The sequence below is a fragment of the Cupressus sempervirens genome, chromosome 5, assembly GCF_028749045.1.
Source record: "Cupressus sempervirens isolate cs-2001-9-10 chromosome 5, ASM2874904v1, whole genome shotgun sequence".
Taxonomy (NCBI): Eukaryota; Viridiplantae; Streptophyta; class Pinopsida; order Cupressales; family Cupressaceae; genus Cupressus; species Cupressus sempervirens.
Genome location: NC_143122.1, coordinates 214,624,265 through 214,696,353, shown reverse-complemented (window position 1 = coordinate 214,696,353; position 72,089 = coordinate 214,624,265). Strand labels below are relative to the sequence as shown.

The 72,089-nt window shown below is 33.0% G+C and overlaps 1 protein-coding gene across 2 annotated transcripts; it reads left to right on the top strand.

Moving 5' to 3' along the window:
* The first annotated feature begins 11,510 nt into the window (after positions 1-11,510).
* Positions 11,511-58,151, top strand: LOC149555184 (protein MICRORCHIDIA 2-like). Of its 2 annotated transcripts, XM_089829246.1 has the most exons (20): positions 11,511-12,182; positions 19,318-20,059; positions 20,356-20,430; positions 21,913-21,947; positions 22,236-22,314; positions 22,419-22,508; positions 22,672-22,747; positions 23,837-23,915; positions 24,000-24,134; positions 26,034-26,132; positions 30,207-30,308; positions 30,441-30,590; positions 31,344-31,436; positions 31,698-31,749; positions 31,930-32,041; positions 53,340-53,577; positions 55,696-55,790; positions 56,634-56,676; positions 56,861-56,961; positions 57,149-58,151. In XM_089829246.1, exons 2-20 carry the CDS (start codon positions 19,339-19,341, stop codon positions 57,168-57,170), a joined length of 2,397 nt encoding a protein of 798 aa, XP_089685372.1. In that variant the 5' UTR covers positions 11,511-12,182; positions 19,318-19,338; the 3' UTR covers positions 57,171-58,151. The 2 variants fall into 2 exon arrangements, with proteins under 2 accessions (XP_089685372.1, XP_089685373.1); XM_089829247.1 differs by lacking the exons at positions 55,696-55,790; positions 56,634-56,676; positions 56,861-56,961; positions 57,149-58,151 and adding an exon at positions 54,908-55,046 and having other exon boundaries at positions 11,567-12,182.
* The last annotated feature ends 13,938 nt before the right edge of the window (positions 58,152-72,089 follow it).

The window sequence follows — 72,089 nt, the reverse complement described above, 5'->3', positions numbered from 1 at the left end:
TATAGTTTTCCAAGGCAATAAAATTGCATATACAGATGCATCACTTACATGCCAGGCATGAAGCACATTCCCCAACTTATAATGATGGTTGGATATAAAGGCTCCATATGCTAGCCCAACAATATAAATAAACCATAAAGAACATTAAATGAAACATATGCTTTCCCAATCAACAACTATGATCTAAAAGCAAATTTTTTTAAAAAATAATTCAACAAGCTATCACAATTGTGACAGTCTATTCCAACAACTAGCCTTGCACAACACAATTGTTGCAATAAGTTCATAACTATGATGACAAGATCTGATGGATAACCATCACTTATACTGCATTGTTGTCGCATACACATTGTAATTGTAATGACTGGTTGGAAGTTTAAACCATCATCATTATGATGGCATACTATCACAATTGCGACATCCATGAACATACACTCTTGTTCCTCCCTTCTTCCAAGTTATGACAATGTCGGCTGTCACCATTACGAGTTACCCTCGCCATCACAATTAGTGACAAGAAAAGTCTAATAGTCATTTGACGAGAGCCAATTTGTGGTTTTGTTACTAGGGTGATAGGTAGATGTCACAATTGCGACAACCTACCATTGCAAAATGGGTCCAAATGTAGTAGTGAGAAGAAGATCTTTGTTAATCAAGATGAAAGTTAAGGTTCTTGGCTTTAATGAGATGAAGGATTTGTATGAGACTAACCCTGATTTTTCTAAGGCATGGAGAGAGTACAAAACACCAATACTAGATGAACCGAGTAAGTATGAAGATTATTTCATTTAGGAAGGTATGTTGTTCAAAAGAATTTAGTTAATTATATCAAGAGGATATATGAGAGTTAATTTAATTAAGGAGAAACATAGTGGTGGATTGGCTAGACATTTTGGTATAAGACTTTGAGTTTGCTTAAGGAGAAGTATTATTGGCTACAACTGTATAAGAATTTTTAGAAGTTTGTAAGAAGTTGTGGATTTTTTCAAGTTGCACAAGGAGTAAGTCAAAATACAAGATTGCATATACCTATTTCAATACCTAAGAGACCTTGGAGTGATATATTAGTATGGATTTTGTTCTTGGCTTACCAAGGATTGCAAGAGGGCATGGTTCTATATTTTTTTGTTGTTGATAGATTCTCCAAGATGACACATTTCATACCTTGTAGGAAAACATCTCATGTAGTACATATTGTTGAGTTTTTCTTCAAAGAGGTTTTCATATTTCATAGGTTATGAGGAGTATTGTAACTAATAGAGAAAATAAGTTTATTGGTTATTTCTAGAAGGGTTTATGGAAGAAGATGGACACCAAGTTGAAGTTTATTTCTACATTCCATCCACAGACAAATGGGAAAATAGAGGTTGTGAATAAAAGGTTGGATAATTTGTTGAGACGCTAGTTGGAGATAAACTAAGTACTTGGGATTTGATATTGGTACAAGCAGAGTTTGCATACAATAATTATGTCAATATAAGTACCAGGAAAACACAATTTGAGATTATTTCAGGAATGCATACTAGATGTATATCATGTTTGAGTGATATTATTGGCAAAGAGAAGAGAAATGTTTAAGGTGATGAGTTTGTTGAACTTATGAAGTCTTTTCATGAGGAGATAAAACATAAGTTGGAATAGAGTTATCAAAAATGCAAGGAGAATACAAAAAAACCAAGAAAAAATGTGAGTTTTGAGATTGGTGATGAGGTGATGGTTCATTTGAAGAAAGGTAGATTTCTTGTTGGCACGTATGGTAAGTTAAAAATGAAGAAATTTGGTCCTTGTAGAATCTTGAGGAAGTTTGATAGTGGTAATGCTTATGAAGTTGAGTTACTTGGTGACATAGACATATCTCCTATATTCAATGTTGTTGATTTGTACAAGTACTTACCGAGTGATTATCCTAATAGGAAAACTAGAAAGATAGAGTAGATTTTGGACCAAAGAGTTGGTAAGAGTACAAGAGGAAATTATTACTTTGAGTATTTGGTAAAGTGGAAGAATAGGCTAGTTGAAGATGATGTGTGAATTTCTCAATTTAAGTTGGATTCATCTCGGGTTGTGGCACACCCATGATTTAGGAGAATCATTTCTTTTCAACCCAGATTGTCTGATGTAGGAATGTCCTAAGTTGTATTGTTATCCCACTTGATAGAGTCCTGCTCAATTACCTCTATTTGGTAAATTCATTGATGTTGGCTCAGTGGATGTGTTTCTACCTTCATTTATTGAGTGGCTTGGGTTCTTTGTTTGTCGAGTGATTTCTATTCTATGTTCACTAAGTGCCTTAGTAATTGTTTGCTTCTATTGTTCTGTGATGTCCTATTCTTCTTTCATTGAATTGTTTGTTTGGTTCTTATTTGAGAGTCAACTTGTGTATTTAATTCAAGGTTGTGATTTAATGTGTTGGATCAATCATTTGGATGCATGAAGACCATTATTTGATGGGCCTTCTCCGTATGATGATCTAGAAACTTATGTAAGTCATTTTGGCAAGTATAAATAGAGAGTCATGTTCTAGGATTAGATATCAAGAACTGTGAAGTTAGAATTTGGAAAGGAGATCATAGATCTTGCATGCTGAAGGACATTTCCTATGTATTTGAATCATTGTATTGGTTATAACTTGGAAGCCCTCATAGTCAGGTATGTATGATGAAAATTTGATGAATTAAGGAAATATTTTTAGTTCTCTCTCTTCTTTCCGATGTTGTCTCTTTGAGATTGCTCTCATTGTGTGAACTTAGTGAGGTTGCTTGGTAAATGGGAAAGGCTTTGGCCCTAGTATCAACCCTCCTTGTGTCAATATTCTTATATATGTGTGTGTGTGTGTGTGTGTGTGTGTGTGTGTGTGTGTGTGTGTGTGTGTGTGTGTGTGTATGTATATATATATGTATATGTATGTATGTATGTATGTATGTCTGTATGTATGTATAAATAAATATATATATATATATATATATATATATATATATATATATGTATATGTATATATATACATATACATATATATACATATACATATATATACATTTACATATATGTATATGTATAACATGTGTATATATATGTATATGTATATACGTATACATATATATACATATATATACATATATATATATATATATATACATATATATATAAATATATCTATATATATATGTGTATATATATATATATATGTATATATATATATATATATATATATATATATGTATATATATATATATATATATATATATATGTATATATATATATATATATATATATATGTATATATATATATATATATATGTATATATATGTATATATATGTATACGTATATACATATATATACATATCTACATATGTGTGTGTGTGTGTAGATATAAGAATTCTATCAATTATATTAAACAAGATCTCTTTTACTATTTTACTTAAGTAGAGATATTTTAGTGTTACCAAGGAGGGCCTTGTATAAATTCAAGTAATGGATCTTTTTCCCTAGATAAGGTAATAATTATTGTTTTTAAAGTCTTTGTATTACAAACTTGTACCTATAGATATTGAGTGGGTCTATTACAAAGTTGGTATTTGGACAACTTGGATAACATCCACTCCTTCTTTCGTTGAGTTGATATAGTAATAAGGTTAGATACCAATGAATATACAAATAACTTGAATTTAATAAGATACATAACTAATCCTATTAGGGAATATTACAATCCAAAACCTAATCTAGAAATTTAAGAGAAACTAAGTAAAGCCCCAATAGGGACATCACAATAACCTTGAAAGTCTCAACTTAATTTTTTTACCATAAGACATCCAAAAATGCACATTACTAAAACCTAGAAAAATACCAATTTTAAAATATGGAAAAAAAGTCCTTTTTAATTTTCCATAAGATTTATACTTATGGTCTTCTTGGCACAACTAGACATCAAGACAATAAATTGATCTCCCTCTGAGTTTTCTAAATGATTTATTCAAAGCGATCATACCATGGTTGAGCATTCTTCACAATCCTCATTAGACAATTCCAATCTTTGCAATCTCAAATCCATGATATAAAGAAAAATAAGGATATAATATCCAAACAGTATTCCTTTTGGACAATAATCCTTTTTATTTAATAATAATACACACATGTTTCCCTCTCCTTTAAACATAGAGATACCTAACTATGACAATCCAATCTTTAAATAAGAGACTATGCCACAACTTCATCATTATCTATGATCAAGAGCTTGAAGAAGAAGTTACAACACATTATGTTGAGAGTATTATCTATTAATTGTATAACAAAAACACATCAAATCATTATCTTGAATCTTGAATCTCTTTCGATAACACAACTAAATTTACATGTCCTTCGTATAGATAATTCACTCCTCTATGAATCTATTGAATCAACTTTGGAAGAATGTTGCCTCAAATCACTTCATATGGTTTTGCATTCTTACACAACTATTGCACATGTCATAGACATAATGAACATGAAACTTTAAATTGCATGAAGTTGACACACAAAATCCAAGATCTTATTGATGATGACATAATTCAACTAAAAAATCTCGATGAATCATCTAATGAAAATACTACTCTCAAACTTGATTTACATAACGAGCCTATGTTTGGAAATTCTTTTCATGTAACATATACTTCTTCCATGGTGCATTTACTAAAGAAACAAAACTATCCACAATCCCTTCATCAAACAAAGAATATAATAATTTTCATGTTGACTATTTCTACCCTTGAAGGTTGCCTCTAAAATAAATTCAAACTAATTTTCATCTTGTTACAAGTATCTTCCATGCCTCAAAGGTCATATACTCTAAGCTCTTAGGTGCTTCAATGCCTAACATATTTTTTTTTAAGCGATCAATTCCTTCATCTTTCTTAAAAATATTTCCATGTCAAGAGGATGGTCCAAAGTGTGAAGAAACAAACATTAACAAGGGTCAAGATCAAAATCCGTACATACCCTTTTACATCTTCAAAGAGGATATCCCTCTATTTCATAAGAAATATATCTCTAAAACCCTCCATATCCTTTCCATTTTTAACAAGTTTATTGAAAATCAAGAGCAAAGTGTTAGTTTTGCACTATCTAAAGTGTAACGCCCTGCCATGTGACCCAAAAGAAGTTAACCTAAAGTTTCACTAAGTTTGACAAACATTTTTTTAAAAATAGTTAAAGATAATAACTTAACAACAATAGTTATAACATAGTGGAAGCTATTAAAATTCACATAAACACATACCATGAAACATATTACAATTCTTAAGGGTCCCATGACATTGAATCACAATTAAGTTTACTTAATAATAAATCTAACATATAATAAATCCACATCAAATAATAATATACTAGCATGAATCCATTTAAATAATATACATGATGCCACTTGGCAATAAACATAATGCACTATCATCCACTATACAAGTCACAGGGTATGAAAGGCTGAAATAATATACATCATGAAATAAATTACATCATCACTTAAGATCTTATGAAAACAAATACAATACAATAGTACAACCATCCATCATAGAAATACAAGAACAAATAGAAAGGAACATTTGCACAAACACATCCAACAACGACATCTAATGGTCGAATCTCAATGGTATAAGAAAAAGCACTACCACCTGACCTCATGGAACCCAAAAAGGTCCACTCCCACCACACTGAGGAGATAGTCTCAAGTCCCAAATAGGATAACAAACTCAACAATCAAATCCAACATCTAGGTTCAAGGAATCACCTGAAAGCAATCTAACTCAAATGTACCAAGACACAAGTATCAACTAATACCAGAGGCAACAACAACACGTAGGAAATCTGCTATGCAAGTGAGTAAGTGTCATCACATAAACCAACTCTAGGGTTACCTGACTAGTCTTTTAATCCTCCAACCCCCTAGTGACTATACATAGCACTAGTATCCTTTTATATTGACAATCTACATACTAACGAGTCAACTCTGAGGTTACCCAACTAGTCTTTTGATCCTCTAGCCCCTTAGTGACTTTTTCTGGTACCAATATCTTGTTAATTCATTTTAAACCCATTTAATGAAATGTTATTACTTATTAAATAACCTATAATAGTTTACCCTAGCAGCCACTTTGGGCCCCGACTTCCATTGTAAGCCACTTCCCAACTTAACATACAAATAACCTACTCTAAGCTTAGTAAAATCAAAAGATCACGTACCATACATCAGTTCTTAAATAAGAAACTAACAAGTATTGAAAAACACTAATCATAATCATGGATTCCACCAATACGATCATCTTAACAGGACTGATCCCAAAATCAAGTATACATAAACCAATCCATGTCATAATATGACATCACCAAGAACAAATCATACAAACACCTCAATCTTATAAAAGCGACTGGAAACCAATCCAAATACATTTGATCGAAGACTCAAAGGTTATATCAGATAGGTCACACCATTCACCTCAATTTCACACAAGAACATAGGAAATCAATAACAATCAATGCATCAAATCATCTCATAGAGCATACCAAACACATAACCATGGTTAAGTATACAAGATTGAGATCAACACATCATCATGACATCACAAAACAAAACTCTCGAGCCTTTGGTAAACATCCCGACTGGCCAAAGCTAAGTCAAACCTGTAAACCCCAACACTAGTAAATCACACATCACATAAAGTGCACACAAAAGTAAATTTCATAATTCATTAAGTTTTGAAAACCCTAAAGTTCAATATTTACTAAAGGTTTTGAGATCAAATCATAGACAATTCTATAATAAAAATCAATTTTCTCAAACAAGGGTTTCAACTTAGAGAACTTATGAAAATAGAAACACAACAGACATGAAGAAGACATGAATTCAAAGAACAAGCAACTACTGCACAAACCCACAAGATCCTACTTGGATCTAATGCTAAAATAATGAATGTACAAACACGCAAGAATCTTCCTTTTCCTTTGAAAACCCTCTTTTAAAAAATTGTCTCTTTCAAACCTATGTATCTAGAAATGAGCTCTAATTTCCTTAATAAAGAGTTTTTCTTCCAAATCAAGGCTTTGATCATGCAATCATGCAAAAACCCTTTGTCTTTAATTACTATAATTTAATTTTCATGCAACATTTTATGCAATTTAAAAGTAAACTTTATCAAATTAAAGCTCTCTCCCTTATTAAATCATGCGATGTTTTTAATATAATATTTATTAATTTAACTAATAGTATTATTTAGGGTTTCTTAAAAATAAAACTCCTAAATAAATTATTATTAAATTACATAAATATAAATATGCCTAAATTAGAACTTCAATCAAATATTTTAAATTTAATTCTTTCATGCGCATTTAAAGAACTTTTTAATTAAAATATTCTTTTATATTTTCTTTTCCTCCACTTATTAATTAGTGCAAGCACTATTTAAAGCATACTTTATTATTTAAATTAATAAGAATAATTAAAGCTCATTATTTAAATGCAACTCTAATTTAATAATTATTAATTAAATAATCATAATAAAACAATGTTAAATCTTTCATATTTTAATATTTTAATTCTATTTTTATCCAACTTCTTAAATTAGACTTTTAAAATAAATGTTTTAAACTAAAATACATATTTAATAATGTAATTAAATAACATCATTTTCAAATCTTTCTTTGAACAATTTTCTAAGTTTAGACCTCTAAATTTAGACTTCTAAATTTAAACTTTTTATTTAAAGCATAAATTTAATTAATTTTTAATTAATCAAATATTCACATATTTTAATATTTTCTTTTTAATCAAATAATATTTATTACTCAACTAATTATATTATTTAGAGTTTATTATTAAAATAAAACTCTTAAATAATTATATTAAATAAAATAGATATAAATATGCAAAAATTAGAACTTTAATTTAATCTTTTAAATTTAATTATTTTATTTAATTAATTAAATATAATTAAATATTGAATTTTCTATATACAATTTTCATACAACAACTTTATGCAATTTAAATTAAAATATCTTTATTAAATTAATTTTCTTTCTCACTTTAATTAATCATGAGACGTTTTTAATATATTATTTATTAATTTAACTAGTAATATTATTTAGAGTTTATTAATTAAAACAAAGCTCTTAAATAAATTATTATTAAATTAAATAATTATAAATACACCAAAATTAGAGCTATAACTTTATCTTTAAATTTTATTCTTTTATTTAATTAATTCACAAGATGTTTTTAATACTATATTTATTAACTTAATTAATAACATTATTTAGAGTTTATGATTAAAATAAAACTCCTAAATAATTATCATTAAATTAAATAAATACAAATACATCAAAAATAAAACTTTAATTTAATTCTTTTATTTAATTAATTTCTTAATTAATTAAATATAAATAAATATCAAATTTCTTTATAAAATTTCTATTAAAATAAGTCATTAAATTATAACAGAAAATCATAATAGATCCACAAAATCAAATACGAGAACTCAACTGAAAGTCAAAGAAAAAAGTCAAACTCTAGGGTCAAAGTCATGAATTCATGTCATTTGACGAATTCAGAAAGGTAAACTAACTTAGATACTTGTCCTATTTTCTAGGACAATTGGCTTAGGGTTTAGGATTTGGACTCAAGAGTTATCTCCCCACTTATACCATTGAAATACTATGATAGGGTACGCTCATCCTACCAATTTAGGGAAGTCAATATCCAATACCTACAATCTGCATAAAATTTGCACATGTACAAACACAATATTCTAAACTAAATAGGTAATGGCAGGAAGTGGTTCATTGTGTAGATCCCGACTAGCAAGCGACTATGACTCCCTTCCTCAACCACATCAGAAATGTCAAACATAAAAAAAACATACACACACACCATACACATGCAAGTATGGGTTAAGTATCCATAGAATCCAAATAAAAAACATTTGTCTAATTAACATCATTAAATATTTGAAAATCACTAAATGAACATATATATCATCATCAAAACAATTATGAAATAACTGAAATAACTAGTACTAAAGTAACTCAACACATATATTAACTAAATATGAAATACAATTAATTAATTCTGGTAATCCACCACCACTAATCATAAAACATGATCAGGAAACTGATCTAAAAGAATTGGCACTACAATAGAAAAATCAAGTAGGGGTAGGCATTACACAAAGACTCATGTCAAGATTGAAGTATCCCATCTCCTAGTTGTGGTTGAATTATTCCATCTCCTAGTCATACTCCTCCATATCCACCTAAAAATCCCACCATTCCTCAAAATCATTTGTATAAGAGTAAATCTCCTCAAGTTGATCCTATAAAAAATACTTATTAGGGTATTGGTATAATGATAAATCTTATAGATGAGATCTTTGACAATGGATCTCACTCTATAGATGTTGATATCCCTATTCATTTTTTGTTTTCATCTTCTGAATCCATTTTTGGTTCATACATCCCAAAGCTAAAACTTCAAGAGCTTCCATATCTATCAAGTCCTTATATTCTTCCATCCATTATGCCTATCATTTCCAACTTGTCATCTCCATGCCCTATCTCCTACGAAGATCAACAAAGACATACTACTATGTGTTTTATTCTTGTAAGGAGATGACCAAGTTTCTTGCAATTACTACCATGGAGTTGGAGGCCTTTGAAAATACAAAGTCAACTATTGTTAGAAATATTGTGTTCCTGAAGAAGCTTTTAGGAATAATGTTGAATGAGAGAGGTGATTACATAACAACCCATTGGAGACATGAGGGCCTTGATAGTGACGATGATGAGGCAAGTGTAGTTATTAAAGAGGAATATGCAAAGCATGACAAGGATGACGATCCAATTCATGCTATTGAGTTTTTGACCCATAAGCACTATGCACCAGAATAATTGGCTAGAGCTAAAGCTGCACAAATAAAGAAGATAAGGGTAGCACAAAGGTTCCCATTTCACCCCACCCCCCGTAAAATCTATCTATTATAGGTACCATATCTTTGGTGACCCCAATCTAAGTAGGAATAGTTCTACACTTGTTGATGTTTTTGTAGGGCACCATTTTGGTCTAGGTCCTTCTCTTTTTCAAGCTATAAAATTTACAAGTATTCTGTCTAGGTTTTGGGTTGGTGGTTAGATGTCTCGTTGTAGTATGCATGCCAAATTTTATAATCAAGTTAATCCTGGTAATTAAATATACATTCAAAGGCTCATACATGACCATAGATATAAAGTTTTATGAAATTGATATGAAGCATACTACCCATAACATCTATTAAATAATCTAAAAAATATTAATTATAACAAATCTTATTAAAATAACAAATTGTATAATACCAGTATTGAAATGAAAGTAGTTAATTATGAAATTATTTAGTACACATTCAAATGAAAATTAATAATTATTACAATCTAAATAAAAATACTATCAATACTCAAAGTTGTAAAATGTAAAGATTGAAGTGAAAATAATTAATAATGAAATCATTTTGTATACAGTGAAATGATTAGAATGAAAATTATTTTTTAAAAAAAAAGTAATGATTTTAAACAATTTTTTTTAATAAAGAAGACATAAATTTACAATTTTGTTTCTTTAATTTTTTATTTGATTTTATTTAAATAGTGTAACAAAATAATAAAATTGATTTTATTATTTATGAAATGAGAAAAAATTAAAAATTTAAAAAATATTTAAAACAAACAATTTTTCCTACCAAGCATAAAAAAGGTTCTCATAACACCATTTAAAAATAAAATCTAATAACATAAATAATTTCTACAATATATTAAATTTAAGAGTATAAATAACAACGTTATCAAAATCATGTTTTTTTAAAAATCACTTCTTGATTTGCCGTATCTTAGATTTTCAACTATAAAGTTGGGGTTTAGAGAGGGACAAGTGGGAAAAGACTTTTCACTTGAATGTAGGCATGGGCCAAACCATGTGCATCAATCAATAAATCCAAACTTTAGAATGAAATATGAAATCAATGAAAAAAGCACAACCCAAACAAACCCCACTACTTATAAGAATAATTATTATACAAGATATATTATATTACTATTTAATAATACATTATAAATACATATAGTTAAAATATTTATAATAACCAAGTCAATAAATCAATTTATAAAAAATTCCACAAAAAACTTTCTATTTGTTATAATAAAACATTAATTTTGCATGCAACCCAACTTGTATTTAGAAATATCTATACATGACATTTGTTAACAGCTATAATAACTACCTACCACACCTCTTGACAACTGTCAAACTACACTTTAACCCATTAGTTTGCATTATAAGCCATATTTAATTCCTATTAAATTGGCCATAATGTCATTATTAAAGGAAGGATATGTTTAAGTGACAATGACATGACACATGCAAACCACTTTAAGTGGCAGTGATGTGCCATATAAAGTAGAGAGAGGAAATATCTGCACCTCTCTCTAGAGTTTCAATAAATTTATGATTCTTAGAGAGAGAAAATGGTCAAAAGAGGCAGTGAGATGCATTGAAAAAGCATCCAAAAAGAGGTAGGAAAAACAAAGCACAACCACCTTAAACAAAACCAAAGGGAGAAACCCTAGGGAAATTGGTTGGGCAGGTATACCAAACACCTATATAAATGGCATGTAAAAGGAAGAGTTGCCATTTTTGAATGACCTGATCTGTCTTGGCCTGAAAAAGATTTGGTGAAGATTTGGTGGTGGGTGGCCTTTGTACCACTTTGATGTGATGTGACTGGCAGAGAATGGTTTGGGGTTTTGATCATCTGACTACTGCTTTTAGGGCACTCTGGAAAGGACAAGCAGTACTTAGGGATTTCTAAAAGAGGACAGGCTGGCACTTAGGGTTTCTAGAAAGGACATGCTGGCATACAAAGCCTGAAAAGATTGTGCCAATCTTTGGATTGATTGGAGGAAAGTCCCATAGAATTTATTTTTATTTGTATATACAGTTTTGGAATCTAAATATATCTTGGAGCAGAGGACATAACAGGGCAAAAGGAAGATTCTGGAAGTGAAGGGGATATGTAAAGCCCATAGTTCTCCTCAATCCTCTGAGATATCACATATTGTTTTGTTTTGCAAGATACAGAGGGAAAGACAGGATTTTTGGTTCTCCCAGCTGTAGATTCAGCCAGGAAGTATACAGGGAAGGTAAACTGTTCTTATTTTTCTTTGTGTTTTTTCTTTCCCTTTTCCTTCTACTTTCCTTCATTGATACTATTTTTAAATATTACAAAATTGGATTTAATATTGATTGTAGAAGATGTTGAAATGTGTATCCTATGTATAACCACCATTCATTTTGAGTACTACCGCATTATCTTCTGTTTTGGATTGAATTGCTGCGATGTCGATTGCTATGCCCGTCATTTAAAAATAATTGTTTTTCTTCTCATAATCGAGGAAATATTTGCCTGTCTTGGATTTTAAATATTATCGTTTCCTTTTTCTTAACTCGGATCAAATATATGCTTTTGTTTTAAAAAAAATGACATATTTCCTCATGGAAACGGATATTGTTCACGCTTGCGATTCGTCCCTTTTTCTTGTAATTAAGAACTGCTGAAGTTTAATGTTGAAAATTCCTTATTCACGAAATTTAAGTTTTTGCTCGCGGCTTCTTTCCTTTTTAGTTTTTAGTTTCTACATGTTCCTGATTTTATTAGCAATTTTTTGTCTTCTAGTGGAAGCTTTTAAAAATTAAAGTGAAAATGGAAAGACAATATTCAAAGTAAGTTTACTGTTTGTGTAACTATATTAAACAATAATAATAATGGTCTCAGATATGGCTTTTGTTAGCTTATTTTTTCACATGCCACTGTTTCTGTGCAGAAAAGTTTTGTACGATGTCATCATTTTCCCGATTAACTGGTGAAGTATCTAATGTTTGACATTTATGATGCTCTACCTTTGACTTTCATCAGAAATATGCCTCTGGTTTGGTGTATTGTTGTTAGTAGTTACTGATAATCAAATGTTCCTTTTTGGAATTAAGTTCATGGAGTATTTGAGACTTGTATTTCACATGATTCGCGTTCCAGAAATAGTGAAATGCTCAAGCCATTATGAACAACATAAAGATTAAATCGTTCAGGGTACTTGCTTTGTCATCTTTTTAACATTTCTATTCTACAAACTAACCGCCAAAAGTTGAATTTGAAGTTTAAGATGCCAAAAGTTGAAGTTTGTTAAGTACTAACAATTGAGGATAATCCTGTTGAAGCTCCGTGCTTAGTTTCCTTGGGGAAGTTTTATAGATTATTATTCTTTGTACAATGGCTTGCTTCTTGACATTGTTTGTTTGTTTTTGTCAGTAAATGGCACACAGTCATGCAGGCAAAGCCTTCTGGTCGGTTATGCAAGTGAAGGATTATTGGATTTCTACCATTTTCAAACAGATGATCTTTAGACATTGACAACCAGCATACACGCCTGCCTAGAGATTTTTTGTATGCCAAGGATTTGACTTGGGCGTCCTATTATTTTGTTTACATAACATAAATTTTGTGGGACATATAGATATATATTATTATTGTGAAGCATTACATTAAGCTCTAATCTCAAAAATGCAAAAAATGAATATAAATCAGAACTGTGCAATAGAGTGCAAATGACCGAAGAAGTCGTAGTGCTAAACTATGTATTAAAATCCTTATGTGGAGGAAGTTGTTAGTGAAATTCCCTCTGCTTTATTGTCCAATTCTCTGTTTTGGTACAGAAGATGTATGGAGAAGTGTGTATTCTGTAGTTGGATAAGTCTAATGTGAATATCCAATTCTTTTGCTGGTGTGTTTGCGTTTAATCCAATGTACTTGTGTGATTCATTCATGAAAAATTTGATGGTGTATAATTGATACTGCATTTGACAGCGCTTGTAAATCAAGCACTATGCTTAGAACCAATTTCACATTAGAAGCCAAATACTTCCATAAGTTCTGGACTGAAGTTGTCATGTTAGAAATGAATAACTGAGCAAATAAAGAGTACAAGACATCATTAACAAGAGGGACACTAGCTATATATTTGGGAAGTCTAATGTGGGCTTCAACATGGAAATGAGTCTTGCCATCGTTTGCCAATTGGAATCAACTCTAATGCTTAAAACCAATTCAACATAAATAGCCAAACACTTTCATAAGTTTCAGAGTGAAATTATCATGTTATAAATGAAAACTGAGCAAAAGAAGAGCTCAAAACATCATCAATAAGAGGGACACGAGCTATACAATTGGGAAATCTATTGTGGGCTTCAATATGGAAATGGGTTTTGCCATCATTTGCCAATTGGAATTGAACTCTCATGGAGCCCCTCAAGAATATAAGGGAATTGATATATATCCATATATCGCAATCTCATAAGTTTATCTTGCTTTGTGAACATACACAAAATAGCATCATAGTCGATTGGAATTCATATAAGATTTTCAAAAACTATTTTTTGATAAAGATCTGTTGCTAACCTATTCTCTAAATCTCATTGCTATAGCTGGAATGTTCATTGTTGTACATACACTGATGTGGAAGCAGTCAATAAACAAATCACTATTTTTCGATTGAAAGAGTATGCTTCATCTTGCAAATTTTGGGATTTCTTATTATGACTATTCTATCTAGATGTATTTGGTATGCTTGAATATATAATTAAATATTATAGGTTTATGATTTAGTGCTGACTTGAGTTTGTCAATTATCACTTTTGACAAGGTTTGAATCTGCCATTGGTGCAGAGGTATCAATTATGATTGAATTTAATTGATTAATCGTAGAGAATGTTGTAGGCCTTGTGAGAAAGATTTCATATCTAGACTCAACGATGTTATAGATTACATTCCTAAAAGGAACAATAAGAGGACCTTTGGACAGAATAAGAGTCACCAAGGAATAATAAGTCAAATTTAGTACTGTTGATTGTGATTATGGGTTGAAAGAAATTGTGCAATGGTGAATAGGTTATCCTAGATGCCAATTTGTGGAGAGATTAGGCAGGTCATTGCAAATCAGGTAGGACTAAATTTTAGACTACAATAGACAATGCAAGTGGACATGATAATAATGGCTATTGAGGGAACCTAGAGGGAATCCACAATAGCTTTGTTCCTTCAGGTTATTTTGAAGGATTTCCATTTGTAACTTCTATGGGATCCTTAGAGTTGCTAAACCAAGAGCTTGGTGTGGAAAGCTATAATGTTTATCTTAGTTGAATCTTATGATGGATCATTAAAAGATTTAGTTTTCTGCAGTCTACCTCAAAGGGAATGCTGTATATACTCAAGATAGACTTCATGAACACTTTGATTGACATACTTGAGATAAACTAACTAGAACCAATGTGTGACAAAACTCTTAGAATATACCCAAGAGGATTTAAATGATGAAGTGATATGATATTGTTACTTACCACTTGAGGGAATTCTACTAAGCTAGTTTGGGTACACTGCTTTTAGTTGAATTTTATATGGGTTATTAGAAAATTTAGGTTGCCACTTTCCATCTCAAAGGGAATGCCTTTGATTGATTCACTAAAGAAGCAAGATAAACTTAAGGGAAAGTTTGATTTGACACACTTGAGATAAACTAACTAGAAGAGCTTTTAGTTGAATTTTATAATGGGTTATTAAAAAATTTAGGTTGCCACTTCCCACCTCAAAGGGAATGCCTTTGATTGATACACTAAAGAAGCAAGATAAACTTAAGGGAAAGTTTGATTTGACACACTTGAGATAAACTAACTAGAAGAGTTTTGTGATAAAATTCGCATATAATGCCCAAGAGGATTTCTTCGGCTCTGAAATGTTGAAGCAATAAGGTAGTATGGCTTACCAATTGAGGGAATTCTATTAAGGATGTTTAAACATTGAAAGTGTTTCCTCTGATGTATTCTTGCATCATATTTTGACAAATTAAAACAATCCATTGGCGAGTATGTTAAGTCATTGGGTTGTAGAACAAGTAGAAGCTTGCTAAAGAGTTATCATACACCATCTTAAAAATAAATTTATACATCAGTCCAGCAACCAAGATAAATTCAAAAGGTGCTACAAATAAAGAGTCATTCTCCTCTAACTTCTACAACTGAATAGTGAAAGGGAAGAATGGTCGTGGGCAGAGAAATAACCATACAGATGATTAGGAGCAGCAAATGCTGAAATTCATTGATTAAAATACTTCAAGCTTAAAACAAAAAGCCAAGAGTATAAAATTGATTTTGGGGTATTATTGACTAGAAAGATTTGTTGATCCAGTGAAAATGTATTTGTGGTATACTTTCACACGAAAGGAAAATGAACAAAAATGTAGTCTGGTCTTATAGATGGCTTTTAGGTTATTTGGCAAGGGTTTGCCCATAAGATGTATATACAAATTGATATTATCCAAGAACACTCAAAGAAAAAGTCAAGATGTTAGAACAACAGGAACCCTTGATCATCAATTTGTAAGATATAAATCATTATTAATGCCCATTATATTCTTGACTCTAATTTTTCTTTGGATTTATTGTTGAATGTTCACTTTCTCTTAAATAAATTTGTTCAATAATTCTCTCATGGTAATGGTGCTATACTAGGTTATGTTGGAAATTACAATTGATGTATAGTAACCTTTAACAGGGTTGGCTCCCAAAAGGGCTCACTTCAGAAGAGTGAAAAAGTGGTGACATGTTGCTAGTGGGTTATCCCAAATTGGGGTTCCACGTTAAATCCTAGTGTCAAACTTGTGTTGAATGTTTTTATGGTGTTTTACATTTCAAATGATTACATTCAGCTAGTCTGTTACATTAGGACAGTGAACTGCTAGTTAATATTGTTATTCAGATCACAGTAGAGACCAAGTTGCAGCAGGATAAGCAATACAAAAGTGTTTAATTGTTTGATTGTTGATTTTATGGCGTTTTACATTTCAAATGTTTACATCTGCTAGTTAATATTCTTATTCAGATCACAGTAGAGACCAAATTGCAGCAGGATAAGCAAGGCAAAAGTGTTTAATTGTCTGATTGTTGAATTGGTACTAATGGACCTTGAGTAAATGATTCAGCCAGCCCTCCCCCACCCCCTCACAGTTATTCTAAACATTCTAACAGATTATTATTTTTTTTCTATATATATTATTATTAATGGTATAGTTTCTTGTTTTGAACATGGTGTGAATTAAAGGCAGCCAGTCTTCTTGTTTATTGGGATCTCAGAGTATTTTAGGGTTGCAAGCACCAACATTATTGCTCACCAGATCTAGGATTCCTTTTGCTGAGTGTAGGTTTTGTATCTATCAGTTATGAGTTCGGATTGACCATTATATTCCTCAAGTGAATATGATTTGTAATATTTGTCAAATTAGAGATGATAATATATTTATTTTTACATATACTGGTTTAGAAAACACTGCCGAGGCAATTACAGCTTCATTCTTCACATAAGTAGGCTATGTTCTGATAATTAAAATGTTTACTGTTTACATATCTCACTGGGTTCCATGGAGTTTTCATTTTTCAAAAATTTACTCCTTGCATACCCCATTTGTTGAGTTTGAAATTTTATAGTGGAATTGTGAAATTTTCAAATCCAAGTGCTCTTATTTTGTATTGGGTTGTGTGATCTTTTCCTTAAAATCATTTTTGTGAATGCTGTTTTGAGAAATTTTTATTTTTGTTGTAAGCTTTGCTCCCGTCTACTTTAATGAAGACAAACTTATAAGTTTTATCACTAGAATAGTGGGATTTTATTTTCTGCTCTAGATTCTATTCCTTTCCCCACATATGTTCTTTACCAAAGTATTGTATCCTTTTTGGCACAGATTTTGCATAACATTCTTTACTTCTTGAATGGAAAATAACTCTTTTCCATGCTTTTTGATTGTATCTCCTTTCTATGAGCTATGGCTCGCGCTCTGTAGTTTAAGTTTCTTAACAATGGATTTATCTCTTTTAAAAAAGCATAAGAAATGTATTCTTACCTTACTTGGCAAAACGATACATTTTCTTTCATAATTCAATCTTAGTAAAACCATTTTACCCAGAGTTGCCAGAAACTCCTTTGTTCCTCCTTGGGAACATGTATCCCCGTATCCAATTTGGAAATGTATCTAATACTCCCTGGATACACGTTGAATATTGCACCCATGTCAGCCTAAAAAAAGTTGATTTCCAACCACGCCAAATACTACATAATTTGATGTATTTTAAGATTAGGCGTAAATCCTCCCAAATTTAATGTAAAAATAATAATAGTACAATTGTTTTAAAAAATGGTATAAACAAAACTTGCACCAAATGAGAAAGACAACTAAAATGTTGTTCTATTCAGCAACCCATTTTGTTGGGTTATCTTCTAATGCAACTCTACTATTTCTGCATATTGTAAAGTATAAAAATAGCTTATATCAAAATCTCAATAAAGATGAAATTTCAAACTGGCTGGAGGCAGAATATGAGAAGAATGTCTTGAAAAATAGCATTATTTTTTCTTTAATGGATGATCCAATATATGATGAGGTAATCTTTGATAGTAAAATTTTTATTTTATTTTTTTATAGGTTGGTGACCCAGTGTATGATGAGATTGAATTAGATAATGATAGCGCATAACAACATATAGAAGAAGATATATTTTCTAATTTTATGAGGATTACGAATTTGAATCAAATAGAAGTCATCGAAGATCATTGCACTAATCAGATGACCAAAAGATAAAGTGTAAGAACATATGTATAAAACAATCTAAGGATGATGTCGAGAAGATTTTTCCTTCTTGCAAACAATACCTGAAATATCTTTTATACCTGAAGTGTATTTATAATGGAGAGAATATTGAAGTTAAAAAATATTGTTTGTGTAACATTTCTATATTGTTTCTGAGCTAATGAAAGATTTGTCTAATAACTTAGAAAATCGTGATAAATATGTGTATGTGATATTTATTGATGTCGTATCCAACCGTATCCATACTAAGGATCTTAAAAAATGGGCGTATCCGTACGGAAGACCGTACCTATATTTCTATCTGTATCTGTATCCATGCAACTTTGATTTTACCAAATAATGGTTCTAATAGAGAGTAAGCAGTTAATTGAAGTAATTTAAACTTTCTTGGGTCAAACCTACACTGGTAGCATATCATAGTAATTGGTGTTTGCAGTTAGTAAATCAATGTGTCTGAAACAGTTAATGGGAAATGTGATTAATGAACTGGAAGATTGACTATATTTTCTCTCTGGCATGAAATAAATATCCACAATTCTGAATGACGGGCTTTTGGTAGGCTGAATGAACTTTCTTCATTTGCCTTGTGCAGGGATTATTTGGCATAGAAGACATGCCCACTAGTGTGAGTAATGTGTCTCCAAGTGTGATTGACCTGAGCAGTGATGATGAGGATTCATTGCAGGAGAAAAGCCCGACAGAAACACAATTGCAATCGTCTATAGGAAGACCGGTTTCAAAAAATGAAAGCTCTCGAAATTTGTGTAATACACAAGTAGAACTGCCAATTTGTACCCAGACAGTTCAGGATCCTGGATTGTTGGGAACAACTGGGAATGATTTTGACTGGTATTTCAAAGATACGAAACCTGATCTTGAGAATAGGATTCAAAGAATTCTACCATCTGTATCTTTGGCTAATGGACAGCATGAAAGTATATTGGAGCAGAATGGATCGAGACAATCTAGTGGCATTACATCTCCTGCTCTTGGTTCACCATCTCATCATGAAAGGTCTGCACAGCAGACTTTTAGTGGAAGAGATAGTCATCAGTTACTAAATCAGCAGGGAAGGCAGACAGGGCAAACATTTTTGTCAAGGTCAAATTATCTGGGTCAACCGGTTCAGGAAATTCAAAACAGCACTGATACTCTTGGAATAAATCACAATGTGCAAGTAAACCATGAAAACTCAAGAAATATTGGAAATATGCCGACAGTTTCTTCTTCTATGTCTAATCAATCTGGACCAGTTTCCTCAAAAAGCAGCTTTCACCAATTTTGGAAAGCAGGAGATTATGATGTTCGATATTCGCAAAAAAAATCTATAAAAGGTCTTTTTATACTTTATGAAGATTTGTATGTAGCATATTCTTTAATTTATGTAAATACTAGATACTGGTTATTATACAGTCATCTGTTTTCTATTCCATTGTGATCTTTGAACCAAGAATGTTGAGGTTATAAGGAATGCCATGCATCTTTAACACTGTTTCTGTGAAGCAATTTGCATGTGATCAGTTATCGCATGGATTTGCTATGTTCTTGCTAATGTGATGAAGTTAGACAAGTAAAGTTTGTTTCTGGAGTCACATTAATAATACCGGAAATTGTTTTCTTCTTAATGCAGGTGGAATGGATCATGTTCGTGTACATCCGAAGTTTCTTCATTCTAATGCTACCTCCCATAAATGGGCATTTGGAGGTTTGCTTCTTATGCAACTCTTTTGATTGATGAATAATGTCCAGTTAAATGCTCTCTTTAATTACTGTCACCCATAGATCATTTAAAAAAAAAAAGTAGGATTCACTGTTTGAACTATACCATTCAATGTTTCAGTTGAGATTATCCTACCCATATCAACTAGTAACTTGTGAGATATTTTCTCCAAGGCTCTGTTCTTGTGTTATAAAGTAATATTGTCTGTGAAGACAGATCAGATCATTTCATGTACATGAAATGGAGAGTACATGAAATGGAGAATCTTTTTATTGTTAACGGAATAGAGAATCTTTTTATTGTTGAGATAACACAGCAAGTATTTCCAAACTTTTGTCAGAACATCCCTGATTTTCTTCATCAATAGTCTTCTGAATTTCTGATCAATAAATCCATCATCCATGGTCTGTTCTGGATAATGAAAGTAACTGCACTGATCTTGTTATCAGTGAACTTGCCATTTCAATGTGGTTGTATAAAATCCATTGAAAGGCCAGTACCCAAGTTAGATACCATTCTGGATGTTCTTTTGTTGCCCTGACAGCATTTTGATGTAAACTATATAATGCATCTGCAGTACTGTTTTCTTTTTCTTGGAACCTGATTTCGAAGCATGTCATATATGCCATAATGTGATGAATTGATCCATCATGTTACCTTACCCAGCTTTTTCTAGATAAAATCTGGATTACATTTAAAACTCAGACCCTGTATGTTTTAAGTTTTAACCTTCAATTGATCTGTTTACATTCTGAATTTTCTGTGATTCTAGACCTACATCTATCTCTTTCTGGGAGGTATTCATTATGATTGTTTTTTTAATTTCTCAGGCTAGTAGATATGCATATTTCTTTCTTTTGTTGTCAGATTAAAGGGCAAGTATGTGATATCTACAATCATCTTTCTTTTAAGGAAAACTGGGAAGACTACCAAGCTCAGGCTGGTTTTAGGGATAAAATAGTCCAGATTAATGTGTTTCATGACATGCCCAATCATGTTGAGCTGCTGGTCAACCTGTTCCCACGGGGATTTGAACTCAAGTCATCCTCTTTATGAATATTTATGGAAGCTGGCTGTTTGTCAGCTTATTCTAATACGGGGATTTGAATTTATAAGTCATTCTCTTTATGAATGCACTAATTTATAAATTATATAAGTGACCTTTGGACTCTGCAAAAAAATAATGTTTTTCTACTGTAAAAGGTGCACTAAAATCTGTTTTTCTTTTTGTTTCTGTGGGCTCTTTTCTTTGTTTGCCTCCATTTAGCAGTCTCTTTGTTAGTAGCATGTTTATTTGTTTCAAATTTGAATGAATAGTGTTGTTATCAAAATAATTTGTTAAATTTGGTTCTTTTTGTGACTTGTTTCCCATGTTATGGCCAATTATTGGTATCTCTATTTTAATTAATCTCTAGCACATATTTTTGTTGAAAGATTAATGAGTTTTATTTTTGTTCATCATTGCAGCAATTGCAGAGCTTCTTGATAATGCAGTTGATGAGGTAATATTTTTTTGTTCTTTGCTTCCTGAGATGAATTACTGAGGTGGCTATAGTCACTCATTTATGATAGTGACCACAGAGAAGCTCATAACTAATATTAGTTCTAAAATAGGCTTTATGCATCTAGTGTTGTTTGCCGATGGTTTGTTCGTCTTGATGATGACTATTTGTCAATTTGATGTATGATGTTTTGATGATAAAATATCTTTTATTTGAAGATTAATCTTTTATAATGGTCTATATTGTGGCTCGAAATTTTTTGTCCAATGTTTCTCATTTGGTCCACAGATACATCATGGTGCAACTTATGTCAAAGTGGATCAGATTTACAACCCTCGGGACGCCAGTCATGCTTTACTTTTTCAGGGTGTGAACATTTTTCCTAGCTTGCTATATTGCTCTTTGTGCAAATCGGTTGTATTTACTTTTATGAGTACAAACTAGTTGAAATATCATGTATTTCTTTGGCAGATGACGGAGGGGGCATGGATCCTGATTGTATTCGACAATGCATGAGCTTGGGATATTCTATGAAGAACACAAACACTACTATAGGACAATGTAATTCAAAGGAAGATTAGCTACACCTGCCATTGCATAAAAGACTAGATTGCATTTGTTTGGGGAATATCACATATTTATTAAATCAATTTAATTGATAATTGCATGACTGTACTTGGCTGCTTTCATTGTTGAATCAATTCCTATCCATTTGTGTATGCAGATGGTAATGGCTTTAAAACAAGCACAATGAGATTGGGAGCAGATGCAATTGTTTTTACTCGGACAGCTCGTGGCAGGTGCTTTTTGTTCTTTATTGAAGCAAGGAATAATCCAAGTCACATCATAGTTTTTCTTGAGATTTTTCTTACTAACATTGCACTTTTTTTTATTTTGCTTCTCTCCAGTCATGAGTTTGAAATCACATAACATGACAATATCATTCTTGCTAAGGAGTATAAGAATAATCACAATCACTTTAGTGTAATAACAAAATCATTATTTACTGTTGTCATGTTAGCAAGAATGCTCTCAATCACATCATTTTTTTTTTGCAATCACTTAAGAAGTATAAGTAAAACGATGTAATTGAGATTAGTCTAGTTAATGTTTTTGAAATAAGAAGCGACCAAAAACAAAGGGGTCGGCCCTTACAACCAAAACACTGGTAATCAGCACATTACCAGCAGAGACCAATAGAGAACCTTAACAGATTGAACTAAAGTTCCACTAAGCCACAGTAAAACATATGCATGTTACCAACCAGCATAATAATATGAACAAAACCACCTAAACTATAGTAGCAGTCCAATAAGTCAATCAAACTATGAGAGTTCACCATAAAAACTGTTGACATAACCATGCCTACCCAAGTCTGAGCAACAGCTGAAAACCAGCAAAACCAGAACCAGCATATAAACATACAATTTTGGATCCGAGGATCCCCAAAATCTGGAAAACTTAATTAACAGTTTCCTCCTTTCCCTTCGCAGCGAGCAGAATCTGAGCCTTGTGATATGTTTTTCTCCATTTTTTCTCTCTGCCAAATCTGTTAAGTTCTTGCTTAATTGAGGCTGCAGTATGATGTTTCATTGCAGTGTACTATGAGCATTCAATTTTAGCTTATTTTGTCAGGGTGTCAGGGTCTGTATCTTGCACCTAGGATCACATGTGCAAGTTTTAAACAATCACATCGAAGCAATAGAAAGCATACGTACATCTCCAGATTCCACGTTCTTGTTTTGTTTTATTGACAAATTTTTGAGGGATTCTAGCTAGATACCTTATACAGGCCTTGACTTGACTTTTTTAATTTATGATTGTAATGGTAGTATCCACACAATTTTCTTAATTATTTCCTTTTGTTTGTTGAATTTTTCATCTGACAGCTCTTCAACTCAGAGTATTGGACTCCTTTCCTACACATTCTTGAGAAAGACGGAGCAAGATGACATCATAGTTCCTATGGTAGGTTATATGTCAAGGTGAAATCAGAATATCTTCTTAGAAAATTGCTATGAATTTCATGCAGTGTATATATGTTTTGTATAGGTTGATTTTGAGCTGCCGATGGGTCCTGAAACACCAAGAATGTTAGTTCGCTATGCAACCGATATTTGGTCAAAAAACTTGGCGACAATTTTACAGTGGTCTCCCTTTGCAGCAGAAACTGAGCTTATGAAGCAGGTACATGATCTATACAAATGATTCTTTTGATAATTAAATGCAATCAGTGTCACATAAAGGTACAATACAACTGACTTGCCAACTTTCTATCAAGACTTGTACTTTTATAAAACTTTCTACCTTCTTTTGACAGTTCGATGGCCTCTTTCTGATGCTTTCCAGCTTTTTTTGACAGTTTAATAATCTCTTTATGAGACCACCTTGCTTTCCAATCAGTGTTATTTCAGATTATTAAATTATTTTCTTTTCATCAAAGTGGATACAAGTGCTTCACATGGTTGCCTTACTTGTGCTCACTAGTTATTCTGTTTTTCTGCACAACTTATTAAAGCGCCTCTGCAGTCTCCTACTTGCATTTTTATTTGCCTCTGTTATATAAACTCTTTCTTGTATTGGTATAAAGATAAAGCTGTGCCATGTAACAGTTTGTCACCTGAATGTTTTGTTATTGGAATTCAAGACATTATATTAAGAATTGCATGCATATTTTAGAAAATTTGCATCACAGAAACCTGAACTAAATGCCACTCACCATCCAAGTTCATGCATAGCTTGTAAAGTTTGTTCACTTTGAGATTGAAAGAAATCATTAATATTTATATTTTTTATGGGCATTAATTTATACTTGAGGAGCTTTGGAAGTATTATTTATATTATACTTGAAGTTTGAGCATCTGATTGGAATCTGGATAATGTGAAGTGAGCGATCATATGGGAATTCTTATTTACTGGCAAGCTCATAGAGCTATTGTGACTTTAAGCAACCGGACAATTCTTGTCGTTGCAGACTAGTTTAATAATTGACAACAATATGGAAATCGGTATAAAACAGCAAGGAAAGTAGAGAGTCTAGACTGAACAAATTCTAATGTAATATTGTCATTATCATAAATGCAGAAGGATTTACAGTGAACTATTATCAGTGTAATGACATGATATAGATTCCTCCAAATATTTGGCCTTACTTTACATTATCATTAAATTGTTCCCCTTTGTCCATAGCAGCCAATTAAAACTTGTGAATTCGCCTACATCAAAATTGTTACACCACTATATCACATATTGGGTTGCAAATTCTTTCAATCAAATTACAGGCAACTGAGCCCTTTGTGCATGAATGTTTGCCCGCTGAACAGGCTAGCTCATTTTATTACTGAAGAGTGCCTGCAAATACCATCAGCTGTTTGGGCATGGAAACTCCTCCTTTCATAACTGACATGAATTATTATCATATGTTCAGGTAGTTGTTGGACCCTGTTCATGGTGATTCATCCTCTGGGTAGTAGGCACTATGTCTTTTCAACAAATAAGGGTTTAGTGTTTCCAGCCAAGAATGTATGGTCATAAAGCAAATCTATACCATGCAGGCAATGCAGAATATTAAAAACCCATAAAACACTGTTTGAAATAAAATAAAAAAGTGTCCTGTACCATATGAAAACCCCTAAATCCCTATATCACTACACAAACAATCTTTGGCCTAAATGCAAATTAAAAAAAAATGGACGTATTATAGATTTCTCCATTTATCAATCCTTGCATGTGGCAAACAAATTATAACTAACAACTTAAATAGAAGAAAAGTGACTACTAAGTTTGTTTGATACCAGTGACTGTAAAGTTTCCTTGAACAAAATATCCATTATTTACATCATAGGCAATTGTTCAATTTTCATTGATCTACAACAAAGCAGTACTTTGTATTTTGTCACTAGTTTCTTGTGGTTTGAATATTCTATTTCCTTATGGAAATATTGGAGGACATTGATTTTGCCTCTTTGGCACTTTTTATAATTGTAACGATTGTCAACATGGAAAATAAATATCTTAAAAGGATTGTCAATATTGAAAATAAATATCTGAAAATGAATGTAATTTTTTTCTTTATATGTTTTGCAGTTTGAAGACATTGGACCTCATGGAACTAAAGTCATTGTTTACAATCTTTGGCTTAATGATGATGGCATTCTGGAGCTTGATTTCGATACAGACAAGGAAGTATGGACCTATTCCAGTAGACCGCTATTTGATACTATACATTAAAGTCAGAACAAAATATGATTTTCTTACATTGAGAAAGAACTTCCCTGTTTGGGTTTTCTTTCCTTATTTTCTGTATTTCATTTCCCAACTCATTCTAAGTAACTTGTATGCACTATTGTATCTTTTAATTGCCTTCTTGATTTATGAATTAGCCCATTCTATTTCTGTAATAAATTAATTTCTGTAAAGGCAGAAATGTTTTTGTGCTGTAAGGGCATAGGTAATAATTAATTAGTATTTTACTGTCTATTTCTATGTTGAATATTTGATGTGCCTCATAGAGTTTTAAGTTTTATCTTGTTCCCATATTCTATGAAACAATTCCATTATGAATGTGTGGGTTGTAAAAATTACAAAGGTAAGAAGACTCTGTTTTGTCTATAGAAAATGCCAAATAATAATAGGCAAGTCCTGATATATGTTTAGATATGAAAAAAAGAAGATAAAGCATCTCTGGATAGCAGCTATTGGATTAGCTATGCGCTAAGACATTCTATTCCTAGGATTATAAAAAAATGGTAGCCATTGATTAGCGTCAAATCAGACAATTAGTAGACTGTAATGCCTTTGTTGATATTGAAGGGTTGGGTGAGAAGACCTGAAAAGAGTGAATGGATCATAAAAATGAGACTTGGGCTCAGTGGGTCTCAGTGTGGACTTCGCAAAAACCTGACAAGACTTGGTAGAATTCGGCAAATACTCAACAAGACTTGGCAAAAAAACAAGATTCTGGTGAGTCTTGCCTAGGGTGAGTTTCTAGTGAGTCTTAGGCCTTTGGGACTCGACTAGGGTCACTTAGCTCAAGGTTCACGGGGACTCGGAGAGTCTTGGCAAGTTTGGGAACTATGGAATGGATACAACCATCTCTATGGACTGGAGTAAAACATTTTAGCATTTAAATCATAGTTTGAAAATTCATATGCAGAAATAACTAGGCAAATCCAAATTTGACTTGGGCTTAAAAATGTACTTCAATTCCTTGAAAAAAACTTAACTTTGTGCAAAATGGATCAAATGAGTCTATAATGTTGGAGGATTGTTTTCTACAGGATTTGAGTACAAGATGAGTACAAGACCATGTCATCAGGCAAATACAACAAACAATTAACCAATAATATGATATAATTGCATATCCATGCAAGTTAGAAAAAATTACAAATTCCTCTACCTTGTGCCTTTTTGGTGAAAATTGATGGTTTACTCCTCATAGTTGGCTGCAACTCTAGTCTCATACTAGGATGTTGCAGCTCCACCTCGAACATAGATGGCAATGACTTCTTTTGCCTGAAGTTCAACATCATCTGTGATTATTGCATCAAATCAAATGTCTTATTTTGCTACATGCTCCATTGCTTGACTCTCAAAATCAACAATCTTGTCTAGGGTGTCCTCATAATGTAGTCTCGTCTTTGTATGAATCAAGTTCATCAAAGTTCGGAGTCCCAGAAGCAGTTGAGTTGACCTTTTCTGTGCAAATGTGAAGTTGTTTTGCGCAAAAGCAAAGCCATTGAGGTGTTGATGGGTGATATGTTGTGCTTCTTTGTGTGAACAGGGCTTAAACAAACCTTAATTGATTTACCATTCACATCCAGAAACTTCACAAGGTTGAGAAAAATATGGAGGTCTAACTTTTTCAATATTTGTGGTATTTAGGCTTTCTCGTCTTTTCACAAAGCAGCAGCTACAAGTAAAATATTCAAGAGTCAGTAAGCAATAATTGCAAGTCATAAGTGAAGACCCCAAATATTCGTCACTTGATGCTTGGTGTTTCTCCGTTGGGTAGCTAGTGAGGAAAAAATATTAATCTGCTTGTAAGTTTTAACTCCTCAATAATCAAGGCCCTGGCCTCAACCCTAGATGTCGCCCTGATAATACCCATTCAGAGGTCCCCTAACTTCTTCATTAACATCCATGTAGGCCTTTGGGAAGATAAACTTGAGTTTGATGTAGTATTTAGTTGCATGAATTGGTTGATGGAGTTTATTGTTCCACCTCTGATCAGTGATTTTCCAAATGAATTCAAATTGTTTTTCTTCCCTTCACTAGTTTTGGATGGCATACTTGGCCTTGCCCATGGCCTAAAAATGTATCCCACTGATATTTGCTCCCCATACATCAAGTGGAAAATCCTTACCAAACCTTTCGGTGCTTATAAATATATTAAGGGTACAATTATAATAAGTACATAATGAAAGTGAAATTAAAGGATTCAGTTTCAAATTTAAAACATCAAAGTTTGAAGTTACCTTGACAATCTCTATAACTCTCTTCAAAAAGACAGTTTTGTGAACCTCTATTACCCTTTTTTTTAATAGGATGAATCTTAACCCATAGGCTCAAGCCTACCTTTTTCAAAGTTGCACAAACTACACTTTTGTTTTGGCAAGGTTAGGAAGTTTGTTGCATACATTTTCACACCTCCCAAAGTGGAACATTTAGCGATGCTTGGCTTCGAATATGTTCTTTATACTGATTAAATGAGGCAAGGTTGTTACAGAATAAGCATACAGTCTTTAATGGATTCTTCTGTCTCAAGAAAAATATCTGTCATATGCTCTTGAGGAATGCCTGACCACTGCTGCTAAGTCACTAATAATATAATTTTTAGGATGCCAATTACAAGTGACTTTTGAACATCTTATGTAGAATATCAGTCTGTAAAATATTATTGAAAAGGACCGTGATATTTTTCTTCTTATTATCAGTACAGTGATGTTTTAACTGCTAAGGGAAGATAAATAATTGAACTTTCTGCATTGTTGAGGTCAGAAGATTCATAAGACAAAGAGGTTAGCACTAAAGTACAGGTCCCCATGTTAGAGACATCCTATGTTACCCAGAGACGTGTTTCCAGCCCTAAGCCTTGAGTTTTGGAAACTCTCCCCCTTTCGGGGACTTGGGGACGGCCGGAAACGTTTCCAAGCCATCCCCACCCAAGCAAGAAAATTGGAAACCCGTCCCGGAAACTTTGGAAATGGTCAACGCGTTTCTAGATGGTGTTGACCGTCGCCGGGACTCCGTAACCGTTTCCCATCCGTCCTGGGGACTGCTTGAAGTTTCTAATTTTAAAATAAAATTCAACTTAAAAGAAAACATTAATAAATGGTGATTTTCTGCCCATTCGCTGGCCTCACATTAAAATAATAAAATATGTTAATATAACCCACGTTGAAATATATATTTTTGGAAGCTATTACAAACTTAGCATCCAACTATGACTGAAAATTAAAACTTCAACTTTTGTTCAACAAACCAGACCTGAAAAATGATTGTAAATCAGACTTCTATTTGATATTCATATTGCAAACCTGGAAATGATTGCTGTTGGGTTGAGGAATACTCAGATTGTTTTCAGCTTTGATAATGCTCTGATAGCAGCAATAATTGCCCAGAAATAAATTGTTGTAGCTGATTACTACCCAAACAAGATGGCTGCTACCCGTCTAGGAAGATTTGGCACAACAAATTTGGTTTTCCTCCAAAACCCACAAGAAAGGGCTCTAAAGTCTAATCTATGGCAGATTGATTCTCCCATTTGATGTGATCATACGTTTCAATTCTTAGATGATGATTCAATTTGATGCTATGTTCTATGCTGATTTGATGAATGAAATTGATAATTTTAAACTATGTTGCTATGATGAATGTGACAATGCTATGTAATTCTGAAATTCATGTATATATATATATATATCCTCTGCCGTCCCCTATTTCAGCCAAAAAAAAAACCGTCCCAGAAACCCGTTTCCTCATCCCCCAGTCCCCCCGTCCCGGAAACTCAGGGTAACATAGGAGACATCTCAATGGAATCTTTGACTCTCAGTATCTGTCCAGTGCAGGTTGGATACCTCTTTGATCTGGAATTAAAGGGATGTATTGAGGCTTGGAAACAGTTTTGTGTTTCCTTGGAAAATACTCAGGAGAAAAAGTTACAAAAAGCTTTTAATGATTCTGCTTAGTAGATTGTTGTTGAATAAGTACCACGTACTGTTGGTTTAGTGATATTGCACATTCCCATGTATTTTGCAGGATATAAAGTTGCGGGGAGGTAGCAAAATGTGCAACCTTAAGAATTCACAGTGGGAATTGCTCCGATCACACATCTCATACCGATTGTCATATTCCCTACGTGTAAGTATGCAATTTTTTTGATATTGTCCTATGCAGGAATATATATTTTCTTAATTATTTTTGAGGTTACATCAATAAAGTTAGGGTGAAGCAGATATGGATTTGAGTGAACATGTCCTTGTTTTATTATAGGCCTATGCATCTATCCTTTATTTAAGGATGCCATCAAATTTCAAGATTATTTTGAGGGGGGTACTTGTTGAACATCACAGCATAGCTAATGATCTGAAATTTTCGAAAATAGTAACTTACAAGCCACAACTTGGTGCTGGTATGAAAGAGGTAAGTATGAATTCTAGTTCTTTTGTATTTGGAGATGGTTGTTTATAATTCACATCATGAATGATAGTGCAACCACTTTTTCTCCTTGTCGTTTTTGCTCTCACTAGCGACATTTATATCTTGTCATATAGATTTAATAATTTTCTGAATAAGTACCTGTAAATGTACATGATACAAATTTGAGGTTTTCAGTGTCATCTTATGTTTTCTTTTTGATAGATAATAGGCCATAGCCAATATTTTTATTAATTTTTAAGATTTTACAAACCTGGTTCAGTGGGTGCACCAGTAGGAAATAACTGGGCAAAGAAAACCTCTGGTCTTGCCAATAACTTAAAAGAATAACAGTTCAGTATTACACGACCTTACAGTCACCCATTTAGAATATTATGGGATGATGATAATAATATAATCATTTTTACTTATTACAAATAAAGGAGATACATCAGATGATCTTTTCTTCAACCCTTTCTCCTGCTTTAGTGACAATAAGGAACCTTCTGGGATTCTGCCTGATTTTAAGAGTGTAACCCCTGCACCTGCACATTACTCAATGACATCTTCCGGTGTCATTTTATGTTTGTACTCTTCCACATGATTGGAAGAAAAATATTCCATTTATGGCTGCACTTTTATTCTAGTGGTTCTGTCAGCCAGAGTTGTTCTGGGAATTTATGTGGTGGATTTTTATAATAATTATATATATTGATGAGCATGGAGATCTGAATGATGTATCTGTTTTAATTGATGCAGGTAGTTGTTGAAACAACCATAGGATTTACAAAAGAAGCTCCCTTTGTTAATGTTCATGGTTTCAATGTTTATCACAAGAATCGACTTATCATGGTTAGTAAAGGGAACCTTTGGTTTAAAATAAACAACATGCATGTTCCATAAAATGTTGAGGATAATTTTATAAGAACTATATCTTTTCTATTTTATGATACAATATTTCTTCATTGTTTCTATTTGTTGGAAGTACCCTGTATTTGTTTCCACTATAAAATGCTTGTTGAATCTGCATTTACTTTAGTATTAGTTATTAAGCGTTGCTGTCTAGATTCATTGGGATTTACTATTCGTTTATGTTAATGCTTTCTTACACAGCCCTTTTGGAAGGTTTGGCAAGATAATAGCAGTAGAGGAAGAGGTGTCGTAGGTATGTATTCAAACCCTATTCAAGACACTGCCAACGCAATGCTAGTGGACCAAGGTCTGTTGGTACACTGTTTCATAATGAAAGGACACACCATTGACAGAAGATTGTGCTAAAATTGATTAGTTTGGTAATATGATTGTATCTTTTTCTGCATATTGTAATTTTTAATATGTATAACAGGTGTTCTTGAGGCAAGCTTCATTGAACCTGCACATGATAAACAAGACTTTGAAAGAACTGCAATCTTTCTTCGGTTAGAAGCAAAACTCAAGCAGATGACTCTTGATTATTGGTATGTGTCATGTGTGTAGCTCTTAATTATTTTTAAAATTATGGGCCTTAAAGTGTTTCTCCAACATAGTAATTAACTAATGCATTTACATTTTACATGTGAATAGTTTATTTGTTATCATTTACATTTTACATGTGAATAGTTTATTTGTTATTATTTGTATGTTATGAATTTATCTTTGTCATCTTTTTGCAACTTGATGGTTTGGTTCTCTATTCTTATATGTTTTAGTTTGGATTTTGGAGTTAGCTTTTGAGAAAATGTTGCCTTATAAAATTTGGTGGTACATAACATGTTATTATATATTTAAGTTTTTCAAATGTCACTTGGCTCTCTTTCTTTGATTTCGTCGAGTACCATTGGCTTTCCCATTGTTATATCTCTTTCTTGTACATCAATTATCCAACTATATTTCTGGTCAATACGACTCTCTGTCTCTCTCTATGCACACACATATCTATAACATTGTTATTCCTCTTATATAGATTTTGAAGTTTTCCATTCAATTACTTTTGTTTTGGGTCAATATGACCTCTCTAGTATTTTCTAATCAGCATGCATCTTTTCTGTACAACTCTCTTGTGTGTCATGTGTGTGTATACACACATTCACAAAGTGAGTTAAGGGTTCAATAAGGGTCCTCTCCTGTATAAAACTTTAGTGCAATGGGGGGATTCCAGAGACAACAAACCTGGAAAATGTCTTAAAACCATCTCAAACATTAAATTAGGAACAAACACACCTGTCTACAGCTAATTTCGATTTATACAAAAAAAGTCTCATGGAGAAATTTGGTGACCTTCTCATCCAAAGGAACCTGTGCCAAAACCAACAACAGAATACCCTTGTGGTAAATGAGCAAGTCAAGAGGACCAGATATGCTGCAGTGTTTTTTGTGACAGACACTGCCAGCTCAAGGAATGTTTTCCTTTTGGCTTGAAAAACACCATCTTTGAACATCACTGTCAGTGTTGAAGCTTGAAACTCGGGCATCCATCCCCCAAATAACTCATAGTCATACAAATATTTTGCCAATTCTTGACGGTATCTGGCCAGCTGTGCTCCCTTCTTAGTAAAGGTTTATCTCTGGACAAAGATTTTCAACCTCAAACCATATGCTCACTCTCTGAGACTGGATGGCCTTCAAACCTCCACAGCCTATCATAAATAAAGTAAATGAAAAGTTTTCCTCTCCAGAAAGAATGCAACTTAAAACCCATTCCTTTGTTCCCTCATTCAGTGACTTGGCTCTGAATGTGTTATTGAAATCCTCTCTGATCACCACGTCACTGTGGATTTCACCAATGTTGATCAGACCACTGAATGATTCTTAGCATAGCAACATCTAGGATAACAATTTTTCTAATCAGCAATATGACCTGCCTCCGCAATAGTATAACTTTTCGGATGAATTTCCATTCTGCATGCTGGAGGATAACAGCAGATGCAGCTGTTCTAAAAAGGCAAACCTACAAAATCACACTAAAATCAAGCTAGCCTCTGATTGCATGAATTGCAATTAATGAGCAAGTAGTACTATGTAAGCTGCTCCAACATAAGGATCAAAACAGTGATTGAAATATCTGAAGCTGAAAGGTTAGGAGAGAGTGGAAATTGGAAGCAACTATCAGAGAGCAAGAAGATCTGCTGGGAGGGCAGTTAAATGATTATTCCAGTCATCTGGAACTGAATTAAGTCGCAGAGGGAATTTAGTTTATAATTTATTCCTGCACTTGCCAGACAATCCACCACCCAGTTGCATTCCCTGAAATTGTGAACAAAGGCAATATCATTAATTTTCTTCTCCAGTATTGTTGAGCTCCCAGCCTTTCAAGAGCTGTTAGAAAAATCTGCAATAATGTCCAAAGAAGAAGAAGTCTTTTCAAGATCTTCCAACACAAGCTCCACTTATGCTACATTGTTTGTCCTCAAACCAATAAAAGAAAGATCTGGACCACAGGAAGAGGCCTGAAGGAGGGTGAGCCACAGCCACTAAGAAGCTAAGCCACTCTAGCAGCACAGGTCTATAGAAGAAGCTAAATGTTTAATATGCTTGTTGTCTTGCACATTTACAGGGAACGACTTCTATATTTTTAAATTCCATCTTGTAGGTAAATAACAGGCAGTATCATAGCTACTTAAGTCCATAGTTATCCAAATCTGTATACCAAAGAGTCATTTCTTGGCTACCATCATTATCTTTGGTGCCTTGGTAGCTACCATAAGAACTTAAAGATTTTATCAGTTGGTGGTGTTAGTGAGTATTGAACAATATATACTAGCCACTTGTCACATGTAGATTGTGTGAAGACCTGAAATGCCAAATATACGTTTAATCAAAAGGGTGCAAGATACTTCTGCATTGATCAACCAAAAAGAATTCCAAAACATTGCATATTAGATCTCCTATCAAGCATTAACAGCCCTGAGTCATGCATGGTCTTCACAGCTGCTTGTTTCTTTCCATAGATATTATTTGTTTGTTGTTACTAAAGTTTGATGCTCTTGTTTCTGGATTTGATTATGTAAGAATTTTTTAGCATTGATGTTTCGAATCACGCTCTCTGATTCATCATCAGGATACAAGAGAGCAACAGGAAGGAAAAGATAATAGGAAGCAGAAAGCAAACCTAGGAAACAATAAAAAGAGAAATGAAGGAAGGAGAGAGGAGGGAGTTAGCGCATAGAACAAAGGTTGATCAAGGAAGACCAAAGAACAAAGAAGTAAAGAAATAAAAATAAATATAAAACCAAAAAATAAGACACCCACATCCCAATAAAATACCACACATATCACAGCAACTTAAAAATAATCACAATGAAAATACAAGATTAATCACATACACCCATGCACATAGACACAAGCAGGCAAGCACAAACGATATAAAATCAAGCACCCTGCAAAACCAAATAAAATTAAAATTATTATACAAAAAAAGCATAAATACTCAAATAAAATAACATAAAATAGAGAAAAAAACGCAAATTGTAACTTATTAGAAATAATGTCAAATAAAAAATGCAAAAAAAAAACAATAACAACCAATACATACAAAACTAAGAGCAAGTAAATGAAAAAATATAAATAAGCACAAATACATCAAAGTCACATGCACAAAAAAACAGAGAAATCATAAAAGTGCATAAACAAACAAGAAACATACAGACAAACATAAAAAAACAACCTGCCGGCAAGGACCAAAATATAACAAAAGACCCCAAATTAATGACTGAAAACATATTATGAAAAATAAGATTTAAGACATTTGCAAAATTTTTAAAAATAGAATAACTAGAACCAAAACTACAAAATATATAAAATGATGCAAATAAAAAAAGCAAACAAATAATTAAGGAAAAAAAAACCAAAATAAACAAGAATAAAAAAAAACTAAAACAAAAATAAGTGCTAATCAATAAGAAAATCCAAATATATAAATATTAAACGTATAAATACAAAAATGAACAGTAAAGCAAATAAAAAATACACAGTAAATAACTATACAAGCAAATAACACAACACACACACATATAGTAGTTATAGTATTTATATACGTCTCTCTCTCTCTCTATATATATATATATACACACACACACACACACACAACCAAAGGTATCTAATATAAGTGTGTGTGTATATATAAGTACACAAGGTAAAAAAAACTCTAAATTATATACATATATGCGTTATACATGCATATGTACATAGTTATATGTGTATAGTTATGAAATATATATATATATATAGTCTAAAAGAAGGTATCTAATATATAAATATATAAAACTAAAAGTGTAAATAAATATATAAAAGTACACTAGGTAAAAACAGATCAAAGTTATACATCTATAATTGCATGTGTGTGTGTCTATATATATATATATATATATATAAGTTATGTATGTGTATGTATATACACATACAAATTCTATGAATATGGAAACATGTGTGTAGATAGGCATTTATATTTTTATATATACACACAATACAAAAGAAAACATATCAACACTGACCTAAAAAGACAAAAATATAAAAACAAACTTAAGACCCCAAAAGGACAAGGCGCAACCCAATGACCACACCAAAATTAAGGAGAAATATATAAAAATGATGCAAATAAAAAAAAGCAAACAAATAATTAAGAAAAAAAAACCAAAATAAATAAGAAAAAAAAAAAAACTAAAACAAAAATAAGTGCTAATCAATAAGAAAATCCAAATATATAAATATTAAATGTATAAATACAAAAATGAACACTAAAGCAAATAAAAAACAAATAAAAAATATACAGTAAATAACTACACAAGCAAATAAAACACCACACACACACACACATATAAGAGTTATAGTATTTATATATGGTTCTCTCTCTCTCTATATATATATATACAACCAAAGGTATCTAATATAAGTATCTAATATAAGTGTGTGTATATATAAGTACACAAGGTAAAAAACTCTAAATTATATACATATATGCATTATACATGCATATGTACATAGTTAAATGCGTATAGTTATGAATTATATATATATATATATATATCTAAAAGAAGGTATCTAATATATAAATATATAAAACTTAAAAAGTGTAAATAAATATATAAAACTACACTAGGTAAAAACAGATCAAAGTTATACATCTAAAATTGCATGTGTGGGTGTGTGTGTATGTATATATATATATATAAAAGTTATGTATTTGTATGTATATACACATACGGATTCTATGAATATGGAAACATGTGTGTGTAGACAGGCATTCATATTTATATATATACACACAATACAAAAGAAAACATATCAACACTGACCTAAAAAGACAAAAATATAAAAACAAACTCAAGACCCCAAAAGGACAAGGTACAACCCAACGACCACACCCAAATTAAGGATGCAACAAAAATGGAGCTCAACACAAGCAAGCACCAAGCCCAAAGGAAACACCACCAAGCGATGGTAGGCACACAGAAGGATATAACTACATTAGACAACTTTCAAATATTTTATAACTACAGGATATAACCACATTACTCAAGTTTGTTTCCAGATTCCAAATTTTGCTTTTATTCAGGCAACTACAACAGACAACTTTCAAATATCCTATACATGTCAAAAGTGGATTGGGACAACTCCTTATACTTGCAAACTTTGCAGGGATGAAGTATGCTATTGCTCCCTTTCATTTCTCCTTGGTCTTAGTCCCAATTCTGTTCTAATAAAATTTTGAGGGAAATTTTGAGTTGTGCCCTTATCATGTCACCACATCTCATTATTCACCTCAAAAGAAACAATAAATACATATCTAGTTATCTAAAAAGATTTAGAAGTACACATCAGAAAGAGATAATAATCAGTTCTAATTCTGCTATGATACAAGAGACTAAGATTTATTCTATTCCAAAAATGCTTTCTATTGAGACTTGTTAGCTCAAAATCATACAATTATTGGGCTATTATTTTTACATTAAATGATGACTGGTTTTAGCTTTTAACACTGTGAATTAAGATATAAAAAATGGTTATAGAAATATATCAGTAGTCAACCTTCCAAGTCATGTTTTAAGGGAAACTAATTACATCATTCATTCTTAATACTGAAAATGGTATATTAGTGGCAGTTGTAAAATTAGTTGATGATAATTTGTTTGATCTTGTGTTCATTAACTATAGAAATTAGTTTTATAATAGAATGAATCTTTATTTGAAAGTGGTGTGTGTGTGTGTGTCTGTGTTTTGACATGAATTTATTTATTTTTGTATCTTGAATGATAAAGCATGGATTGTATTTGAAGAGATTATCATATAGGTTAATGTCTATTATTTTGGTTCACCCTCAGGAGGCCTCCCAATCTTTTTTGATTCTGTTTCGGGTTTCAGGTCTGGTAACTTGTGGGTCTGGATAAGATTTGCCAGAAGATTGTGGGTTCAGTCCCAACCAATCTAGTCAAACCCACGAAAAATTTCATCTCCTCACGTGGCCCGTCAGTGAATTTGCAATCTTTCGGCTTTTTTAAGAAACTCCAAAGAGTGCCATTCAATCCCCTAAACCTAAAATATAACATATAGAACATCCAAACCTGTGGTCTTTTACATACAAACGAAGTGGCAACAGAGAAGGGGAGACAATGAAGTGGGATATCAAGCCAAATCATATTGACGTGGATGCCCCATTGCTCATTTTGGTAGACATGATGTTTGTGATGGCTATAAGCCTCCTAGTGAGAATGAGAGTGCTGATGCCAAGGCTAGTTTTAGTAGCAGAGTTAGTGTTGGTGGTACCATTTGTGGTTTTTCAAATTTACCACAACATAGATCATCTAATATGGATGATCTATGTTGATTCGTTTGACCTATATGGTATTTGATCAATGAAGGCTGATTGTTGGCAGCTCAAAATCTTTTAGCTTTAATATTGTGACATGTGAATTTGACTACTAATTTGGTGTGTTTTGAACTTAATTATTGCTGAAAATATGTGTATTTTTCAAATTTTTACATGTTTTTGTATCAATGAACCTAAAATGAATCTAACCCCAGAAATGTTTTTGACCAAATCCACAAACTGAATCATAAAACCTGAACTTGAGACTGAACCTGTACCGGTGTTGGACAAGACATTTTGTCAAGAAAAGCATTACAATATAGCACTGTTTAAACTTGGAGGCATATCATATAGGAAAGTGGCCAAAAAATGCGTTTTGTCAATAAACTCAAGGCATTATCATACAGGTAAATTGAAAGATGATGGCAAGACCCTGAGACAAAATATCAAAACTTGGTTTTGTTAATTTGAGTTAAATTTTCTTAAGGAAAGGCAATGCTGTTTTTGTAAGAGTTTGATAAAATTTTCTTTGGTGGGTCCAAATGAGCAACTTTTATTAATAATAATAAGTTTGTTTAATTATAAGAGATTTGTTGAGAGGATTAGGATCTAGATGGACCATCCATATCAAGAAGTTACAAAACTTGGACTAGCTATTAGGAAGGACATAGTTTAATGAATTAATGGAATCACACCTCAAAGGAGAGAGGGTAATAGAATTTTAATAACCCTATTGAAGGTCCAAATGAAGACAACTTGGATAGGATTTGGAAGGAGTTATGATAAGGGATCCAATGTCTGAGAAAGAGAGAAGAGGATTAAAATCCAATCAGTGAGGTTGCAGCAATAGCAGAGAAAATGTTTTGGGGAAAAAGTAGGCAAACTAAAAGTATGGGATCTTTGAAAAAATTGAGATTTCAATGGGGTTAAAATTGGATTTAGAAAAACATTGAAAAAGAGATGGACTACTTGTTTTTGAAATTTAAAGGGATGATAAAGTTATTGCTAACAATAAAACAATTCACTCAATGATATGTGAGTAAAAACCTCCAGCCTTCTTGTATGATGTGAGTGGATGATAAAATTTTACATTGCATTCCAAATTATCATCAATATCAAAAGAATGTTTAATTTTAGAGTCTGCTGTATCATAACTGTTCTCGAATAAACCTCGAGACAATACTATTGTGTGTGTGTATATATATATATATATATATATATATATATCTATTATATGTGAGATATATATTTATTTTCACACACACACACAAAACTACTTATTATTATAGTTAACAAATAGACATGGGACATGTCTTCTTGGATTATTCTCAATATATAAATATAAGGGGTCATTGCCTTTGAAAAATACATATCGAATAGGCAATGCCAATACATTTGCAGCGATAACTGAAAATGGTATCAGAGCTGGTTGCAAATGTAGAAGGAAGAGAATATGACGATTAAAGGAGAAACACACAATGAATTACACCTATTCCATTTAATAATCTGATACACATTGGCTGATTCAACTCTGACCATTGTCAGATGTTCATCAGAGATACATCGGATTAGACATCCACTCACCAAGTTCTCTACAACACATTTAATAGAAAACAAGACAATAGAGTAAGCAGGGAGATCATTGCAGCAGCAACCTGAGTAGAACATGGTTCGCACCACAACAAAAATCAAAATAAAAAGTATATACGTGAAGAATGCATATGTGGCCTGCTGCTCTTTATGGATTTGGGCATGATCACCCATTGGCGATACCTCTGTGGGTGATATCTTCAAACCTGCCATGGGGTGTATAGTGAAAGGTACCTAAATTCCTACTTGTCACTGCCAAACATGTACAGGAAAGGCATAAGTGAAAGGTTAAATCCTATGTGTCATCGCTAGGGGGATAAAATAAAGAAAGGATGTTATGTTGAAGGAGAAGAAACGTTGATAGAAAACATATAATATAGGCCAATGCGTAAGGAGGAATAAGAAAATGTGCAGAAATTTGTTTTGGCAGCCCTCTTGTAAGTATTTTGTAGTGATGACAGGTCATCACTGATCGATTCATCATCATAAGTCGAAAGAGCAAACAAGAAGATATGAGACCGAATCCTAGTCATCACCCAAGACTAAGAGCGGCTAAAAGAAACGTGGAGAGCATGGAGACACTTTAAGGACAACAGAATGCTATCTTGCATACAAGGTAGATTGTTGGTATCTAAGCAACGAGAACGGAAAACATATATTAGTAAATAAAAGGGTCAACAGTTCCCTTTGAACGTGGGACTTAAATGAACCTCAATATTGACAAGGGCATTCAATTAATATTCGCATACACATATCATGTGATTGATAAGGACGTGGAGATTGATTTGTATCCACCACTCGCACCCTAACTATAGGTTAGGTGATTGGGCACAAGGAAAGACTGGAGGTGGATTTACATAAAGACCAAATGATACTGGCAAATAAAATGTTACAAGATTCAAGAAGAGTTGGCAGATTAACGGATTTTCGGATGATTCATTGATTAACAGAGGAACAAATGTGTTCCTTATAAAGAATTACAAGGACATTGTTTCTAAAAGAAACAACGTAGACTGAAGACGGAATTAGAAACAAAACTAGAGACAGGATAGGAAACATTCCTATCTGGACTGAAGAAAAAAGAGACGGGATAGGAAACATTCCTATCTAGACTGAAAGACGGACTACAAACAAGTAGTTGACTATTATAGAAAGTATAAGATATTATCTTAATATGGTATAAGATGTTAATCAATGAATCATCCGGAAATCCGTTAATCTGCCAACTCTTCTTGAATCTTGTAACATAAAAGACCTAAGTCATTTCTTTATAAAATCACAATCTTGCTACACGTTGATCGTACTTGCCAAAATCTACCAAAATCCCCTACTTCAAGATATTGTATTTGTGGCAAAATCTACCAACAAGACTATAGCAAGAAATGATGGAAATGAAGTGGAGGATACACTAGTGAAATAATTATTAGAAAAGTCAATAGAAGTCGTGATATTGCCTCAATTGTCATTGAGCAATAGAAAGTGCAAGTTAATACCTTAAAAAGGTGGAGCATGATTAAAAGGTGATGGATGGGTGTTTCAAAACAATGCTTAGTAGGAAAAGGAAGTCTTAATCCTAGATATTAACTAAGGTTAGGTTTTGCCAAAAGAGGCAACCATCCAATGATTAATGTGAACATAGAAAATATGAAGCCTGAGTGCGAACATGAAAGTAACGGAATATGATTGAAACTCACACATGTCAGAAGAATGCTCAAAAAGTCTAAAAAGAGATTCCTAATATCTTTGATGTTAGTGTTTTGGACAAAGAGGCAATCATGTAGTCATTAATGTCAATGAGCAAATAGGAAGTTTGATGAGAACCTTAGAAATCATGGAGTGATTAAAACTTGACATGTCAGAAGAATGCTTAGAACCTCTTAAAATAGTTCCTAGATCTGAATGAAGCCAGGGTCTCGAAGAAAGAGACAACCACACAATTATTAATGCCAGCTATCAATTAAGATGCATGAGTAAGAATCTTAAAATATTTGATTGTAACTTGGATTTTGTTAGAACACTACTCGGAAAATAAGAGTGAAGTCGGAATTGTGAGAGAGGGATTGTGGTCATTGATGTGGGTGGTAAGTGGAATTGCTGAAGCAAATGGATTGGTGTGATACTCCTTCACAGGATGTGGTTGTGAGGCCCGTTGTAGGACTACTGTTTTGACCTTAGGAAGATAAAAAACATAAATCTATAAAGAATGAGATCTCTATCATGAAAATTTATGGTGATCCCTTGCAATGCTACTAGATGCCCTTGTTGGAAATTGAGATGGAGTAACTGAGAGGGGAGGGGTGAATCAGTTACCACAAAAATAAATCCACAGATCCTTAGATGTCTTAAAATATAGTTGTTGCTGATACTCAGTAACCACACAAATAAATGCTGAAACTTGATAGATGTTCTGTTAACTTATTAAGCATTTAAAGTGATTAACATGCATGCATAAAAGAAATAACATGAACACAAGAGAAACCAAATTTAACGTGGAAACCCAATATGGGAAAAACCACCAAGTAACTAGTTACCAATTTTCACTCTTCTGAAGTGAGCCCTGTTAGGAGCCAACCCTGTTAAAGGTTACAAAACACACTGTTAGATGTGACCCTGTTAGAGGATTTAATCACCCTGTTAAGAGTGGCCTTGTCAGAGGTCTTTAGAACAATTCAACTGAATTGTCACCTTGTTAGAGGATTTACAAAAATGGTTGTTAAACCAACTCTGTTAAGAGATTTTGAATTATTGTTACAATGATTAAAAAGCAACAATGAAATGATCTGAAATATATGCAACTTATTTTTGCTGAATACAGATCTCTGTTCTGCTTCACTGGATCCTCACTTATTGAATACAACTTTGCAGTTCCATAAGGATATCTAATCCTTCCTCAACATTCGCTCATTCCATTTACATCCATATATTCGCACTCTTTATGCATCCACACTCTTGCATCTCATGAATTCACAACTTGACCTTTTTTATACACCTTACAGATTGTCAAGTCAGCTCAATTACAAGTTACAACAACTAAAAAAACATTAAATCAGTCGGCTGCAAACATTGCACAAAACAATTAAACTTAATTCTTTAGAACCATAAAATTCTTCGCTGCCTGACCCAGCTCGGTGACCACTGCTCCAGAATGGTTTCCCCAATGTTAACCAAGTGAAGCTCGGTAAACACTGCAAACCTTGCAACTTCTTTCAGAGATCGAGTTAACTCGGTAAACACTAATCTTCCTTCGCTTACCGAGTGAGCTCGGTAAAAACTAACTTTCTCTTCGATGACCGAGTGAACTCGGTAGACATTGACTTTCCCTTTGTTAACCTTGGGAGCTCGGTTAACATTAACTTTCTGCTACAAAATCCTTTGATGCCCGAGTGAGCTCGGTAAGAGCTAACTTTTCTTTGTGCTGTTTAGGAACGTTCGGTTGACATTGTAAATTGCTTTGCTAACCATCTGAGCTCGGTAGACTCTCTCTGATGATTGATATGACATTTGTGTAACATCAAGGACAATACACAATTAACAATTGTATCCAACAATCTCCCTCTTTGGCATTGATGGCAACACAACATGTCAACATAACAATTCTCCTTCTAAGATAGAAAACTCTCCCTCTTACAGTAATCTCCCTTTGTGAAGGAATTACATAGCAAACTCTTTATCTTAAACAAATTTCAGAGAGATATGACAGTAAAACTCTCCCTCTTTGACAACACATGCCAAAGACAACTCAAATGAATTTCAGTGTACCTTTAGTACTGGTTCATATGCAATATTTCCTGATTATGCTGCATCAACTGATAGATCTTCAACCTAGTATGAGTTGATGTATCACTAAAACTTCATTTTAGTGAACTTCAGATAGGGGAGTGACCCCTAACTTATCTCTTAGATACAAGAATGCATCCTTAGGTAATGGTTTTGTGAATATGTCAGCAATTTGTTCCTTTGTATGAACATATTCCAATCTGATCTCTTTATTTTGCACCAATTCTCTGACAAAATGATATTTTATTGCAATGTGCTTGGTTTTGGAATGCATCACTGGATTCTTAGATATGTTGATTGCATTTGTATTATCATAGAACATAACAATTGGTTCTTTGATTTCCACTTTCATGCCTTCCAACAACTGTTTAAACCAAATAATATGAGAACAATATACTGCTGCAGCAACATACTCTACCTTTCTTGTAGATTGGGATGTACAATTCTACTTTTTGCTTGTCCAAGAAACCAACCTCTTTCCAAGAAAGAATGCTCCTCCACTTGTACTTTTTTTGTCATCAAGGTTTCCTGCCCAATTAGCATCAGTAAACACTTTCAAATCCAAATTACCTCCAAATTTGTACCATAAACCATAATCCTCAGTTCCTTTCAAATATTTCATTATTCTTTTGATTGTCATAATGTGATTTTCTCTTGGTTTTGCTGAAAATCTTGCTACAACACCAACTGCAAGGGCAATATCTGGCCTAGTATGAACTACATATTGCAACTTTCCAATCATAGATCTATACAACGTTTGATTTACTTCTTTTGATTCATCTTCCTTGGTAAGTTTTAATCTAGTACACATAGGAGTCCCAACTGGTTTACAATCTTCCATTCCAAACTTTTTCAATATCTCCTTGATATATTTTGATTGAGTGATGTAGATACCATTTTTATTCTATTGAATTTTAAGACCAACAAAGAATTTGATTTCACCAAACATAGACATTTCAAATTCCTTGTTCATTTGCTCTGGAATTTTTTTGCAAAGATTATCATTCCCTATGAAAATAGTATCATCTACAAATATTTCTCCCAAGACAATCTTATTCTCTGGTCCTTCTTTTATATACAAGCTACTGTTATCATTAGTTCTTTGAAAACCAATTTGAATAAGATAGTTATGCAATCTTTCATACCATGCTCTAGGGGCTTGTTTCAGACCATACAATGCCTTGTGTAATTTGCAGAGCATGTTTTTCTTATCTGGATCAACAAAACCTTCAGGTTGTTAAATGTAAACCTCTTCATCCAGTATACCATTGAGGAATGTTGACTTGACATCCATCTGATAAACTTTGAATCCTTTGTGAGCAGCATATGCTAGTAAGGTTCTAACTCCTTCCAATCTTGCAACGGGAGCAAAAGTTTCTCCATAGTCTATTCCTTCTTCTTGAGCATATCCTTTGCATATTAGTCTAGCTTTGTTTCTTGATATCTTACCCACTTAGTTCCAATCACATTTTTGTCTTTAAGTCTAGGTACAAGAGTCCATGTCTTGTTTTTTTCTATTTGTTCTATCTCTTTATTCATAGCTTCAATCCAACTATCATTTCTCAATGCATCTTTGATATTTCTAGGTTCAAAATCAGCAAGTAAACAAGTACTTTTCAACTTATTTCTTGTCATGGTACTTTCAGATTTATCTCCAATGATCTAATCTGCTAAATGATGTCTCCTGACATACTTAGCTAATACAGGTTCCTTGCCTTTTGAATGAATTTCATTATTATCCTCTTGCATTTCAACTTTAGGTTCTGTCTGTTTTGGCTCGGGTCCTTCAGACTCGGTAGACACTGAATTTAACTCAGTTTGCTGTGGCTCGGTTTGAACTTCCTAAAACTCGGTTACAGATGACTTGGGAGTAGAAGATTCCTGATTCTCTGATGTAACTGGTACTATATCAAGTTCAATGAAGACAAATCTTTTATAATCTTTTGGTTCTCTTTTGCTTTCTTCTTCAGTCCTTTCTGCAAACTGATCAACTTTCACATGTGCACTTTCTATGACTTTGTGAGTAGACAAGTTCAAACATCTATATGACTTACTTTTGCATGAGTATCCAAAGAATATACCTTCATCACCTTTCACATCAAATTTGCCTTTTCTAGTTTCTTTCAAAATGTAACATTTACTCCAAATACTTTAAGGTAACTTACATTAGGTTTATAGCCATACCATAACTCATAGGGGGTTTTGAATGAGTCTTTCTTCAGCTGTACTCAGTTCAGGGTATGAACTAAAGTGCTGATAGCTTCTTTCCAGTATTTGATAGCAATGCTCTTTTCAATCTTTAAAGTTTTTGCACAATCCATGATGGATTTGTTCTTTCTTTCAGCTATTCCATTTTGTTGGGGTGTTCCAGGGGCTGATACCTGTCTTTTGATTCTTCTTTCCATGCAAAAGTTATTAAACTCATGTGAAATGAATTCTCCACCTCTGTCTGACCTCAAGCATTTTAATCTTTTTCCTGTTTCCTTTTCTACTCTGGCCAAATACCATTTGAACATTTCAAATGCTTCTAATTTGTTTCTTAGATACATGACTGTCATCATTCTTGAGTAATCATCAACAAAAAGAATGAAGAACTTTTCACCAGTATAGCTTTCAATTCCAATGGGTCCACATAAATCAGTATGCACAATTTCTAATATATCTTCAGACTGATAGTTTTTACTTTTAAAACTAGTCTTTCCCATCTTTCCAATCTGACAATTTTTGCATAGACCGACCTCAGGTTTCTTTATGTTAGGAATGCCTCTTACTTTTTTGAATTTTCTTATCTTTACCAAATTATCAAAATTTACATGACACAACCTTTTATGCCATAACCAACTTTCTTCAACTTGAGCAATGAAACATGAACATTCACCTAGTTCAAGATAGAACAAGTTACCTTTAGTTTGAGTACCTGATCCAATCAGCTTTCCTTTGCCATCCAGCAGCCTTGCTTTACCATTTATGAATTCTATTTTGAATCCATTATTGGGTAGCTGTGCCACACTCAACAAATTATGCTTTAGTCCTTCTACCCAATAGGCATTATCACATATAAGTTCTTTGGTTAGAGAGATTCTCCCTCTTCTTTTTATACAACAAGGTTAATTGTTACCAAATCTTACACTGCCACTATCATAGTCTTCAAAGTATTCAAACTTAGTTTTCTCACTAGTCATGTGATGGGAACAACCACTATCTATGATCCATGTATCATTTTTGCTCATATGAGAAATGAGTGCCATTTCCTCATCATTATCAGATTCATCTTTCACAGCAATGTAGACAATTTCATCTTCTTCTTCATCATTAGAATCATTAGAATCTTTAGCCATAAAACATGTTTTCTTACTTTTATCCTTGAATGATCCGAAGTCTTTCTTTCCATTCCATTTGTGATCTTTGTTTTGCTTGTTTGGGCACCTAGCAGCAATATGACCAACTTCTTCACATGAAAAACAGATTAGAGGTACTTTACCTTTGTATTTTCCTCTGCCTCTAGAATATTTCCTTGCTAGAAGGGCTTCTATTATTTCAAGATCACTGTCTGAACTTTGGTCTGATTCATTTTCACTTTCTGACTGAGATTCTTTTTTCTTTTTGCCTTTCTCCTTGAGTGAAAGCTTGGCTTCAAATGCTGACTCAATGTTTTTGGAAGCTGGAACATAGTTATCAAAGTTGTCTAGTTCAAATGCAGTCAATCTTCCAACTATAACCTCTAGATTTATCTTATGATTTGCTTCACATCTTCTTTCTTGAATTGCAGAAACTTTGATTGCATAAATGGGAAGTAGAGTTTTAAGAACTTTACTTATTACTGTCTCCTCCTTGATATCTCCTCCAGATGCTTTGATTGCACTAACACATGCTTTGACTCTTTCAACATATTTTGCAATGTTTTCATCCTCTCTCATCCTCATTTGATCAAATTGTCCTCTCAGACTTTCTACTTTGGCTCTTCTAACATTATCATCTCCTCCATAGATCTCTTTTAGCTTTTTCCACATTTCAAAAGCAGATTTGCAGTCTTTAATGCCATCAAATTCTTCATGACTCAGAGCAGAAGCTATATCTATCATCATAATGTTGTGAGTCTTCTTTTCAACAATATCATTGACAGATGATGTACCAGCTGGTTCTGCATATTTTTTAACAAGGTATTTTAGTTCTGTATTTGCAATAGAAGCTAGATGAAGTCTCATCAACCCTTGCCATGCTAAGAAGTTGTCCCTGTTAAGTCTTGGAATTTCCCTCTTATAAGACATCCTGATCTTTAGCTTAGATCCTTGAAATCTTATCCTGCAAGCACCAAAAGCTCTGATACCAATTGTTGGAAATAGAGATGGAGTAACTGAGAGGGGAGGGGTGAATTAGTTACCACAAAAATAAATCCACAGATCCTTAGATGTCTTAAAATATAGTTGCTACTGATACTCGGTAACCACACAAATAAATGCTGAAACTTGATAGATGTTCTGTTAACTTATTAAGCATTTAAAGTGATTAACATGCATGCATAAATGAAATAACATGAACACAAGAGACACCAGATTTAACGTGGAAACCCAATAAGGGAAAAACCATCAAGTAACTAGTTACCAATTTTCACTCTTCTGAAGTGAGCTCTGTTAGGAGCCAACCCTGTTAAAGGTTACAAAACACACTGTTAGGTGTGACCCTGTTAGAGGATTTAATCACTCTGTTAGGAGTGGCCTTGTCAGAGGTCTTTAGAACAATTCAACTGAATTGTCACCTTGTTAGAGGATTTACAAAAATGGTTGTTAAACCAACTCTGTTAAGAGATTTTGAATCACTATTACAATGATTAGAAAGCAACAATGAAATGATCTGAAATATATGCAACTTATCTTTGCTGAATACAGATCTCTGTTTTGCTTCACTAGATCCTCACTTATCGAATACAACTTTGCAGCTCCATAAGGATATCTAATCCTTTCTCAACATTCGCTCATATATTCAACATTCGCTCATTCCATTTACATCCATATATTCGCACTCTTTATGCATCCACACTCTTGCATCTCATGAATTCACAACTTGACCTTTCATATATACCTTACAGATTGTCAAGTCGGCTCACTTACAAGTTACAACAATTAAAAAAACATTAAATCAGTCGGCTGCAAACATTGCACAAAACAATTAAACTTAATTCTTTAGAACCATAAAATTCTTCGCTGCTCGACCCAGCTTGGTGACCACTGCTCCAGAATGGTTTCCCCAATGTTAACCAAGTGAAGCTCGGTAAACACTGCAAACTTTGTAACTTTTTTCGAAGACCGAGTTAACTCGGTAAACACTGATCTTCCTTCGCTTACCGAGTGAGCTCGGTAATAGCTAACTTTCTCTTCGATGACCAAGTGAACTCGGTAGACATTGACTTTCCCTTTGTTAACCTTGGGAGCTCGGTTAATATTAACTTTTTGCTACAAAATCCTTTGATGCTCGAGTGAGCTCGGTAAGAGCTAACTTTCCTTTATGCTGTTCAGGAATGTTTGGTAGACATTGTAAATTGCTTTGCTAACCATTTGAGCTCGGTAGACTCTGTTTGATGGCTAATATGGCATTTGTGTAACATCAAGGAAAATACACAATTAACAATTGTATCCAACAACCCTTTCTAGGACTATTGTGGTCATTTTTTGGCATCAGATCTTGCACTATCAATGAATTGTTATATCCAATTTTAGGGCAGTTTTGAAGAAATGTGCTAGTGTATGGCTAAAAAGGAAACAATAATTAGCCAATAAGCTACTTATGTGGTAACATGCCGATGATAAATCGTGATTTTTGTTGGAAGCATAAATGCTGATGCTTCCTGTATGGGGGAGTATGTGTGATGGTCAAAGTCATCTAAGACTCTTGTTGGATGTTGTTTTTGAACAATGTCTTTGGACACTTGAGCAAGTCAGAGACAGACATTGATGTCAATGGGGGAGAAGTATAGCATGAAAATTAGTTTGGGAGAAGTTATAGTTTGATATAGAGCACATTGAGGCATATCAATGGGGACGAATGATTGATGAAGAGGATTTGAAAAGAAAGGTTTATAGTGTTTTGCAGTTGGTATTTTTGGATCTAGAGGTTTTTAATCTATTTTGCCATCAATGCCAGAGGGGGAGATTGTTGGAAGCATGAATGTTGATGATACTTCTATGGGGGAGTATTGTAGAAACATGATTAGATCATTATCATGATGATATGTTACATTCATGATTGTGTTTGTCATTGATGTCAACATAGTAGTTTTCTGTGGTATCTGGCAAAAGAATAGTAGAAAGATGAAGTTGGTATGGACAGATCGTTGAGTACTTTCACTAGCAAGGTTAAAAGGAGATTATACTAAGTGTCTAGCAAATGCAGTTAACCTCGAAAGCGTAAGATATTAAGTCTGGAAGAAGTTATGCAAGTTTTGGTGAAGACTGTTTTGAGATAGAGTTTACAGAAGCATGTTCTGGTAAACTTGTTATTATCTCTTAGCAGAGTTGTTATTCTAAGAAGCCCAAGTTAAACATGTGAAGAAGACATTATGGAGATGACGTAGCTAAGCTCGCTCATCATAATATTATACATACAGAAAGCTATTTGAGTTACAAGGTGAAAGATTAAGGTTATCGTTAGTGTAACGTGTTCTTAATGTGGTTTTATAATAATTAATTGAGAAGGTATAACAACTGATTCAGGGAATTGTTTTTTGGACTCGGTATAAAAGGACATTTTCCTTTACCATGTATGGAGAAAAGTGAATGATTATAAGCAGCACAAAGAGCAGAATGCGAAGATAAGCAAAGTAGAGCAAAGGTGAAGGAAACTTCGTTGTTGAGGTTTTATTGTGTGATCCAAAGTTTGATACTTGATCCGAGGTTCATGACCTGGTCTACAAGGTCTGACAGTGATTGGTCTAGTTGACAGGACATAGGAAAGAAGTTAAAGTATAGTGTAGACAATTATTTTGCAAGGAATAGTTGAGGGATCAGTTGGACAATGAGTTCAGTGGTCTTGCCCCAGAAGCTATTTGGACAGTGGGTTCTTCTGTTTTCCACAACTCCTAATAGGGTTGACACAACTCCTAACAAGGTTGGCACAGCTCCTATCAGGGTTGAAATCTCCTAATAGGGATTCAAAGTCTCCTAACAGGGACTCTTATGTACTAAATGTTGTAATAGATTCCTAACAGGGTCCATCCTCTAACAAGGAATATTTATATTAGTACATCATCTTGTGGGCATCATTCCCACTGGGGTTTTCTCTCTGATCAAAGGTTTCTCTAGTTAACATATCTGGTTTAATTGTATATGTGCATCTTGTTATGGGTGCTGTTTACTTTGGTTGAATGGTTAAGATTATTTAAGGTTGATAAATGTTTCAATTATTGGATAATTGATTCACCCCCCCCGGTTATCTTGGTGGGAATAACATGGACAATGGATGATATGGCCGAATGGAGTTACGCTTTCGCGTGTTCTCGCATTAAGGAGATTGCCGAGCAGAAAAAAAACAGATTTTGGCTGAAGATCCCAGCGCGCCTGAACACAGAGTATATTGAGAACATTGGGAGATTTGATAGAGTTTATCAAGACTTTTGGATTTTCTTAAGCTTTTAAATTTTTTTAATCTTATATAATATAATTTGCAATTTTAAATGACAATTTGTTTCAAAATTTATAATTTTGATTGTTAGATAATTAGAACTTTAATTGATAGGTAATTAATTTGAATGTTATATGAAAATGGATCTGTGTTATTACAATTTTTAGTTTTTATTATATTAACATATGGCTGATAATATAAATGGGAAATATAGGATCATTTTTACAAAGAACATAAATTAATAGAAGATAAATGATAAGTTAAATAAACTAATAATAGGGGTTCATTTTGTTCTTTTAATTATGTTTTCTCTTTTCTTTATTGGCCACTGTTATTTTAGATATATTTTATATTTATTGATTTTGTGCATCTTAGTTACATAATTTTTCAAAAAATCTATATGTTTTCAATGTAGTTTAAGTTTAAAAGATGAAAGTTATTTGATCAAACATTACATTTTTATTATATTCATTGTAAAATAGATAACTTATAATCTGAATAAGTTAATAAGGTTTCATTGTATTCTTTTAATTATTTTCACTAAATATTATTAAATGCATGTGCAGATATTAATAGAATTTACACCACAATACATTTTTAATAATATGTAAATGTGAGAAAATAGAGACACATAAGCAGTTTAGAAGTATTTGGTATGACAATAAGTTAAAACAATGGAAACTCAAAAGAATGAAGACATGATAAAAAGTAGTTTTATATTTGTATTCATAATATATTTTTAGTTGATCACTTAAAAGAATTTATTATTTTTAATTAAATTAATTCAATATATGATATGAATTATATATTCATTTTTATTTGAATTTATAATGTAAAATTTTGATTAACTAAAAAAGAATTAAATAAAATTGCATGATAGTACAATATGTTTCATTAAGGAGTAAATTTTTTGATGAAATAACCTTAAAAACATTTCTAAAAATTTAAAAAATGTTGACTTCAAGCTAAAGATTAAAATTTAAAAATATTGTGATCATAGTTAGCTTTCAAATTTTGAAATAAATAAAAATAAAATAATATAAAAAAGTTCAATGAAAAACCTAAAAAAGGAAATGAAATAAAAATGTCATGAAAAAATTAACAAACAAAAATCAATCAAAATTAATCTTTAATATAAATTATTACAAAAAGAAAAAGTTGAGGAGTAGGAAGGCAAGGGAGAGGAAGAGGAAGAAAAAGACGAGGAAGAAAAAGACGAGGAAGAAGAGGACGAGGATGGGGGAGGAAAGGGAGAGGAAGAGGAAGAAGAGGATGAGGAGGATGAGGATGAGAAGGTTGAAGAGAAGAAGGATAGGAGGTAGAGGAGGAGGAAGAGGAGACCATGAGGAGGATGAGAATATGAGGAAGAGGAAGATGAATAAGAGGAAGAGGAAGAGAAGACACATAAGACAGTAAAAAAAGACGAAGAAAAGGTGGTATTAATAGTTGATTCCACTTTAATGAATTAGTTGAGATTGTATCAAAACAATTTTGGAAGCCTATCCAACAACATCACCATAAACAATTGAGAGATAATATAGGGTGTAAGCTGAACAAACCGTTGCATTCGAACTGTGCAAATGTGTTGACTTATAGAATGCAATAAATATTAGAGAATGCCAAATTTCTCAATATTGAAACATGTAGTCCACCTTTTCCAATTGATGCACATTCCTACTAGTTATCTTTTTACTAGAAAAATATAATACTAAATATATTTTGGTATCGGCTAAAACATTGCACCTCTTTTGGGTGCAACTGCTAGTTATGATTTATTTGATTAATTAGGTATAAGAATGGATTAGATCAGTTGTTTGCATTAACATATGTTTTTGTTTCTTCAATAGTGATTAAAATCATGTTAATATTTGCAAATGAGGATGTCTTTAGAGTTCTTGTTTCTTATGCATTGTTTTTCAGTTTTTCAAACATTTTGCATACAATTATTGCTTTTGTTCCTGATTTTTCTTTTGCATAATTTCTGTACCATGCAGGAAAGCAAATTGTGGATTAGTGGGATATCAATACGGAAGTAGAGCCAGAGCTGAAAATCATCAAAGTGATTCACCTTCAGTTGAAAATGCTCAACCTTTGGCAAGCAATAATCCCCAAAACGATTTCTCTTCAATCCAGAATTCCCATCCATTAGCAAGAATTTCGTCTGATTTTTCACCTCGGCAAATTAATAGACCAAACTTGCCTGTGTCGACAGTTTCTGATAGCAATTTTCAGGTGCCTCCCATATGCTCAATGAATACAATATCCTTAATAATTGCACTGTAAGTTCTTAACTGATATGTAGAAGAGTGGACTTGAAGGTTATATGTCCTCTAATTGTTATCCTAAGCATCTTGGTTATCATGAAACTGAGCTTCTGAAAATACAGTATGCCAGAAGCATAGCTGTATTTTAATTATAGTACATCTCTATGGTGATAATAGGAGATGGTATGTTTCCTTCTATCATCCTGAAGCAGGGATGGACAGTTCTAATTCTATTAGAAATTTAGAGTGATTTGCAATGATATTCTCAAAATCTGCTAGACTTAATAAATCAGGGATGATGCCTGAACTGGGAAATTTTTGTAACATGGTAATGGGTATCTAGAACTTTGAAGCCTCCTTACATGGCAATGAGCATCCGGATCTTTTAAGCCTTCTTTGGTTTGCAGCTTATAGAGGGGCATCAGAAACACTTACATGTGATTCTGAAGAAACTAAGACACATGGTTTCGAGTATAAATGTATCTGAAGCATTTTCTGTTATTGTTTCCATGTATATGTGAGTACTCATGGAAGATCATCTGGGAATGCTCCATACATATTACTGGTGGTTATGCATGCTAGGATTTTCTGGCAGCTTGCAAATCTTTCCTTTTATTTTAGGGATTTTTCCTCTGGAAGGCTGTAAGACATTACTGCCAATTTTTTCAATTCAAGGAAAGCACAGGTCTGAACAGGAGTTGGAGTGGGAGTGAGGATGGTATGGACATGGTTAAGACTTGCTGCCCTGGGTTCCTTGTGGGGTACATGAGTGGGCAGAGGATAGGATTGACTGAGTCTGCCCCTGCTGTTCTGGGTTCTCTGTGGTTATGTCTGGGATGTTCCCACGGGTTACTCGGTGTGGTAGGGATGTGCCCTGGCTGTCTTGTGACATGCCTGGGTGTTTCCAGCCATTCTCAGGACCTGCTGAAACAGTTATTAAAAATAATGGCTTTTTAAACTAGATAATATACATTTTATAAAGCTCTTATATTTCATTTTTCACATTTTAATTTATATTTTGAAATTTTTATATTTTTAAAAGTTCCACCTCAAAATTTCATTCTACCCAGGCATATCATGCCCAAAAAATGACATTGAATATTTTGTAATGCTTCATGGTTTATTCTTTGCAAAGGCAAACTGGCCAGATATGTTTCAAGCTAAGTTTGAGTCATGCCCAAAAAATGACATTGAATATTTTGTAATGCTTCATGGTTTATTCTTTGCAAAGGAAAACTGGTCAGATATGTTTCAAACTAAGTTTGAGGTGCACATGACTGAAAAGAAACCCTTTGCAGGGGAGCAAACGGACAAGGTTTAAGTGTATTTGAGGAGTTTCTTTGTACTGCAGAGCGAAGTGAGGAAGATGTGCAAGTCAAAATTACAAGTATCTTCTAAAGCTTTCTCATGCTTATTGGGTAAAGTTGTAGCTGCAAAAGTTGGATATGTGTGTATTAGACAACAATCTTAAAACAGAAAAAAAATTCCCTGCCTAGAACGTCTTTATAGAACTCTTGAAAATGTTCATATGCATGTGAGTTAAAAGGTAATGGAGGAGGCTGTTCATTAAAAATATGGTTTCTCACTAGTGTATTTTGTGTGTGTATGTTTTGTTTAAATAATGTTAAGAGAGAGATAGATTGTATACAATAGTGAGATGAGGGAGGGGAGTGTGTGTGTACAACTCTGAATCTATATCCCAAATCTATTCTAGTTTCCTTTGTACCACAACAACCAGCATATTAAATTTAAGAGAAAAATGTTTTCAAGGCCATCCTTAAATGATTCCATTGTCGACTTTATGTCAATAAGGTTGTCTTTGTCTAAAATGCTCAGTAACTGTATCCCATAATACTTCAAATGGATTGATTGTTGAAACAGGATACCAAATTGCTCAAAGGTTGAAGTTAAAAAGCTACCTAAATCATGATCAAATACAAATCTTTGTTTTGGTATTGGGAGCTGATGATTATATATCATCAAATTGAAAACGAATAGCTAGCATAAGATACTGAAAACAAAAAATGAATTTGATGTCTAGTTTTCTTATGGCTTGCTGTGTCTAACTGTGGTATTTCAAATGCAGACAGCCGGAAATGGAAAAGAGCTGGAAACAATGGCAGGAACTTCAAATAGCATAGTTGATAAAGTATCACAACAGAATATAGATTTATTCATGAGGTAATCTAAATTAAATTTATTCATGAGATAGTTATCTTTATTGAGGATGCTGTGGTTGACATTTATTAGATATATTTGTTTTTCTTAGCTGCTTAGTTCAGTTAAGTAGCTGTTTAACATTTAGTCAATATGTGAGTTGTTTTCATCCTTTGGTTGCCAGGCATTTTTTAGTTGAGGTACATATGCTTCTTTTCTTTCCCATATTTGCCTTACTGGGCTTTCTGTTTCCTGAAACTTCAGGGGTTGCTTTCCGGCCAAAGGTCCTATATTTTACTGGTGGTCCAATTCGCCAAATTACTTAAAGAAGTCCCTTTTTGCCCTATCTGGCCAACCCTCTATCCTTGACTGATTATTTGCCTACCCACCTTGTGTTTGTTTTATGAAAGAATTACAGCCTAATTGTATGCTGTTCGTATGGTAAGAGGCGATCTTCATTCTCCTTGCTCTCTTTGAACATTGAGCACCTAGAGGGCCCATAAAACACCCCAACTCCCAATGTATTGAAGTGTCAAAAGTCAGAGCCAGCCTTGTGGTGGTCAACCAATGGAAACATTGGCCTTAGGGAGGTGTTGCTTTTGCCATATCATTTCTTAATAATAAGCGCATTTTTTGAAACTTAATGGCCTGTATTCTTTTCTCTGTTCGTTTATGTGATTTATGCCTGTATTTAATTCCCTCCAGGTTTGGTTTTAACCTTGAGTTTCTGTGGTCATATCGGTAGCTTTGTTGCACTGTTTGGCTGTTATTATTGAAATATTTCAAACTTCACTTTAAGCATGCATACACTGAACTATTTCAAACAAGATTCATGTTTGAAAGTCTGACGTTAACTATTTGGATCAGGTGTGAAACCTATCGTCGAAAAGAGCTGGAGTTCAATCAGAAGGTAAAATCTCGGGTTGCAATTTCTACTTTTTCTGCATTTGTTCTAAATTTTTTTTGGGACAACTTTAATGAGTTGTAACGAAAGACATCAGTTGCTCGCAACTGAATATTCACAAACTAAAATAATGAGAGATATATAAATTATGTGTCTATTTCTGACATATGTAGTCTTTTTTGTTGAATAGATAAGAAACCTGGAGAATGAATTGAAGAATGCCAAACGTAAATTGGTGGTACTTGCATCTAACGTGGATTTTCACAAGAAGAAAAGACAGGCTGCCTTGAGGTAAAACTTATAGAGTACCTGTGTGAGCATTAGTTGAATAGACTATAGACCATTGATTCTACTTATATTTTTGGTGGACGGAGAAGACAATAAATCTTTTAATTCAGAATCATCAATTATCTGAAAATCAGTTGTATACTTGGAATTCTTTTCAGCATCTGTTACAAGATTATTTATTCAATTGTAGGGAGGTACAGAGCTGTCAATAAGAGGCCTCAAGGAATAGTGATTGCCAAAGTGAAAATTGAAGGACTTAAAGATTTAAATACAATCGGAGTTTTGTGAATCACAGTCCTTTCCATGGGAGCGAATTGTTGAAACAGTCCCCTTTTCTAAAGCATTTGGAAAAAATTGTAAAGGAGTTTTATGCCACCTGTTTTTGTGTATCCTAATCGAAAGGCTTGACCATCCTTGTCTATAGCAATGTTCTGATTTGTTGAACTGCTTCATATTTTTAATGTCTTTTGGGAAGCATGGTCATTCAAAAGGAGGAGATAGCTATATGTAACATACCAATTTTACATGCACTAGCCAATTTTTTGTAATATTCATCGTGATTAAATCCATGGAAGAAGCAGCATTGTAAAATTGTAAACAGCAATTTTGATGAAGTGTGTTTCAGAAGCAGAAAGATGTCGATATGTTTTTGTTGCACCTTAATAGTTTTCCAGGGTGCGCCCTGTGATGAGAACTGCAGCTACGCTAATATAAACTTAAGAAGCGTGCTAGGCAGCAGTTCACGGAGCATCAACTGTTCGTTGTAGAAATGAATGGTGGCTAAAGCCTGACCAAATATGAACTGGGACGCAGTACAATGGTTATAGAATCTGTACAGGCGGCCTAGAGCCTTCAAATTGTTCCTTTCACTATTGGACTCGGGATCATTAGATAGCAGCTACCATTTTGCTGCTGATGGCAGGTTCCCCGAATCGTAATAACATTTTTTGTATCTCTCTCCTCCGACAGATTTGATTTTCTATCCAGATGGCATGAATTTTGAACTACTAAATTTGTCTTTGACTTGGGAGTTCTCCGACTATTTTAACCAAGTCCGATAGTATGGCTGTCTATTCAGATGGCATGGTTGTGGAGATGCAGTTGTTATCTCACAGCTAATGTAAAGACTTAATAGTTTGATGTTTTATACTCAAAATGAAGATTTAAATGCTAAACCGAAATTTGACAGCTTATCATGCGGTTTGTGTTGCATACGAAGTGGTATAATGTGGCAACTTTATGCCATTTTCAATTTCTATGGCTGGAACGTTGTAACTATTTAGAATATGCAAAACTGCCCGGAATTCTGATTATTTCTTCATTGCTCATCTGAAATATCTCTGTGATGTTGGTAGGGTTCTCACAAATTGTGAAGATCGCTTCTGAATACTGTCCTCTGGGAATTTGTATTGTGATGTTTTCAAGATACGTGCTCAAGTGGATGACCACGTGTTTGATTTACTTGTAGCCATTTGATAATAAGATCTTTCACGATTGGTGGGTTATGATTGCAATGCGGGTTAGTCATAGCCTCATAGGTTTCTAAGGTGACAGGCTCCATTGGTCAAGAGCATATTGAGGTCCAGGGATGGTACATGAACTTGTACACGTATTAAAAAAATATTATTCCATGATTTCCACTACCATAATTATTTAGAAACCAGAGAACCGTGTTTATAATGCAACACAAAAGATGCAAGACAAACACAAGTCAGGGAGACTATGCAAGCTCTCTCATCCTGATGATTGGGAAATAAAAACCCACAAACCAGTTTTTTAAAATTTTGGTAAAACCCACAAAAGGGTGAAGACCCAAATTGGCAAGAGGCAGTCTGCACTCCGCATTACATTAATGCACAAGTCAGATCAAAACCATAGGTCGGTGTTGGAACTACGACAGTGGGTCCGGACTCCGCAATGTGCAATGTCATTTTCTGAAGTACGTTTCCGTTGTACTTGAGTTTTGCCACTCTCCGTAGCCAATATGGAAACAGCTTGCCTTTTGGGGGAGAGAGAGGTTCAGCCAAAACTTTTGTCTGGGATTTGGGAGAATTTTGGACTGGTTGTGAGATTCACGTGTAATAGTTTGATGGCTTTTGTTATGCTGCACAACTGAAATAGTTGGAATCTCTTGCGATGCCGAGACATGTTGCACAACTGAAATAGTTGGAATCTCTTGCGATGCCTAGACATGTTACAACGAGTTAGGAATAATATTTTTAAGGTTTTTCTCTGCTTACTACAGGTAGTATCAAATACATTTGGCAATGGAAATATTTCGTCATAAAGAGGAACTACATTACTCTTGTTTTGCATCCTCCCACAATCATTTTCTTGCACTCGTGCAATGCATGTGATGCATGCTATTATGATTGTTGTTGTTGCATGCTTTTCAACCTTTTGTGATGCATGCTACTATGATTGATGTTGTTTCGTGATTCTCTTCAACCTTTTGCAAGGCACACTACACCATACGATGATTCCTTTATTCAATCTCGTGTGATCTACTAACATGCTACAATGCGGAAGCATCTACCCACCCGAGTGAATTCACTATTTTGATGATTTAGTAATTAATTCTAAAATTGTTTTATAATGATTTTCTAATTTTTTATTTAATTAAAAAAATGTAAAATGAGGAATCCCACCGGCCAGTTATCCACTGGTCTACAATGATTGCCTTTGCCTTTTGGTTGGATTATTTTAACCCCTTGTGCACATCAATGCTATAGTGGTTGTAATAATTGATTTGTGTTTGGAGCTCAATTTATGATGTTTTTGAATGCTATTAATAATTGCAAGCTCTTATTGCAATTATTGACAAAGAAACCATAATTTTTACAATGCCCTATTGCATTTTATAACAAGAGAACATCTTTGAAGTTGTGAACGTTGCTTATTTTACCTATATTGTGAGAAGGGAGTAAAACCTACAAAAGAAATGTAAAAAATAAAACAATAATGAGTCTAACTAAATATTCCACTAGTATCATAAACCTAAACCTTCAATGTCTCTACATCAAGTTTAGTTATTTTTCCTTTTTCTTCTTTAGAGTGCAACTCTTTAAGGTTCTTGGATGAAACATCCTCTATCCAAGGCCAACCACATGCCTATGTTGACATCATCAAATTATGTTGTAGCACATGGAGATTATACTTGACATAACAATCTCGCATACCAATATTACAGGGGCTACACCAATCTCCATGTTAATCTCTCATATCGAAGCTAGAATCTTATCTAGCCATTTATAAGAGGGTTACACTAATATCTCGCATTGGTAGAGTAGCCATTTATATGAAAATTGTACTAGCCTATCATTCTATCAGTATGAGGTGTTGGAAGTAGTGACTATTTTTCACAAGTTATTACATATTTATTCATCACATATACATTGAAACATTAAATCAACTTAAACATATAAATTGAGCATAAAACAAGAGTACAAGATATTAGAGCACTATAAACAATTCATAGAAAGGAGACACGAATTTGTATTGAGTGGGAAACCATCAAAACCTTTTGGTTTTCTCATAGGAAAATAAACCACTCTATTGGAACCTGTCATCTTTATTGAGTAACAAATTTGTGTTACAACAAGTAACAATTGGTAGGGCATCAACCTTTTTCTATTCTCCTTTTCAATATTTATTCAATTGAATACACATATAACTATATGTTTTATAACCATACACCTATACATGTACATAGTCTAAATGATCTTTACCTTCAATGCCATCAAGTATTCTTCACATATAGAACAATATTTTCATCATCCTATGACTATGCATGTGCTACCATAAGATTTTTGTACGCCAAAATTTATCATTGTTATTTTATTTTGGCTGGCAATGGGATATGGGCTATTGCATTTTGTAACATGAGAACATCATTCAAGTTGTCAATGTTGCTTATTTTACTTGTATTCTGAGAAGGGAGTAAAACCTACAAAAGAAATGTCAAAAATAAAACAATAATGAGTCTAACTAAATATTCTACCATCATCGTAAACCCAAACCTACAATGTCTCTACATCAAGTTTAGTTATTATTCCTTTGGTCTTCTTTAGAGTGCAACTCTTTAAGGTTCTTGGATGAAACATCCTCTATCCAAGGCCAACCACATGCATATGTTGACATATTCAGAACATATTGTAGCACATGAAGATTATACTAGTCCTAGTCATGTCTGTCATATAGAGATAAAATATAACAATCTTGCATACCAATATTATAGGGGCTACACCAATCTCCATGTTAATCTCCCATATCGAAACTAGAATCTTATCTAGCCATTTATAAGAGGGTTACACTAATATCTCACATTGGTAGAGCAACCATTTATGTGAAGATTGTACTAACCTATCATTCTAGCATTATGAGGTGTTGGAAGTAGTGACTATTTTGAAGGTGGGGAGGGGGATTATAATAGGTGTTTTTACAAGTTATTATATATTTATTCATCACATATACATTGAAACATTAAATCAACTTAAACATATAAATTGAACATGAAACAAGAGTACAAGATATTAGAGCAATATAAACAATTCATAGAAAGGAGACACATGAATTTATATTGAGTGGGAAACCCTTAAAACCTTTTAGTTTTCTCATAGGGAAATAAACCACTCCGTTGGAACCTGTCATCTTTATTGAGTGACAAATCTCTATTACAACAAGTACAACCGCCAGGGTAACAACCTTTTTCTATTCTCCTTTTCAATATTTATTCAATTGAATACACATATAACTGTATGCTTTATAATCATACACCTATACATGTAAACAATCTAAATGATCTTTACCTTCAATGCCATCGAGTATTCTTCACATACAGAATGAAATGACTGTGTCTGCTACCTTCTCACTTTTTATTTTACACATCTTCATACTCTTTTATATATGAAGATACTACAAGTGTTTTGCATTTACTACTATTACAATATAGTTTTGACAGTTCTGAGAACTGTTTTTAAAAACCTATTCATTAGGAGCAAAAGAAACAATTTGTTTAATGTAAATCAATTCTTAACAATGAGAAAATGTCCATCCTCTGTTAGGGTAACTTAATAATCTTTTCAGCCAAAACCAAATCCATCAAACTTGTGAAGATAATAATCAAAACAAGATAAATACATGAACAAAATTGGATTTTGTGCATCTTGGTTGAACTAATAAGTAGAGAAAGCCCATTTACAATTGGCACTGGTCTTCACAACTTTTTGTCACTTACATAACTGCATTTTCTTAATTGAACAACTTCCACAATATGTACAACAATCTATAAAAAAACTATAATGGTATAAATGTCCAAAACTGTGTGTCCTTTTATTTTGCTAAAACAATAAAAACCATTTCAAGAAAAATGTTGTAGTGATTTCTTAAGAAATCATGTAGAGAAACAACCATTATTTTCTGGAGGGTTTTTAGAAGAAAAATTCCTTTCAAAAGAAAAATGAAATGACCATTTTCATATGATCAACACAAATGGATAAAGTCAAGCCAATGATGAACTATGGTTGTGTATTGCATAGCACTGATAGGGAGTGAATAATTTTACCGGTAAAATACTTTCAAAAAACAACCTACCTTTTATCTTGTTCCTCATACCTCTTTAGAAATGTATTAATTATTGGTAGCTTTAGTTAGATAAACTATAGTGTTTGTGTGTAAAGTGTAAGATATAATATATATATTAATATATTAAATATATGAGATATTTATTTATCATTGTATTAATTACATTCTAATGAATAGACATGTCCCGTGAAGAGATATGTTTATTCATTCCTCATTCGATATTAGAAAGATGGCTACCATTTGGAAAGTTCATACCAAAACATTATGGCAGTGCTATTACATTTGCAACAGATTCAGAAAATTCAACATGGTTGTGTTTCATATGATGAAAATCATATTAAATGATTGATCGGTAACTAAGTGAATAACTGCATTCATTTTGCAAAACAATTTATAAAGGAAGACTGCGTAAGGGAAAATTGTTTTAAGGATCTCGCTCATCCACCAAACGAAAAACAAGTCTGAAATTAAAGAGGGTTATCTCGATTTCATATTGGTGTGAAAGCTAGATCTGGATAATATAGAGATTGGGTAGAGTCTAAATCGATATAATTGATAATCCATGGAATTTGCTTGTAATCGAAGACATTCAAAAGTTTTAGCAACCATAATGTTTGCCATTAAAATTTGGAAACTAAATGTTATTGATGGAGCGGACTGAAGAGAGATTTGGGTGCAGTTGAAAAGATATATGTATAAAATGATTGGGCTCGCTATCTAACTACTGGAGCCAAACTATCCATGACCAATGCAGAAGATATTGAACAGATGAAAATCACGTATATAACTTTTATTATCTACTTGTGGCATTCATATATCTAATGCAACTTGAGAACCATTGATACGTTGCATTAAATGTCGAAGAGCTCAGGTCACATTGATATGTTTGTAGAAACCATAATGGTAAAACTAATGACCAAATAAAATAGAGATGATTTGGTCAGGTTCTTGAGATTGTCAGTTTTCTTTCATCATGTGACGAGCTATTAAGCCTTTGTGAGGGGGTTTGAAGTCCATTGTGATGAGCATCCTTACGTGGTTGATGGAGCTTGTGGTAGGGCCAAATAAGATTCATGCAGGAAGTAATGGGATCATTGTCTGTCGACAGACTCCATGGTCAGGAAGTCATGCAACAAAAGGTCCTGCGCGCCCTCTACATTGTGTCATACAGATCCCAGAACAACAACATGTTCCTCGATGACTTGGAAAGGAGAAGTTCTTTACCTGGAAGCTTCCTGCCAGTCCTTCAGTCTTAGTAGAAGGTAGCGACGGACCTACAGATATCGTCAGACATGACCTCTATTGGTTAATTCTGTCAAAGAAATGGTCTTCTTGTATGCATGGAGGAATCCAACGTTACTCAAATTCAATCTACTCTACTCGAGGGGATGCTATATATTGGGAAACCACCACAGAAACAACAATTCATGACTAGAAATGACTATAAGTATGTGGATGGCATGATGATTGCTCATGCAGGTCTAATTGTAGTAGCACTTGTTACAATTTATCAATGCGTTGTAGGCTCTTGCATGGGCGATAGACGAAATTGTTTTTAATATGCATAGTTTTTCCCTGAATTTCTTCATTCCACCAACATCAGCCAAGGGATCGGATATCGGGGATCCCAAAGACCTAAAACTAGATAAGTTTGGAAATGGAAATGCATGGAAAACATGTTTAAAATTTAAAGCTATCAAATAACCTTTTACCTATGATTTAAAATACTTTTATAAATAACTATGGTGAAAGGGCACCTGAGGATGTTGGAAGTGATGAACAAAATTAATGTGGCAAGTTGAGACTCATGACAATATTTCATTTGTGATACTCTGAAGTTGTGGCTGTACAAAGTCACCTTTCAATATTTTTCTCTTTCGTATCTGTTCAGGGTATAAAGAGGGACGATTAAATATTCAATGAAGGATGAAAATTGATTCATGTGTTATATTTTCTATATGGGCTCACCTTATGAAAGGAAATATTTGAAACTCAAGGATGAAAGCTTATGGAATTCAAATGTAGAGGGAGATTCAAAGATAGTCTAGCATCTTTAAAGAGGTCAAAATATTGATGAACTTGAGCTTTAGAGGGAGCAGATGGGTTTAGTCAACTTGTAAAAAAGTTGATCATAGTGTTTGAGAGCGATTTTCATTGTTGAAGGTGAAATACTTATGAGGTAAACTTGATTTAATTGATTATTATACTTATGAAATCAATTTAATTCCTTAGAGGCCTCGTGTAAATCATGAGGAAGTGATGACTTCAAGATGATTATCAAATGTATTTGTTGATGTTATTGGAAGATGACAATCTTACAATAACTTAATCTTCTATCATGATAAACATCGTTGGATGGCTGGAACAAATCAAGATAGATAATTTCTAGCATGGTGGATTCAGTTCCTTAAACAAACCATGACCTTCTAGTTGTGATAAACATTGTGTGATGGTTGAAACCAATCACATTAGATTATGAATATTCCTATGATAAGTACACATTACCTTTGAACAATTTTGAGTTATGATGAATATCATGAGACTTGATATTCTTGATCAGACCACATCTCTGATATCATATTGAGATAATATCTATAACTAGGTATCATGTGTTAGGTGATTTGTAAAACTAGGTATCATGTGCTAGGTGATTCCTTCATATCACTAGTTAAGTGATATGTAAAACTAGGTATCACATGTTAGGTGATTCCTCATATCATGTGTTAGGAAATATGTAAAACTAGGTATCATGTGTTAGGTGATTCCTCATATCGCATGTTAGGTGATATGTAAAATTAGGTATTATATGTTAGATGATACTTTATATCTCGTGTTCTATGGTCACAAGATATGTAATATGATTATACCATTTATCTTCCTTAGCTAAGAGGGAGTGTTAATGTTTGTAGCATCGATCAGATGTCATATGAGTTGACATTCTAAAAATCATTATTTACTTTGAGGTAATATGTTATTCATATTGTGTATGAATCTTGTATATCCTCTCTAAGCTAAGAGGGAGTGTGAATAATTGGTAGCTTTAGTTGGATAAACTATAGTGCATATAGTATGTGTGTAAGATTATATATATATATATATTTGTTATTATATTAATTACATTCTAATGAATAGACATGTCCATTCATTCTTCATCCTATATTAGAGAGATGGCTAGCATTTGGAAAGTACATACCAAAACATTATGGCAGTGCTATTACATTTGCAACAGATGTAAAAACTCAACAAGACCTTCACTTTGTTCCTATTTCTAATTCCACAAAATGTTGTTGGACTCCAAATCATGAAACTTGTAATGTTTCATACAAGAAAAAACATTGAGCCAATAACCATGAGCATGAAATATAATATTTATTTTATTTCAAAAAGCACTTGAACAATCACTACATTACAATACCTCTACCAAAAAACCCCAAAATTCGTATACATCAAATCATTTTTCACTACGCATCAACATAGCAAAAGCCCAAAATGAAATATTACAAATGCAACCTTCATAGTAACTTTGCAAATTTTTCATGATGGCGGCCTTAGGGTAAAGTAGAAGATAAGACCAAAGTGTTTCGATAGCTTTTCATCCTTTATTTTGATTTTCCAAACACATTTCATAATATTTCAAATCTAACCATACAAAACAGACATGTGGCATTTTAACTGCCAAGTACTATGAGTGTTATTGCCGATTTATGTAGCCACTACATTAAGTGGAAGGAGTAAATTAAAAATATCAACAATAAAATATTGATTTGCCATATTATGCAAATATTCCAAAGTATCAAACATAGTATCACCTTTCGATATTGCATAAGGACAATCGTGGACCATCAAACTCATACATTGTCCTTGAGGCAAAATCATTTGCATTTTTTCATATATCATATGAAGCATAAATGAATGCTTATGGTGACCATATAGATAAATAAGCATAATAAACATTAGAGGTTTATACTCATTTGGATATGACAATCACAAACATGCATTTGTATTTGGATGTACTAAATACGATATATAAAGTAAAACAAATGAAATGTTTTATACTTGTGAACCATTGATTTGTGTAAAGCTGTGCCAAAAATTGATCAAAGCCACAACTGAATGCCATATACCTGTGAACCATCAATACCAAAATCTGTGCCAAACTGAAATCATCCTGAAAAAATATTGAAACCATCCAAATTAAAACCATACTGAGCAAATCAGATCTATCATATGTATAAATACTAAGGTCATAATCAATGTGCAATGTAATTGAAAAACTCAGTAATTGAAAAACCAACCATATCATGCACAACAAATGTATGTCTCCCCCATTTTGTATCAAGGACATAAAAGAACTTAGTTTAAAGCAACAAATCAACTGAGAGTAGGAGTAGAAACCTACAAACAGGCTCCCCCAAAAGGAGAAAAATCAGTGCAATAGAGATTGAGAGAAGACTCCCAATCTAGTGCAAAGCTATTTGAAAGTGTCCCTAGGGAGGGCTTTAGTAAAAATATCAGCCACCTATGCCTGAGTATGGACATATATAAACTTAAACTCATTGTCAAGCACTTTATCTCGTAAAAAATGCAGCTTGATTACCACATGTTTAGTTGTAGAGTGTACTACCAAATTTTTGCTCAATTGAATGACACTCATATTGTCATACATAATCGAAATATGTTGTGGTACCTGAATGCCTAAATCAGAATTGATAATTCATCCAAATTAACCGAGTACAACATGCTGTAGCAATAACAAATTCAGATTCACAAGTGGACAAAGTTACACATTCCTACTTTTTACTATGCCAAGCAACCAATCAACCACCAAGAAAAAATGCAACACCACTAGTGTTGTTTTTATCCTTAGATCCACCCCAATCCACTTATGTATATGAAACCAAAGTAAAATCATTGTTGTAGGGATACTGTAAGCCAAAATCAAGAGTACCTTGAACATACTTGAATATTCAATTAACTACATTAAGATTAGAGAGTTTTGGAGTAGATTGAAACTGAGAAATCATGCATACTACTTGCATTAGATCAGGTCTAGAAGTCCTAAGATACAATAAACTACCAATCATAGATCTATAGGATGTTTGATTAACTGTAGGTGAATCATCCTCTTTAACTAATTTGCAACTTGTTTCCATAGGTGTGCTAACTGGTTTACAATTAGCCATGTTGAATTTCTATAACATTTTCTTAGCAAATTTTGGTTGAGACAAGAATGAACCATGTTAAAGCTATGACACTTGCAAGCCAAGGAAAAAAGTAAGCTTACCCCAAAGTGATATTTCGAATTCAGATTCTAAGATATTAGAGAATTATTTTGATAAATCATCATTAGTGGATCCAAAAATAATATTGTCAATATAGATCTCAATTGCTAGTATATCATCTTTTACAACTTATTTTTTATATAGAGTGCTATTTGCACAACCATGAATAAAACCATTTGCAATGAGATGCTTATGCATCCTAGAGTACCAAGCCTTAGGAGCTTGCTTTAGGTCATATACCACATTTTAAAGATGATATACAAATTCTGGTTTTTCAGAAGAGTCAAATCCTTCAAACTGTTCCATATAAACTTCCTCTTCAAGATAACCATTTAAAAATGTTGTTTTAACATCCATCTAATAAACAATGACTTTTTTCTATAACTAGCATATCGAAGAAAAATTCTATTGGATTCCATTCTTGCAACTGGTGCAAAAGTTTCACCAAAATCAATACCTTCCTATTGAGCATAGCCTTTGAACACAAACCTGGCCCTATTTCTTACAACTTTTCCTTCTTCATTAAGTTTATTGTGAAATACCCATTTTCCACCTATGACATTTTTGTCATCAAATCTAGGAACAAGTTCCCATGTCTTATTTTTCTAAATTTGATTGATTTCATCCTACATAGCATTCACCCAACAAGGACCTATGAGTGCTTCAACCACATTTTAAGGTTCAAAATATGATATTAAGCTGAAATGTTCTACTATTATTAGTATGTTCATCATTTTTCGCTTTTTTCTCTGGTTAAAATTCCAACATCTTTGTCTCCCATAAGATGAGACTCAGGATGCTTATTTGCAATAATTCTAGGTGTTTTAGGATTGTTTTGGTTTCTTGAGGAGTTAAACAAGTTTCTTGTTCATTTTTATTAGAGATTTATGGATAAGCATTGGCTGATTCTTCTTTGAAAAGAGTTTTCTTTAATATCCTTTTCATTTCTACCATTCAAAAGAGAAATTTAATCAAATACCACATTTATAGCTTCAATAATTTTGTTTAAGCTTTTATTGTAGCATTTGAAATCTTTTCTATGTGGAGAGTATCCTAAGAAGATACCTTCTTTAGATCTTGAATTGGAACTATCTAAAGAATCATTATCTTTTTTGAAAAAGCATTTACAACCAAAAATTTTAAAGTTCTTAACATTTGTTTTTTTACCATTCCATAATTTGTAAAGAGTATAAGTAGTCCTCACTCTAATTTGAGTCCTGTTTAAAAGATATATAGCTGTATGAACAAGTTCTTTCCAGAATTTATCTAGTAGTTTGGATTCTTTTAGCATTGTTATAGCCATTTCTTTGATAGTACTGTTTTCCCTTTCCACAACACTATTTCAACTTTTGACCAATTTCTCTTTCTACCATTTTTTTGAATACTTTGAAGTGTTCAAAGGCTTCAAATTTATGTTTCAAAGAAGTTACCCAAACCATTCTTGAATAATCATCTACAAATAGCATGAAATATTTCTCACCATTCAAGGATGAAGTTTTGGTTGGACCAAATAGACCAGTATGCACAAGTTCTAGTGGTCTATTAGATAAATATTATTTGGTTTTGAAAGAAGTTCTTGTTTTCTTACCTTTCACACATTCTTCACAAAAAAATTGTTGGTTTGCAGATTAGAGGTAGATCTATAACCCTTTTTTTTGATAATCCTAGCAAGATTACTAAAATTTAGGTGTCCCAATCTTTTGCACCATAACCATTTTTCTTCAACTTGACTCATAAGATGAATATTAATAAATGATGACTCCTGAACTGTAAAATTAATTAAATTATAAAGATTTCCTCCTCTTTTTAAACCACTTGCAATCATTCTACCCTTTTTGTTCTTTATAGAACACCCCTTTTCATTTAAAGAAATAGAATATCCATTATCACATATTCAACGAAGGTAATGTTTTAGACCCTCTACATAATACACATAATTTATAGGAGTGTATTTATTGATAATTATTGAACCATGGCTTGTGGTATAGGCATTGAATTATCTCCAAACCAAACAAACCCTCCATCAAAATCTTCTAGGGTTTTAAACTTATTTTTATACCCAGTCATATGATGTGAACAACCACTTTCCAAAACCCAAGTTACAGGTTTATGGGAAAATAGGGTTGTTTCCACAATTAGGAACTTCTCAATATTCACAACGATAGGTTTCCATAATTGTTTCGACTTTAAATTTAATTTACACTAATTTGCAAATTGACTATAATGAAAACACTTGAAACATCTGATTATTTTCTTAAAGCCATGTTCATTTCTACCCATCTTACATTTATATGCCTTATGACCAAAAAGATTACAATTGAAACAATAACCTTTGAAGAGATAGTTTGAGACTTGTTTTGAAGACTTTCCTTTTTCAACTATTTTGGATTTTAAAATAGACTGGTCAATCTACATTTGTAATAAAATTAATTTATTTTCCTTTTCATCAAATAATGCCTTTTGATTCTAAAATAAGATGATTTGCATCTTCTAATTTAGATTATAACATTTTATTTTCTTTTTAATGATTAGCTCGGTTAATCTTTTTAATCTCTTTATTTCTTGTAAAAAGCAAAGAAGCTCTTCCTCAAGATCAATATCTTCTTTTGGATCAGATGAAGATTCTGTTTGACCAGATTGTGATTTTTGGGGCTTTTATTATTTTAGCCATGAATAATGCTTCTCCTTCTTCTCTTGAATCATTTGATTTTTCATTTGAGTCCTTTTGACAAGAGACTCTTCTTTTTAAAGTTATTAAACCTTTTATGCTGATTCCAACCTTTCTTTTTGGAAAATTTTTCAGTTTTCTCATCATTAGCATCTTAATCAGCATAAGGATACTTTGCAACAAAGAGTCCTAATTGACCACAACTAAAACATTTTGGCTTTCCTTGATATTTCTTTTTCATTTTTCTTATCAATAATGCTTCTAGAGCATTTGTATAATTTGAATCATTCTCATCCTATTTCCTAGCCTTAAAGGCTATCTCTTTTGATGTGGAACCAAGATGATTGCTAATTCTCATTTCATATGTAGTTAAGGTTCCTTGTAACTGGTGTAATGTCATTTTAGAGTAGTTTGTCTTCTCTTCCAAGGTGGAGATTTTTGTTTCAAATTTAGGTAGTACAATTCTAACTACCTTTGAGACTCTTCAATTATCTCTCTTGATCCTCTTCTAATATTTACTACTTCATCAATTCTTAAGAAGTAAGCAACTATGCTTTCATCCTCATTCATCTTCAAATTATCAAATTGAGTTTTTAAAGTTAACAGTTTTGATTCCTTAACCTTTTCATCACCTTGGTAAATGGTTTCCAGTTTTTCCCAAATGTCATTAGGAGACTGATAGTACATGAATTTTACAAACACATATTTAGCTGGACCACATAAGATAGGAAATTTTTTTCTTTTATCAAGCTCATGCTTGGTTTTATCATTAGGCTTTGTGGGTACAATTTTTGGAACAATATATTTTGTGACTACTGTTGGAATTACGAATGGGAAACATGTGCTTCTGAGAAGGGGGGTGAATTAGAAGTTCAAACTTTAGCTATTAAAACTTTCACCATTCATTAGATTCATGTAATATATGAGCTAAGAATAACATGAAAAGTAAATGCATCTAAAACATGTAAACAATTGAACACACACACTTAACACCATATTTGATTACCTAGAAACCCTTCAAATGAGAAGGTAAAACTGGGATGGGGATGACACCCACAAATCTTCACTACTGCAACAATACAGTGTAGCCAATTAAGGTTACAATGGTTTGACCATGAAACATGATCTTCCCTGTGAAAGGTCTACCCTATTAAAGGCTTATAAGGACTATTAATTCCCACCTTGTCAAAGGATTTCAATACCCTGTTAGAAATGTTCCTGGCTAAAGGACTTTAGAGCATCCACTTGGAATGTCACCCTGATTAAAGGATTTACAATAGCCTGTTAGGACTACTCTGCCTAGGAGATTTTAACTAAAATCACCTGTTAGGATGTGTCAGCATAGATCTTGTGATTGGCTTTGGTTACCTGATTAAAGATCAAATCCATATAGCATCCTTCTTGATCCTCTTTGATTTGATATACTATTGCTGTATCCTTTAGTTCTTTCTCCTCCAACTGATTCTGCAATTCACTCTCACTACTAAGTCACCTTGAATGCTTTGTGAACAAATTCGATCATTCACCCCTTGTTACCTCTTGTAACATAATCTCTTTCACTTTCTTGATTCTTCATAATTGTTGGGGCTTCATCTTCC

Coding starts and splice junctions, on each gene's coding strand:
- LOC149555184 (XM_089829246.1), top strand. CDS start 19,339: ATGCCCACTAGTGTGAGTAATGTGTCTCCAAGTGTGATTGACCTGAGC. Junction 23,916..23,999: donor ATGACATCATAGTTCCTATG/GTAGGTTATATG, acceptor TGTTTTGTATAG/GTTGATTTTGAGCTGCCGAT. Junction 24,135..26,033: donor AAACTGAGCTTATGAAGCAG/GTACATGATCTA, acceptor TATGTTTTGCAG/TTTGAAGACATTGGACCTCA.